Here is a 60948-nt window from a genome sequence, read left to right as displayed (position 1 = left end):
TCTTATCTTCATAAGCGAGAACTTGGAGAATAAAGGACATTTTTTGCGTGTGGTAGAATCTGAAGCTCGGGTAGTTAGACTCCAGTGCCCACACTTTTAACCACTAACGTCATCCCTCACTAATCTCAGTCCTAATAGTGTCCTGCTTTGCCCTGCTAAGCCCTCACTAAAACACCTTTTTCCATTCCCTCCACTGCAGTGCCTTTTCATCAACGTGGAGTCTCCCGAGCCTCCCTCCCTGGGCTGAAGCCCACTCTGTTCACAGTAAAGAACAAGGTGCTAAGTCACTCCGTTCACTAGTTTATTGAGATTTGGGGAGCTCCTTCCCCAAGAGACACCACAGTGCAAAAGGGACGCTACCTCCCGCCCCATAGGACCATCTTCCATCTCAACAGTCAGGGGTGCCTTCCTTTGGTCAGGATTCTCACCGAATATCCACTGGAAGCAGCTCCCCAAACCCGCCCCCATTTCTTCTCCTTTCTTTCCCCCAGAAAAACACAAAACCAAAGGGAGCACTCTTGGGAGAGGACGATTGTGAGTGTGGACCGAGGGTGGTCCATGAGCGCAAAGGAGAGGCTGGAGAGTGCGAGCGGAAACCAAGTGTGACAAAGAGAGGATGTGGGCAGCCACACCAAACATGAATTGGGGAAAAGTGCGTAACAGTGGCCAGGGTGGGTGCATATGACTCTGTCAGAAGAACAGAATGATTTTAAGGTGCAGAAAGAAGAGGGTACGCGAGGCACCACGAGGGCACACAGGGAAAGTGCATGGATAAGCTTGGATGTGTGCACACAGGGAAGACATGCTAGACAAATGGCACACGCCCACCCACACATGCCCTCACGAGGACACACCCATGACCATGAGAGGGGCACACACAGCCCTGAGGGAAGGGAATACAATGGAGCACATGCGGCCACAGGAAGGGTGGAGAAAGCACGTGTGAAACGCGTGCGCACACAGGAGCCTGTGCAGTGGGAACGAGCAGGGGAGGGGAGGATGAATGTGTGTCTGGCAGAGAGGAGAATGTGAGCCTTGGCAACAAGAATGAGTGCCCTGCAGAAGCAAAATTCAAGAGGAACAAAACTTGTGGATGTGTGGAGGGGCAAGTGGGTTGGAAGGAGATTAGGATGGTGCGAGAAATGGCCAGGCCCTGTTAGGGTAGAGAGAGCACTCTGGGGAGACCCCTGCTGGATGGGAGCAGAGCACAAAGGCAAGGGAGCTGTGGGGTTGCCGTGGCAACGAGACAGAGGAAAAGAAAAGGGTGTATGTAGTGAGGCTGCTGAGGAGCCAGTGAGTGAGAAGCTTCAGGCCAGGTACAAACTAGGTTATGAAGTAGAGATAGAAAATCATACGAACGAATGAGAGAACAGGGCCTGGCTCCGGGAGTACTGGAGACCCAGAAAACCCCGGGGCTTGCAGAGGGGCAGGTATTTACAAGAGGTGGGACGGAGTAGTGTTCTTCCCACCTGGGGCTGGTATCCCCTGCTTCCTCCCAACCCCCTCCCCTTCTCCCTCTCCCTCTCCCTCCGCCTATTGGCCTGTCTCCCCTTACACCGCCCTCACTTGTAAAGCAAGTGGACTCGACTCCCATCACAGCTAAGCCGGTCGGGGGGCTCAGGGGGCCCCCTGGGCAGGGCCCCCGAGGGGTCTGGGGGTGTCGGAGGGTGACGCCGGGAGCGGAGCTGCTGCCGGGACTGGAGCTGATGGCGCAGTTCAGAGACTCGCTCCTCTTTCTGGAGGAAGAAAACAATTGGGCGAGTGGGAGACAGGAAGTCAGGAAGGGCTGGGGGAGGGAAAGAGAGGCAGAGGAAACTGTGTGGGAGACGCAGGGGCAGACTGGCAGAAGAAAGTAACGCGAGGCATGGGGGAAAGAACAGGGAGAGCCGAAAGAATACAGTGGGGCACCAGGTGAAGGAAAGAGATCAGGGAGACACAGGGGCTGGGGGGAGGGGACACAGGTCCGTGCACACAGCTTGAGCACCCCCCAGCCTGACACTGCGCTGGCCTCTAGCTACAGCGGGGGCACAGTGGACACCCTGGGGACCTGCCCAGACCCCTCTCACTGGAGGGTACACTCAAGGCCCGCAGCCAGCCACCCCCAGCCCAGGGCCACCCCCTCGGCTCCTCCACAGGTGAAGCCAACCGTGCAGCTGTGCTCCAGAGCCGCCCCCACCTGCCGAGGCTAGCACCCGATTTTACCTGAGGCCAGCGCCACCCTTTCCCCTTCCCTGTCCTCCTCCGCTCACTCCCTGGCCGCTTGTCTCCTGAGACCCTCCCTTGGTAAACCACAGGCTCCGGAAGGCTGATCTCAGACTCTGCCTCCAGAAGCCGGACCTGAGACGTGGGCCTCCCCGACCCGCCACCAGCCCTGCCTTCACCGCACACCTCAGCAATGATCTTCTCCAGTTCACGGTTCTCCTTCTCCAACAGCCGGGACTTCTCCTCCTCGTTGTTGTTGGTCGAGGACCCCGTCTTCATGGTGTCCTGCGCCTCTGACTGCCACTCCCCTCGGGTAATCAGCCTGCGCATCTGGGGGTGGAGGTTAGGGGCATGGATGGCCGAGCAGGGACTGTGTCAGTGCTTAGCTGACGCTGGCTTGCAGTTGAAAAGAACGAAAACAAGAGGAACAAGCTGGGCCCGAAACAAGGGATGAAGTGGGAGGAGGGGACATGTGAAGAAGGCATGGAGGGGACACGGGCTGGAGAGGGTGGGAGGACACCCAGAACCACACCTTGGGCACGAAGAGCACAACCAGGGTGATGTACGAGGAGAAAACTATGGCGAGAGAGGCAAAGGCGAAGGCCGCATCCTGCTGGCTGGACAGGATCATGGTGACCGGAGCCGTGATGAGACACAGGACCTGGGGGCAGAACATGTTTGGGGTCGCAGATCTGCCGGCTCAGACGAGAGCCGAGGTCTTTCCCCGGGAGAGAGTCTATGGTGACAGGTTCCTGGGGAAGTTTCCATTTGAAAAGGACCCAAAGTCAGGATCGTCCTCAACTCTAGGTTGAGAAGAATGCCAAACAAACTGTTCCAACCCAGCTTCAGCTCTAGGTCAACCCCTCCCTCAAGGCAGGAGCTCCCAGGACCTCTATACACACATCAGAGTCCCCGAGAGCCAGTCCCTGGGCATCCCTGACAGGAAATCTCGACCCAGGTTCCAGCCTGTGAACCACAGACAAGTAATTTCACCTGTTTCTGCTTCCTCATCTATCTAGTGGGGATGCTAATATCCACTTCACTGGGTGGCTGTATGAAGATTAATGTGTGCTTCATAGACTGTAAAGAGCTTAACAAATCCGAGACATTAAAAAACGTTTGAAGACTTCCACCCAGCTGACCCCACATCTGGCACCTGATTCGTCCCAGGCCACTCCACCTGGGTTGCTATAGTCCGTCCCCAGGGTCGATGCCAGGGGTCCGGGGAGCTCACCGCCACATTGTAGATGGCCATGCCCACAGCCCGGTGGTCGTTGATCTTCTCGGTGGACACACTCTTGGTCTCATAAGCAAGAAAGATACCCAGCAGCAGCAGGAGCCCCTTGTAGCCATAGAAAATGCCTAGGATGGCAGGAGAGGGTCACGCGGGCGACCAGACCTTCAGGCTGCACTCACTCCCCTGCTCTCTGTGCTCTCCACCTGCTGTTACTCCTCCTGGTCGCCCCACAAGGAAAAGGGGGCCTCCTCTCCAATCCACCCGTTCTGACCTAGCACACCCCTCCCTGTCCGCTGCCCCCACTGTCCACCCAACTCGCCCCGACCTCACTCACACAGTGTCTCACTCCCTTATTCTCCAGGTGGGAAGACGGCTTTCCACACTGAGGGTAGGTTTGCCATTTGTGCTCATAGGTCAGAGGGATGCTAAAAAGGCCAAAGGGGGCCTGACCCCTCACAGCCCCGGTCTTACTTCAGGGAGCTGACCAGACAGAGATGGTGTCAGGTCTGGAGATGAGGGTGAGGCATCATCACTGATCCCTCTGATGAATCCAAGCTCTGCCTCATCCCTGCGTTAGACCTAAGCTCCTCACGCAAAAGACCAACTCTCCCCATTCTCAGAAAAGATTAGTGCAATGACAAACAGGAGGCCATTCGCACTGGGTGCACGTGAGCTCTCTGCCTTTTTCCAAAGACACTTCTCCCTCCAAAGCTACTGTCCCTGCCCCACCCCACCCCCTGCCTTAGTGGCATCTTCCCCCACGTCCCACACACCAAGCCATGTATTCATCTTCTTGGAGCTGCAGTGCTCCAGCTGGGGCAAAATAGACACGTCGATATCTTCCTTCGGTTCCTCCTTGGCAAAAGTCTAAGGGAGAGACAGGGCCACAGGAAAGACGGTTGCCATCCTCCCCTTCCCACCTCTGCTCAATCCCTGACTCCCAACTCTGCCCCCTCTTTCTGATGAGATCCTCAATTCTGATGCCAGATCCCGGGAGCATTTGCCTAAACACCTTAAAAGTGCTTGTTCCCCCACTTTCCATGATATCTGAAGTCTGCACATCCTGCCAGCTCCCCACCACTTCCTTTCTTCAGAGGAATCCAGAGCCTCTGGTGCAGCTCCCTCCAGGAAGGAGGTAGAGCTGCTGAGAGGCACTGGGCTGGAAAACACCTCCCACGAGCGGCTCTTCTCCTCAAGACCACATGCAGCGCCGGAGCCCCCCTCGGCCTCCTGACCACAGGGCCTTCTCCCAAGCGGTACCTCAATGGTCCGGTGCAAAGGGTCCACGATCTGCCAGATGGCGAGGGTGAGGACGTCCATGCCCACCAGCAGGCCCACCGTGGCATATAGCTTCCAGGGCTCCAGGGTCTGGGTGAACACACGGAGTACAGGCGTGTTGGGGTGGGGGTCCTCCAAACCCCGAGAGCCAAGGCGCTAGGGACCGAGGCATCAGAAGCAGCTCACCTTCCTCCACTCCTTCTTTTCCTCCTTCTTTGTGAAGACCGTGTGGACCCACCAGATCTTGGTGAACATGGAGCCGTAGCCCAGGCTAAAGCCCAGACCCAGGAGCCAGAGGCGGGCCTAGGAAAGGAGAGAGGGCAGGAAAGAACAGGGCGGGGCAACAGGTGGGACTGTGCCAGGATGGGGCAGGCTGTAGGAGGGCACAGATGACAAGGAAGGCGGGACGCAGCCGGTAGGGGGGCCGGGGGGAAGGGGAGCAGCGGGGTGGTGGCGAGTCTCCCTACCTTTCACAAATTCCTCCCATCCACCTTTGCTACTTTGCCACCTGGGTGATCGTGCTAAAAGACTGGGTTTTAGTCACTTCTGACTGCTCTCCAGTGCCTACAGGTGAACACCTCCTGATGTGTTCACAGCCTGAACACCTCCAGATGTGGCAAGAGGCCTTTCACAACACGGTCCCACCTAAATTCCCAGGCTCATCTCCCCCCAGGCCCTCACCTGCCCCGTGCTCCAGCCCTGCTGAACTGCTCATTTGCTCGCCCTCACCCTTGAGTCTTTGCTACCCATAGGATGCTCCCTCTGCTCCTGGAGTAACCATCCTTTATTTCTCCAGCTGACAAAATCCCCTGCATCCTTCACTATTCAAATGCCGCCTTTGGTGAGGTCCGCCCAGCTACTCTGACAGTGAGCTGCTTTCTCTTTGCTCCCACAGCAGAAGCCTCTCATATGTCACTGCAGCTAATTGTCTGCTCTCCCACTGCATTAGGTCTCACCGGGGACAGAGAGCCTCTGAGGAACTGTAGGTGTATGTGTGCACAAATGCCATGTGCGTGATCAGGACAGGCACAGGGCAGAGGAGAAAGGAGTAAGGAGGGGCAGGGAAAAGGGTGGGTGTTTCCCACCAGCATAAGAGAGAACCAAACCAATACTGTTGCTGAAGCAGCCCCAGAACCTTCCACGTACCAAGAGTCCCACAAGGCCTCCTCCCTGTGTGAGAGTGGTCCCTTCCCCCAGCTCTCCTTGCTGTTGGTTCAGATCCCCACCTCCGTCCTTCCGAACCACAACTAAGGCTCCCACGGGAAGTCCCCAGTTCTTGTTCTCAGCCCCCATGCCACAGACAGGCCACCATTGTCCAAGGGTTCTCTGCGCAAGACCCCCTTCCTTCGCCTTCGATACCTTCCCCCTCTTCTCTGCAAGACATGCCATGGCAACCTTGGAACTGACAAGCGAGCTCCAGAATGAAAACTTCTGGAGGCACAGAAAGAAGGGACGGAGCCAGACAGAGACCAGAGGGGCGATGCCAGGAGAAGGAACTGGTACAAGGGTCAGGGAAAGACAAGGAGAAGGACAGGCAGGGGATGGCGCATCACAGAAGGCACTCCTGAGGGGCCGGGAGAGCCATGCTCTGCAAGGGACCTGCCACCCCCTCCTCACCTGGCAGACGAAGGGGAACTGGCTTCTCCCGATGTGGTAACCATCCAGCCCGAGGGGGAAGACGGCAGCTAACGCCAGAGAGCAGCCCACAGCAGTCAGATTATTCAGGTTGGGCTGTGAGTTCTGGATGTAACTAGGGCAGAGGCAGAGGCAGAGGGTGGGAGAGGGAGAAGAGCAGAATTACCCCTCCTCTCCAGGGAGGCTCAGCTCCCCAAACGCCCTACAAGGGCCTGACCCCAACCTCAGGGCCGCGGGCAGAGGAAGGCAGGTTTGGAGCAGGCAGCGGAGCCTCGAGAGACAAAGCCAGCTGGGTCGTGGCGGGGCTGCAGAGGGCTTCCTGCACGGGACCCCGCCACACACAATCTATTAGAGCCGTACACTGTGCTACCCGGTCCCAAAGGCTTTTTTTTTTTTTTTCCCGTTAGTTGCTTTGGAGCAAGGATGGGAGTTATAGCTGGTTTCTCCTTTTTTGTTCCCATTGGTCACTGGGAAAGCAATAATTCAGAGTGGAAACCTCAAGGATGCACAGCCTCAGAAGCTACACAGTTTCCTTCTCACTCCCTTCAAGCAAATGACTGTTATCTTGGAGAAGCAGAAAGGACAGGGAAATGTCAGAAGAGAAACTTACCGGACATGGGAGTTATAGATGTTAAAGGACAGACAGACAACAGCTAGGACAATGCCCAGGCTGGAGAGAACGGATACGGAGATAAAGAGTTTCTGTGACAGGAAGCGGAACGTCTTGATGACCAAGGTCTGGTCAGCTGGGGGGGACCCTCCTGCATGGCACAGGGGAGGGGGACGAGAAAGGAGGGAGGACAAAGGGATGAAGGTGGGACGGGAGAAAGGGAAGAAGGACAAAGCTGCTGATGGGCACCCAGGTCTTAGCTCTGAGGACAGGAGACCCTAACTGCCCTGAATAGGGGCCGCTGCAGGTCAAATGCTCTTTGATGCTGGGGCTCTTAGGAAACAATCAGAAATGAGACTAGAAGATGGAGCTAGAAGCTGAGCTGTATCACTGAAGTTGTAGTCTTTTTTTTTTTTTCGTTACTGTTTGTTCTTTGTGTTTTTCTGTCTTTCTTGTGGCAAAGGAAAACAGAGGGGAAAGAAGGGGATACTGAGAAATAAATGGTATGAGGTCTCTTACAACTCAAATCCAAAGCTGCAAAAGACAATCATAGAACCATGAAGCTAAAGTCCCTCAAAGTACCGAGTCTGGCCTCCTAACCTCAGGAGGAAATTTTTTTCAAAAATGGATCCGTGATTTTACTGCTGTCGGGGCGATATTCCCAAAGGTGTTTTTCAGTTATTATTAAAGGGAAGCTCAAACTTGTCAAAGAGTTCAAAAAAAGGAAAAAAAAAAAAAAAGACTAATTTCAATTTGCTTAGCTTTTTTTAAAAAAAGCGTAATTTAGGCCATGAAGCATTTATAGCAATACAGACACTGTCCTAAATTCAAATTATAAAAAAAATTTCCAAACTCCAGCAGTACTGAGAACTACTAGATTTCAGCTGGGCAGGGCAGATGGCAGCTGTCTTCCACGGCTGTGTCTCCCCTCCCTCCTCAAGATGCCAAACCTTTGTTTGATCAATAGAGCCCTCCTTTCGCCCACCTCGAGTATCTTTCCCACTTCCTATCATTTAGCTCACCAAGCACACAAAGAACATAATTGCTTCCTTTTTCTCTTTAAAAAGCACATTTCAGCAGAAGACAATTCAATGAGGTTTTGCAGCCTCTCCTACAGTTTAAGCAACCATTTTCCTATCAAAGCTGAAGAGGCAACTCTAGGATTAAAGTAGCTGGTTTAGATACCTCAAGTCACCAGAACATCTGGGAAACCCAAATGGAGTTTCCATTTCCCACCCCCTGCCTCTAATCCCCAGTCATCCCAGCAAGGTACTATTTTTAAGAGTGCATTGCTACCAACCGCCTATTCCCTCTCCAAATACACCAGTCTCCCCTACCCACGTCTTGGTGGTTTTATTCCCTTTCTCTGAAACCCAGCCCCTGGCCCATCTCCCGGCATATTTCAACCTAATGGCACCTACCACCCCACCCTCATTCAAACACCATTTTTCTGAATTGTTCAGAGGGGCTGAAGGAAAGTATAAACAGGATCCACTTACCAATCCACTTATCCGTTTTGGACCAGGAAAGGTCATCCTTGGTGCTGTCATAATAGCCAATCTTCTTGTAGCTGCCACCTGGATGGACGATCATAGGAGTGACCACAGGTAGGTGAAGAGCCGATCCCAGGCATTCTCAACCTCCCACTTCCCTAAAGTAGTTCTCCATGGCCGTATCTGATTTTCCCTTCACCTGAGCCCCTGAAGGATACTTGGGAGGACCTGGGGGTCACTTGAATCAGCAATCTGACTTAAAAGCACTATAGGGTGGATTCCAAGGCAACGCAAACAAATAAGAGTATCTTATATGCTTAAAGCCCTTCAGTGAAGAAGGCTGTACAGTATGTCTGCCACCCATTCCACAGGCTCACACCTCAGCAAGATGTCTCTCACTGTGATTCTGGCTTCTAAACCTTTCAACGTGTTTCTGCTTATTCCCCCTCTCATGATAGACAGAATCACAGGATCTATTTTCCCAGAGGCTTTCATTTTAATTTTAGAAATTTCTCTTCCGTTGACTTGGCTTCTAATTCCTTAGACAAGTTGCATCTGCCTCTTAAAAAGCCACGAAGTGAAATTCAGTCACTCCTAAGATTTCTAGAGCTGCCCCAGTTACCATAACTCTCCCTTTTAAAGCCAATTCACACCCCTTTGACCATGACTGAAGTCTATTCCCTCTTGTCCTGGTTACAAAGAAGATCTGACAGGGTGTGGGAGGTGGGGGGAAGGAAAGAAAGAAACTTTTCACAGGAGGCCAAGAAATGGTTCTTTTGGCCCTGCTCTAAGAGGCTGAGATGGGGGTGGAGTTGAAAAACGAATTCAGAAGTTTTGCAAATACGTGAAGTGCGCTAAGGTATAAGAAAATATCATCTAGAAAAGCCAAACTATACACACTACAGAAAAATTAGAAATAATTATTTACAAATCAAGGAAATGCAATGGATTCCCTTTAAAAATAGAAGGTTTCCCCGATTCGGCTTTTCTTGAGTCTATGAGTGTGCCACTAACAATTCATGAACCACTCAACTCAAGCCACCGAAGGGAAATCTTTCAAATCAAAATGGGGGCCACTGGGGAAGGAGAGTGGCTGTTTTCAATCTGCATGCACAACCACTGCAACTCAGAGAAACCCACCCATAGCTAAGCTTTTTATTATCATTATTATTATTATTACTATTATTATTATTTAGAAGCTTGATGAAAACAATTAGAGGAGCGGGCAGGAGGTAGGGAGGCACGAAGGCAATCTTTTGATGTCTCCTCCTGGTGTCCTCCTCCCAGACGGTGCCCTAGCCCGGCCCCAGCCTGGCCCCCGACCTCCCCGTTCCCTCACCCCCCTGTGCTCACCCTGTAGCTGCTCGATGAGCGTCCACGCCATCCGAGAGCCACTGGCATCAAACACCACATGGCCCTGAGGGGGAGAAACATGTGGAGGAAGGCAAAGTGATAAAAGCAAGAGCAAAAAAGAACATCAGGAACTCTTTGAATCCTTATGTTTTTGATGTAATCGAGCTTCTGAATGAATTCTATTTATGGCATTTGCCTGCATATAGGACATACCCCAGATGCCTATACCCTAGATTTTAGAAACATTATTCTTTTGAAAAGAAGCTTCACCCAGGAGATTTGAATGGGAAAAATCCCCAGATAGAGCACCAGGGGACCTGGCTTCTGGCTGTGTGACCCGAGAAAGCCACCAAATCCCTCTGGACGCTGTTTTCCCCCACTTTAAAAGGAATAAGTAGATGATCTTTCACGCTGTTTCCTCTTTTAAAATCCTATAATTTTCATCTGACTCATAAATATCGGGACTGAAGAGAAGTGAGGGGAGAGGTTGAAAGAAACGGAATATACCATTTCCCTTCTAGCCTTCCACGGGGCTTTCTGGTTTGGGGGCTCCCACTTCCCCGGTCTGAGACCGATTATTGCAGAGAGGTAAATGAGAAAGACAGAACGCATGTCTCCAGGAGAAGGAGCTGGGAGGGTCTCTCTGGATGGGAGGACAGAGGCAAGTGAGGGGCTGCTGTAACTCACGGAAACACCCTCGAAGGACGAGGAGTTCATTGCCCGGTAGATTTGGTCTGTTATGGTCTGGTTGTTGTAGTTGAAGTCTTCCAGGCGCACTCCTGAACGGCCACCCCCTCCAGACGTCTTGTTCAGGGCCAATGCCAAGGCCCAGATGGCATCATAGGCCAGGGGTGCCTCCTGGAAGCCTCCCGTCTCCTCAGGGTGTCTTTTTAGTCGTTTGGTCAGTTTCTCCACAAACTCCTGGGACGTCTGGGGAGGGAAGAACAGGAGGAAAGGATTGGAGTGGGGGTGGGCTTCTGATTCTGCTCCGGCACTTCGACTTGAAAGGATGGTTTGCGTGCACGTTGTCAGATTGAGAGTATGTACATTCAACATCTTTAACTATACCCACGTGTCTGTCTCAGATCAGAAGCTACTAGACTAGAGCAGGAGTTAGCTGGGTCCGATGGCCTTAGTGTGCGCAGCTGCTAGCTCAGAACTGCAAGCAGAGAAGTTTAATAAATAGATGCTCTGCATAGTGAACAGCAAAGGACAGAAAGCAGAGAGGGCAAAGCAAAGACCTGGCTACGCCAGTGGCCGGTGGCAGCGTTGGTGTTCTGTCAGCCTTCAGACTTTCCCAATAGAGCTGACGCAGGAACTAACAGCTCCTCCAATTCTGAAAGAGCCCGGAAAAGGTGACACCACAGCCTTCCTCACTCTGTCAACCAGGAAGATTTTTCTTTAGCATGCTAACTTCCTGCCAACCTCGCGTGCTTTCAGTTCACTGTCTCTTGGAGGGTTTTCAGAAGACTTGGGACTGCAGGAACACCCTTCACACATTTGAAGTCAATTATTCAATCCTTACCCACACCCTTCCCAACCCTCCGTCTTTTTTTTCCAAGAAAGCTAAAAAGAATAATAGCTCCTTTAGCTCTGCCATGAAATGGATCAAGAGACCTGAATTTCTATACCTGGCAGTAACATTGTTTAGCTAAATGACTGTAAGTAAATTGCTTCCGTTTGTGGAAATGTCTTCCATATAATGGGGAAACTCACTTCTGCCCTTCTTTATCTCCCAGAAACTGTACGAGGAAAGGTTCAGTGGCCACCTCTTGGCATGGCACAGGTAATACACAGGGGCATTACACAACTCTGTTTAGATTTGGAATTTATTAAAATACAAACATACTCTAATGAAGAAATGAATAGATGAATGAAGAATACATATAAATCTTTGTTCCTGGTGCCCTGCCCACTTTTCCTTCTTTTCAACTTTCTGGAGACACGGGGGAGTGGGAAATGCAAAGGACGGGCAGTGTGGTGCAGTGGAAGCAGCCTGGGCTTTGAAGACAGGAAGGCCTGGGCTCTACTCCCCTTGAGGACAGGACCAGGTTCCATTCTGCTCTTAAACCTCAGCATCCAGCACTATGCCCAGCCCATTCTGGACAAATAATAAGTGTCTATAGATTAGGGCAGTGAAAATGCTCTGTTTGGTGGGTACATGTCATTATACATTTATCCAAACCCACCCAATGTAAAACACCAAGTGAGCCCTCATGTAAGCAATGGACTTTGAGTGTCAATGATATATCACCGTAGGTTCATCAGCTATAACCACTCTGTTGGGAAAAGCTGATAATGGGGGAAGCTATCAATGAGTGAAGCAGGGAGCAGACAGGAAATCTCTGTACCTTCCTCTAAATGGTGCTGTGAACTTAATCTGCTTCCAAAAAATTGTCTTTAAGAAAAATGTCCATTGGATGGATAACTGGAAGGATGGCTTCTAGTTCTAACTAATCCACCTACCTGCTATATAATCTGAAACAAGTTATTAAACCTCACTATGTAGTTATTCAGCTTTAAAATGGGAATAATATTAACTACCTTGAAGAGTTATTATAAGGATGAAATAACAACATGTATAAAATGCTGGGTATAAAGTAAGTTACATTTTCTCTTTCAACTTCATTTTTGTTACTAACATTGAAATCTATAATTCCAGCTCAGTATTTCAAGTCCTGAATCTCCAACTGTCTCTAAGGCATTTGTAACTATATAATCAATAACCTGAAATTATAAGTATCTAAGAATAAGCTCTGTTTTTCCAACACTCCCCAGTTTATAAGATTGAAACCTTAGAATCACCTTAGACTCTTTGAAATCTCCAAGTCCTCTTAATTCTTTTGTTGAAATGTTTCATTAATATCACCACTCCTTAAACAGAATAATGTTAATCATAATAATAGCTAACATTTATATTGGCCTTACATATATCAACTTATTAAATTCTCAAATAATCCAATGAGGTAAATACTATTATATGCCCATTTTAGAAAGAGATAAGGAGACTAAGACACAGAACAGTTTCACTTGCCTGAGGTTATACTGCTAGTGGAAGAGCTGGGATTTAAACCCATTCAAAGTCCATACTCTTCCAACTACCCTACACTGTCTCTGTAAGCTGAAATGTCTCTCTCTGAGAGCACCCGTTGACAGACATTAGATAGCCTGAGACTTTCTGAGTCATGCTTCAGCCTCCAAGTCCATCCGACCTTCAGTTCAAAGTAAACACTGCATCCAAAAATCACCCAGATGGGAAGAGAATCATCTGCTCCGCATGTCACCGTCCCCTGCCCGGATCCTCATACTCTCTGCTGGCTCCAGGTCACTAACACACTTGGCCACTGGGGGCACCACTGTCCCCACCCATGACTAAAATTACCAAAAAATCTCTCCCCTTTGGGTCAGCAAAGATGGTTGTAAATTTTCAAATGCAAATGTTACAAGGCGGCTTAAGGAAAACTGAACAACACAAATTCTGCAACCCATAGAAATTAGTGAAATGACCAAGTACAAATTTGCGACCCTAAATTTTTAACAGCCCTGTCTGGCTGTCTCTCTGCATGAGAATAGGTGCCCAACGGTGATCTAAAATGTGTATCCTGAGGTAGATTTTTATTTTCTATCATACCCAGGTCTGACGGGACCTCTATCCCAATCAGAATCTACTGACAATCTTACCCCCAGGTGTGCTGCCTCGTACCTGATCTCTAGTACAGCTCCAACCCAGAGCTACTTTTCTCCGAAACCACTCTAATCCACTCTCCCGTATCTGGCTCCTAAAAACTCTTTCTCTAGACCAGAGTTTCTCAATCTCTGCACTGTTGCCATTTTGAGCGGGATAATCTTTTGTTGTAGGGACGATCCTATGCATTGCAGGTTGATTAGAAGCATTCCTGGCCTACTCATTAGATACCAGTTGTGACAACCAAAACTGTCCCTAAACATTGCAACCTCTGATTGAAAACCACCGCCCTAAGCGTCCCCAAAGTGTGTTCCCCAGACCAGTAGCATCTACATCCCCAGGGAGCCCGTTGAAATGTGAAGTCCCTGTCCCCACCCCAGACCCACTGAATCAGAACTTCCAAGGGAAAAGCCCAGTTGTGGTTCTGACAGAAGCTAAAGTTTGAGAACTACTGATCTAAACATAAGGCCATCCTTACAGAGTGAAGGCAACTCTGCTTCTTTTCTAAATCTCCTTGACTCTGGGCCATAGACTCGACCCTTGCTTCTGGTCCACTTCTCTTGGTCCTATTTGATTCATCTACAACCTCTTCTCTAGTCAATTGTTAAGATGGCATCTACCCTCTGAAAACTCTTGGCCTCTTCACCTGGCATTTTAGGCTACTGAGCAGGCCTAGCAGTAGCTCTAGACCTCAAAGGCAGACACCATCTTTCTCTAGAGATGAAGAGCCAGAAAGAGACCCTCCAGCTCATCCTGTTCAAAAGCCCAGAAGTCCCCCTATACCCCCAACCAAATCCTTGTGTCCTATCAGGAGCTCCTCTAGTTCCCTGCTATGGGGCAGAAGCCACTATTGGCAGGTCCTGGGCTCAGGGTACCAACAAGCCGTTCTGGCTTTGATTACCAGCTCCTCTACCTCCACAGGTTCTCAGGGACAACTCACTTCTCAGGTGCTCTACAGGGAAGTGATCTTGCAGAATTTTTCCATCGTAGTTTTCAACCAAGATCCCTTGGAAATGTCCCAGGACAGTATCCATGATCAGAGTACCTGTGGCAACTGACCTTTCTATCACAATCCACGGCAGAATAAAATTCCTGGATTTTATTTCTCCCTTGCTCAAAAACTGTCATCTGCTAAACAGTGTTAGCTGATAAAAGTACAAGCTTGTTAGTGAGACTTCAGGGTTTTCCATGGGAGGTGACAGAGCAGAGGGTTTGGAGTTAGATTCAACTAGAATTCAATTCCAGCTTCACCACTCAGTAGCTGGTGACCTGCAATAAATCACTTAACCTCTCTGAGTCTCAATTTCCTGGTCTATAAAATGGAAATGAAAAGTCTACATCAGAGTATTGCAACGAGGATCACTGAAATCATGTATCTAAGCTCCTGGTTTACTACATAAAAGTGATTATTACTACAACTTTTAACAAATAAGATATTAGGGTGGCTTTACAGTCATTCACTCGCCCCTAGCATGCTCTCCAAAGCAGGTATTCCAGACCTGGGGCTACACTTGGAATAGTAAGCAGACACATAGGTTGCCCTTATCAAGCTCACCCAAGATTCTCGTACTCTTTAAGATGCAGTGCAGAGCAAGAAAGCGGTCTCCCCGCCACACCACACCCTACTCACTTGTGCCCCTCACCTGTAGGCTGATTCCCACACCAGAGAGTGTGTCTTTTAGCTCCACGTCTGTCACTAACCAGCTATCTGGGGCTAACTGATTTCAAAAGTCCCTTCTACTTCTAAAATTCTAAAAGAGAATCATTAAAAAAGCATCAGAAGCCAAGCTAATTGAGTATCAGTCAGGAGTGAATATTAAGCAACTCTAAAGTGCTCTGAAGTCACCAAGAAAATAAAACGAATTTTTGCCCAGGAACAGCGCTCCTATAAAGGTGTGCTTGCAGATGCAGCATCTATATTGTCATTAACGCCTCTCCCTCATTTGACTTCTTGCCGACTGCTCCTTATTTCCATGGTAACAGCTCTGCAACTCATCAGGGGCCCACTGAACACACCACTCTCATAACTCTCTCTTTTCTGCCCAAGGAAGTCACAGCAGAGGTGGAACCCACAGGAAACGCGATGCAAACAAGTTCTGGGTAGGCAGACGCCCCTTGCCTTCCTAGACCTCCAAACTCCATACCTGTTCCCCTCACCTAAGAGACCCCTTCAGTCCCCTCCATCTGCCCAGGTGCCAGCTTCCAAGTCCTCACACACTCACCATGTTGGAAATGCTGCGGGTGTTGGCAGGGTTCAGCATGACAATCTCAGTGGTGATGTGGCCCTCCACCGCCTCGGTCATCTCGTCCACTGTGCAGTTGATGGACGGGTCATAGATCTTGAACCAATTGTCGGCATACCACCCGATGAGGAACCAGACGTACTTCTTCCCGAAGAGCCGCTCCTTGTACACCTGAATGCAGAGGAGGAGCGGGGCTGGGTCTTTGTTTTGTTTCTTTGTCTTATCTCACTTGACACTATGCAGCCTCTTCAGATTCAGAGAAGAGCAGAGAATTGAAACAAGAAATCTACAAGTCTGGGGGTAGTAGGGAAGGCTGGACTCCTCCTCCTTCTAAGTGCCTCCCCAGCCTCTATTTTTAAGTGGTCTTTTCCAGCCAGGCAGGGAAGATGGGATTCACAGGCTCCTCCAGAAACACAAAGCGATAGGAAAATAAGACCTGGAGAGAGTGTCACATGTGTGAGAAGACAAGGTGTGGAGTCAGAGCCAACAGACAGGGATTTCGTATTAATCCTCACCTCCGATCATTCGTTCAGAGATGCAGAGGGGACAGCCCAGGAGACACCCAAGGCAAAGAGCCCACCCAGTGCCCCTCCATCCTCAGATTCCAACTCCACCTCACAAAAAACTTTCCGGGCTTCGGTCTCATAGAAAAGTCCCACGATGATCCGGGCGTCTTGGCGCTACAGAATGGAGAGAGAACAGAGCTTCTGAGGGACGCCGGAAGGGACTAAGCCAAGCACTTTCACAGCTTTGATTTCCTGTCCCTAAGTGCTTAGTGCAGGGTTCTGTTCAATGGGTAGTAGATAAATGTCAGCCAGAAGATGGAGCTAAACTTCCCCAGGAGATGCTATTGCCTCACAGAATCGAAATTATGTGGCATGATGCAGGTGTTAGCTAATGCTACAACGGTAATAAATTGCAATAGATTAATGTACCAAATCAACACATTGTACTTTTTTTTTTTTTTTGGCCGTGCAGGCATGTGGGATCTTGTGGGACCTTAGTTCCCTGACCAGGGATCAAAACCACGCCCCCTGCAGTGGGAGCACTGGAAGCGCGGAGTCTTAACCCCTGAACCTCCGGGGAGGTTCCAACACGTTGTACTTCTTAAACTTACGCAATGTCATATGTCAATTATACCTCAATACCAAAAAAAAACAAAAACAAAACCTGTCCCTGCGTGACTCTCCTTTCCAACCCACCACTGTTTTCCCCACCCAGACCCTTGCAGGCTGGGCCCATCACCCCCTGCCATCCCACCTTAAGGTTTTTGACGGGCACAGCTGGATCTGAGAAGAAACTCTGACGGAAAGTAATCTCGATTCCAGCCTCCTTTACCCGTTCCTCCAGGTCGTCCAGAGTCTTGGGTGGCGATGAGGAGCAAATAGAAAAGACACAGGGTGCACAAAGGAGTAAAGACCGGAGGTAGTACAGGGGGCTGCGTTCTCAGAGCAAAGGAAGAGCCGTTCTGAACCTCCCTTCAACAGCCCTGTCCCCGGTGGGGAGAGTTCGAAGGAAAGCATCTGGAGTCTTAAGATGTAGCTTCCAGCTGGGAAGGTGCTTGGTGAGCCCCTCCTGAGGATCTGTGCCCAGGGAAGTCACCCCATCACCCCACTCCTACCTGACAGCCAAAATGGGGGAAAGGAAAAGAGAGGAACCAGAAAAGACGAGGCAGGGTCTAGTACAGGCAGGATGATGTCAACCTCAAGAGGCAAGTGGGCAGACAGACAAAGGCTCAGAGAATGTCCTGAGTCACTGAGAGAAGGTTGGGGGGAGGATTAAAGAGCCACTGAACACGAGAGTGAATAGAGGACCCAAAGAACAGAACTAAAGAGAGGGAGCAGACTGTCTTCTCTGGGTATAGAGCCAGGTGTTTCCTTTCTTCCCCCACAAGTCTCCCTCTTCCCCTCCACCTCTCCTTGCATGTCCGCATCTCTGAATCAATTACCAGACCATGTACATGCATGCGTCTGTCTGCCTCTTTCTTCTCTCTTCTCTCCTTCTCCCTCCGTCCTCCCTCTCTCTTCCCTCTCTTCTCTTCACACACGCCCACCACCTCCCCTTGAGTGCCTCTGGAATCTATTACTTCCACAGGTTCTTATCTCATATTCTCTCCCTTATCATGCCTCAACTTTAGAGTGAACCTACTTTAATAGAACTGGGTCACTTGGAATCTCTCTGTCTGCGGGACAGAGCCTCAAAGCAGGAAGAAAAAAAAAAAAAATCCTAAAACCAGAAAGTTGGAGAGGGTCCCAGAAACTCAACTTGTTCATTCCTCCGGCTACAGGAAGAACATGCACTTAACCCACTCGGAATGTGGGGTTTTGATAAAGAATCAAGGACTTTGCCCCCCCAATGAATCCCGTGTCACATCTCTCTGTGCTGGGATTGAGCAAAGGCTCCCTTCACCCTGTGCCTCCTCACCGAGGTGAAGACCTCAGTGGTCTGCTGGATGGTGGCAATCTTCTTCCAGCCCCACTTTTCGAAGAGTTTCACCCGGGTAGGATTATGGAGTGTGGCTGACGGGTGAGTTCGGAAGAACGTAGGAAAGCGTTGCCGGTTTGACAGGGCCGGTGAACTGGAGCCATAGGAAAGCTACGAGAGATGGGGACAGGATGGCGTGTTTACAGCAGCCTCACTAAGAGCTGCCGAGAATTCCTTCAACCCCTCCCCGCCTCTGGGATTCTCTCACTCTATCCAAGTCTCCCTACCTCTGCCCAAGGAAAAGTGATTCTCAAAAGCCCCCTCCATCAGGGTGCCCTTTCACTGAGCTGACTTCCACTCCTTCTGATGGAGAGCAGGTCAGCTGCAGCCCTGGCAGGCCAGTGTTGCTAGGAGGCCAACTAGCTCAGGTCTGCAAAGGACTCTATCTCGGAAGTGGGCCCGCTGTGGTCTGCAATACCCGCCCTCTTTAGTACAGCCCAGGGGACAGCCCCACCTTCTGGCCCCCAGGGCCTTGCTTACCACAATGAGGTTCCACATCCTGGCAGCCTCGGCCACGAGCGTGGACACGGAGCTGCAGCCAGGCATGAGGATGATCTTGATAGGGTCATTGTAGAGCAGCTCGTACAGGTACTTGGTGGCTTGGCCTGGGTCACACTGAACGAGGAGGACGGGGATGAGGGAAGCTCCCCCAGGGCTCCTACCCTCCCTGCAACACCTACTCTTTTCTTTTCCCCCAACAACCTAGTTACTTCCCCCACTACCTATCCCTCTGCTGAAACCCCTTTGTCATTATCACCATTTCTTCTCCTTCCTGAGTCTCCTTTCCCCTCATTCGTGAAACACCCTTCTCTGTCTTCCACCTGGCGCCTTACCCACATCCTCTCCTGCACACCCCCCATCAGTGTGTATGCAAACACTGCCTTCCCTCCTTTCAGCGCATCCTCAGACATCCCCTAGCCTACCTTCGCTCCATCACCCCGCCCCCTTTCCCCAGGTTTCTATGCTCCAAACATCTGTGAGTAGAAAAGAGTCTGCAGGAATATGAATAAATTTTTCCTCAAGTCCCCAGACAGCCTCCTTAAAGCCATATTACGAAGAGTCCTCCCTCACCTCTGCAAACTCCCTCTCCCACCTACTATTTTTTCTCCCTCTTCTTTTTTCAGGGCTAGAGATAAATAAACAGGAGAGAACAGGGACAGGACCACCAGGGGGTCCTGGCTCAGTGGATCCACGTCCTCCTGCTGGGCTCTGACATTTGACGGGTGCATTAGAAAAAAAAGACATTCAGGGGCAAAAGGGGGTGGGGAGAAACAAGGATGAGGGAAGAGCTGGGGAGAATAAATAGAATGGGATGCTCAAGAAACCAGATGCTTTTAGGGGTGCCTGAAAGAGAAGAATGGAGCTGGGAAAGTAAACAAGGCGCTGGAGGGGAGGAGGGGAGGAGGGGAAGTGAGGGGAGGAAGAGCCAGCCATGGAGCTCCCACTGCCTGTTCCCCTCCTGCTGAAATATGACATTTCAGAAGCTGCTGGAGCCCCAAACGAAGTGGGGAAGAAATGGAAGCCAGTGGGGAGCCAGGGCAGAGGGGACAGACAGGAGACAGAGGGGACTGGGGAGGGTGATATGGGGGTGGGGGGCAAGCAGAAGGAAATAAAGAAGGCCCCCTAGGGCCTGCTCGCTTCCCACTGAGGCCTGACATTTGGGACACGGTGGGAAGTTGGAGAAGGGGGAGCCAGGGGAGGCTGGCCCAAAGAACCAGCTCCCTGCTGCCCGCCCACCCACACCCCTGCTAAGGGCAGCGCTCAGTGTCTGCTCCACTGCGCGTTTGGAAGGTTCTGCATCCCTCCCACTTGGGCATCTTTGTGTATCTTTACCATTCTCACGTCCCACCTTCCCGCATCTAACACTCCAGATTCTGCCCCCAGCTTCTCCCAAGGGCCCTCTGTGGCCCTCTCTTTCTTGTCTGAAGAGAAGGTTAATAGAAACAATGAGGACAGATAAGAACACATAAGATACAGGCAAACAGGGCAATGTACGCTACTCCAGTGTCTCTCCTGTCTCCTCATTCCTTCCCGACCTTCTCTTACACCCCTTTCCCCTTCCACGCCCTATTCATCACCGCACATCCCTTGCGCCGCGTGATTCTCACCCCCTCTCCAATAGACTTCCTCCGCTGCTGCTCTCGCAAGGAGCAAGGATCCGGATTTGCAGGCAGGAAACGACACTTTCCAGTTTGTCTGCCTTTCCATCTCCCCCTCGCTGCCTCTGCTATTTTCTCTTCCAGCCCCCCTTCTCTTGGGTCCCCATCTGCTCCCCAACACCTCCAGGGAATCACCTGTCATGGTGCATGAGTTTGAGCTCACACCCAGGGCTCCCCTAGCTCCCTTCAATCCCCTGTTCTAAAGCCTGCACCCATCCCTCCCTGTCCCTCTCCCCATACTCCCCCCAAGCCCCGTAGCCAGTTACCTCTCTTGCTCTCCTAAGCTTGACTCCTCCACGGGATCTGACCCTCTTTCTCTTCCTGCCTCTCCTACCCTAACTAATTCTTTTGCTGTGCCCTGCGGCCCTTCCTACAGGCATCCTGGGGTTAGCTTCATGGGATTTTGACTGGAAAAAGTGCAGATCCTTGGGACTTATCCCTGACCAAGGATTTAGAACCTGTATTTTTAACAAACTCCTCTGGGGATGCTTAGGTACACTGAAGTTTGAGAATCACTGTAAAAGCATCAGAAGGGATTCAAAGTTCCCTAAGAGTCCTTGTGCCGTCTTCTCCCCAAGCGCCCTATCTTCAACCCCGCTTCTGCGCGCTCCTTCCTCACATACCTATATCTAGGTGTAGATTGCTGTTCTAAAGAACGAATATAAATCCTCAGTCCACCCCAGGTGTTAGATCACCAAGGGCTCCCCTCTGTACTCTTTCACTCTCCCCCAATCCCTTAAGTCTCCGGGGCCTCCTATGAGAGAAGATAGATTTGAGGTCCCAAATCGCCTTCCTTCCATGTGCCACATCCTTCCCCCATACTCCCAATCATTCATGTAGGGGATAGGGGTGGGAAAGGAATCTTGCAGGACTATCCCCTACTACCCCTGGACCCAAATTTTCTTACTTTCCCCCCCTCCCTCTTCCCCACCCCCTAACCCTACATCCCATTTCCCTTCTCACATCTCAGAGGCCACAGTGCTGCAGGGAAGACACTTAGGAGCCGAGTTCCACATGATGCCCCAGGGTCTCTCCCCAGGGTCTCTCGCTGTCCCCAGCCCTCCTCCTGGTGGTCCCCCTTCCCCACTGCCATTCTTTCCTGTTCTCTTTCTCTTCCTTGCGTCCCGACTCTTCACCATCCCCATGCTCTGCGGGGGCTCCTGTGTGGACCTGTAATCACATCATTTTCCTAGTGCCTCTGCCCATCCCTTGACCATTAGCCTTCCCCAACCATAATATGCCATATAGTCCCACAATCCAGGAATCTGCGACAGGGCTGGGGATGAAGCGATGAGAAAGAGTCAGGTAGGGACCACAGCTACCTTGCTGTTTGTTGTGATAAATAAACTAGAGCGCTCAAGTCCCTCCAAATTTTGCTCATTGGGTCCCTATTCCTTCCAGCTCCGACCTGCTGCCAAGATTTACCTTGTTACCATGGTAAATGTAAACCCCAGATCCAGCTCCCGCCTCATTCCCTCCATCCCCCAACCCATCCCAGGGTTAGTTTACTCTCTGGAGGAACTGGATCAGCTCATACCCCAAACCCATCCCCAGTTTCTCCAACCACCCGGCACTTCCAAGGGTCTCCGGGAGCAGAAGGGTCAGCCTTGCAGCGTGATTAACCACCTTGAACCCCTAGACCCTCATCTTGAACCTCCAGCCCTTGAGACTCTCCCCGAGCTCGCGCACCCCCAGCCTGTCTTCTGCTAGTCACACATGGGAGGGGTCTGCCTGGCAACCCCAGGAGCGACTCACGCTAAGGTACATGCAGCTGGCCCCCTGCCCCCCACCTCCCACCCACTCCCATGTCCGGGGCTACCTTGCTGTCGTGGTGGATGAGCTTGAGCTCATAGTCCGGCAGGATGTCCCTGCGGCTGTTCACGTCCTCCAGCGCCATCTCCACCGCGGGCTGGCAGGCCTGGCCCCCCGGCCAGCCCCCGCTCATGGGAAACAGCGCCCCGATGTACACCGCGCGCCGTTCTGAGGAGGGGTGCGGGGGGACCCGCGGGTGAGGCCGCGGGAGATGAGGGGAGTGGGAGGCCCACACCGGAGCCACCCCCGCCGCCATCACCACCAGGAGCGGCAGTGGCCACCCCAGCCGGGGAGAGGGGAGCCCCGGACCCATGGCAGGGGGCGGGGGTGGCTGCTGGGGGAGGAGGAGGAGCTCAGGGGGGACACTTCTCCCGGGGAGGGCTGCTGAGGGGATGTCGGGGAAGCGCCTCCATCCCTGGTTTTGTGCGGAGGAGGGGGACAGGGCCTCGGGGAAGCAGGGGAGGTTGGCTTCGTACGGCCCCCACGGCTCTAGCTCCCGCCACCGCCACCGCCACCGCGGACTCTCCTCGCGGACTGACTGACCGACCGAGGGGAGGAGGAGGAGGGAGATGCAGGGCTGGGAGGGGGCTCTGACGTCAAGGGCGGCGCGCGGCAGCCGGGGTGGGGGGGCAGAGTTAGGGAGGGAGGAAGCGGGCGGGGATGGAGGCGAGCGCCGCTGTGGGAACCACAGTGTGAGAGGAGGGGAGGAGAGGGAGGATGCGACCCCTAGGGTGAAAGAGATGGAGGAGGAAGGGAAGGATCCCACCTAAGGGAACATTGGTGGAGGAACGAGGCGAAGGGGCGTGCCGGGAGGGCGGGGTGGGCGGAGGCAGCCGCGGGAGGCTGAAGCCACGAGAGGCGAGCGATGGAGAAGGGGAGGACGAGAGTGGGACGCGAGAGAAAAGGGGCTGGCGCCTAAGCGTCTTAATGGGGGTGTGAATAGCTGGGGTGAAGGACTGAGGGTGGTGAGGGAGAGGGCGATGGGAAAGGTTTTGGAGACAGAGGGAGAGCTGGGTGGGGAAGAGGGAGGGCCGTGGTACAGGGGGAGGTGATGGCGGTAGAGGAAGGGAACACGGGGCTCGGTGGACAGAGGCTGAGAAAGGGTGCTGGGAGAAGGAACTGAGATAAAAGAGAAGGGGAAGGGCGTAGGGAAGGAAAGGATGTGGGGAGGAGCTGAAGGAGGGAGAGTGAGGCCTGGCAATGGGTGAGATGGCTGGGCCAGGCTGATGGAGTCAGCAGGTGAAATCCTAGGAAGGGGGCAGGCAGGGAAAGGTTCCAGAGAAGGTCGGAAGGAACCCCACAGGGGAGGACGAGGTGGAAGCTCCGGGTCTCCCAGCACTCTGCCGCCCCCTGCTGGGGCTCTGCCATTAGGCCGAAGCGGAGTCTGGGAGGAGGCGGAGCCGAGGGGCGTGCAGCCAAGCGGGGAGATGGGAGGGACCGCAGCCTCGCAGAAAACCGGGACTGGAGGCTGGAAACAGGTAGGGAAAGAAAGGGCCAGCCGCGTACTGGGGTGGGTGGGGGAAGGTGGGGGAGGAATGGGAAGGATGAGAACTCATAGCCTAGGGGCAGAATCCCTGGGGGTGGAGGGTGAAGAGTGAAGGGTAAGGGGATTGCTGTGCACGCGATGAGGGTTTCCGATCTCACCTGAGTGTGGCGTTCGATTCACTGGCAGCAGGAAAGACGGGGATCAGAGAAGAGTTACCAGTGGTGCCCAGCTTCCCAGGCCTGATCCCCAGCCCCCTCCCACACCTGTCCATGCCGAAGAAGACCGGGGTGGGGGGGGTGGGGAGCAGAAGCCTGCGTTTCTGAGGGGAAGGTGCCTGGGGATAAGAGCAAGGTGGGGCTGTGGGTCAGGACTTGTTGGTTTTCTTTTATTGCTCATAGGACAACAGAATTTGAGACAGGTGTGCCAACAGCTAAAACATGGGCAGATCCTGGTTTTGTGGAGCCTAAATATTATAAAATTTGGGGGTCTCTCTTTAAGTGAAAAAAATTACAAATGCAATTGATTTGAAACTATTGCTGTTAAAATATCTTACTTTTGCAATTTTTACAAAAACCTATGACCATGTGAACACATTATTAGAACCTTCTACATTATTCGAGCACAAGAAGAGGCCTGTGTAAGTGAGGAACCCTGGAGCTTAAACTTCATTAGCTTCGTAGTAAATCCACCCCTGGCTGGGAGTCCCACTTTCCAGAATGGAATGGTAAACTACAAGCAGAATAATTAAGTGAGGAAAGCCAGGTCCAAGGATCTTGAAAGGTAGAGTGTCTACAAAGGTAGAGGAAGCATGAAGTATGCCTGCATCCCAGGAGAGAAGACTGCAGAGGGAGAATCTGGGTGCCCAGGAAAGGGGGAAGTTCGCAGAACTAGATGGAAAAAAGGGGGTGGTGGACACAAGACGGATTCCCTTGGGGAATGATGGAGGTTGTCCAGGAAGTATAGAAAAGGACTGTCCTCTTCCCACCCCATCCCTTGGTTGTCCTTAATACTCTGACAATTCTGCCCCCACTTTTAAGTCTTTTAAATTTTTACCCTGATAATTTTCCACCCCGGATAGTCTTTTCAATATTATTGATTTTTCTAAATATGATATATGATTTATTGCTGAGTCTTTACAATAATTCAGGTATATAATGAAGGGAGAGGGATCAATTCTAGAAGAAGGTTATGCATAGAAAGTTCTAAGTTTCGAGAAAGGAACTGAGGCTGGGGAAAACTGGAGGAGTTAAACCTTAAGAAGGGTGATGGAGGGAGAGATTCACAGGAAAGGAGAAAATGTGAGACCCAAGGATTGGGAGCACGGGGAAGATATTAAAAAAGAGAAAGGTAAAGGAAGGAAGCCACCAGCATAGATAAAGTGGACACGGGGGACTGCAGCAGCAAGTTTGAGGCAGGTGGATGGAGGAAAGTGTTAAGCATTCACCTCTGCCTCCCCCATGCCCCCCATTTTGTATAGCACCCTATGTTTCCCCACCATCCATTCCCACCCCACTCCCATCCTCTGACAAGCGTCCTCATCTGCTGCATGCAGGCAGCTGTTCCCCTCACCCTGGCAGTGGGGCTTGGGGGTGCTCCACTGGCCCTGACTACAGATGCTCCGGGAGCTGCCCACCAGATGGAAGTCGGAGTCACACCGGAAATCCACCCGGGCTCCGTCCAGAGCTGGGAGGTCCCCACCCGTCAGGAAAACCTTCCCATTTTCCAGGGTCAAATAAGACTTGGAGCAGATTCGGACTGTGGAGACAGGAAAATAGAGACAGGCGAGTTGGAGAAGACTCCTTCCCCCTAGGGAGCAGGGAGGGGGCTCAGATTTGAGTTTGGGTCCACAAGCGTCCTACTCTGCAGGAAAGCACGTGTTAAAAGGATTAGCTTCTCTATAGCCGCCACTCCTCCCTTAACCCTGTAAGCATCCACGCATTCCAAAAAACAGAAAAAGAAAAGAAAAAGCATTTCCATCCTAGGAACCCGAGATGGAGCTATAAGCACATAAAATGGGACCTCTTCAGAGTCAGCTACAGTGGGCGGTTCTTTGGCTTTGAAATGTGTGGCTGTATGTAACTTTAGATGCACAGTCAGATTTGCCTTATTATCGTTGGCTTATACTCATGTTAAACTGGGTTTTAGTTTGGGGGTATATGGTCTCTCCGTTGGAGACAAGTATTCGAAAATGTGATGAAATCATTTTAGAATATTTTTGCATAATCTGCCACTAATAATCCTCAAAGAGACTAACTCACAAGATGAATAACCAAGTTATTTTCTCAAATGGGCAGTGGCCTAATGAAGGGAGGATGAAATAAAATGCGCAGGCTGCTAACTTTGCTGCCTGCAATTGCACACAGCAAAGCCCCTCTTCCATAGTAGTTGTTCAATAAATGTACTTGTGAATTTAGTTACACTGGATTTACAGTGCTGACTTGCAAGCAATGATGCTAAGTTTGAGACAGGAAGAAGAATTCGCTTGAAGAGGAGAGGGGCTTTGAGAGGCTACTCACCACAGCGGCTGGGTGTGTCCATATCTGTCCAGGAGCCGTTGGCCAGGCACTTGCGGACCTTGGGCCCCACGACCTCGCGCTCCCCCCGGCACACATACTCAATCTCATAGTCCACGGGCAGGAAGTTGATAGCCTTCACCTGGTCTCGAGTCAGGCCCCTGTACCTGATGCCCCCTTCCCAGGGTGGGTGTATGATCTGGCAACCTGAGGGGGTGAGTCCAGAGGCAGGCGGAAAAAGAGGGATGGTGGGGAAAAAGGAAAAGGCAGAGTCAGCAGCGGGAGGCAGGGGAGGGTAGGGCGTGGTCAACGGGCAGGTGGAGGACAAAGGGGATGGGATGAGGTGCGAGAGGGTGAGAGTGGGGAGGGGTACAGACCCTGGGCGGAAGGACACAACGGAATGAGCCAGGGTCAAGGAGCTCACAAGTGGGAAGGGAAGGGTGCTGGTTGGGGTAATGGAGAAAAGTAACTAAGAAATCGTGAAAGGGTATGCTATGCGAGTGAGTTTGCTAAGAAAGGCTAAAGGAGAATCTGAGTTGAATTAGCATGGGGGGGGGGTCTTACAAGGCCACCTGGGCAGCAAGGTGGGACCAAGGAAAAGGCGGAACTGAGGTAGCAATGGGGGGCCCAGAAAGAGGGGCGGGGCTGAGGGAATAATGCGGGGTCACAGAAAGGGGGCCTAGTGTGGTAACCGGGGGCCAGAGAAACGGGTGCTGGGTAATAATGCGGGGTGATGGAAAAGAGGTCAGGAGTAGTAAAGTGGGGCCGAGGAGACGGGGCTGCCAGGCCGGGATACTACGTAGGGCCGACGGGATAGTAGAGGCGATGTGAGGAAAGGGGGAGTGGAGTGGAGGGGTGCCCGAGGTCGCCGGAGAAGGGTGCACCTTCCGAGGTGGCGTTGGGGGCCTGCGCCCCGCCCGCGCCCGGGGGGCGGAGGAAGAGTGGCGCCAGCGGCAGCAGCGGCAGCAGCAGCAGCATCTGAGTGAGAGGCGGCCGTGAGGACCGGACCGAGCCCCGCCGGCGCTGGCCCGGACCCGGGAGGCGGCCCGGCCTCCCTCCGGTCGCCTCCCGGGCTCCGACCCGGCTCAGCCCGGGGACCCGAAAAGCGCCCCGTGGAGGAGGCGGGGGCGGAGCCCGGCGCGGGGTGGGGGGAGAGGAGGAGAGAGAGCCTGTCCCCACCCTCCTCCTGCCTCCCTCGGCCCCCCCCACCCTCCCGGGACTCCACCTCTCACCACCTCCTCTCCCCCGGCCCCCGCGGCTCGCCGGAGCCCGGCTTCCCCACGCTCCCCGGATCGGCCGCCTCGCCGCTCCCGGTTCCTTCCCCGCCGCTCCTCTTCTCCCGCGGCCCCCCGACCCCCGGCTCGGCCCTCCCCGCGCGCCCCTCTCCAAGCACTGCCTCCCCCGGGCCCTGGCTCTTACCTCGGCGCTCCGGCCCAGCTCCCCGGCTCTCCCGGGCCTCAAGGCCCCAGGCCCCGCCGCTCCTCCCCGCTCCCCCCTCCTCTCTCTTCCACCTTCCCCCTCCTCCCGACCCTCCTCCCCGCGAATCCGGGCTCCTCGCCGGCCAGGGTCTCTCCTCCTCTTTCACCTCCCCCAAACCCCACCCCCGTCTCTCCTTCCCCGGGGCAGCGGCGGCCGCGGGAGCGGGGAGCCGGGAGGGAAGGAGGCGGCGCCGGGGACCGGGGAAAGCTCCCGGGCGGAGGGAAAAAGGAGGGTGCGGGAGGAGACAGGGCGGGGGGAGACCGGGGAGAGGGCACCTCCCACAACCCGAGCCCCGGGAGCCGCCCGGATCCCAGCCCCGCCCTGGACCGCCCACAGCGCCGGGGGGCGGGCGGCAGGGGAGCCGGGCTCCGAGGTAGGGGAGAGGGACGCCGGTGCACAAGCACACACGCGCGGGGACCCGCAGGCTAGACCACTGGAAGCTGAGGTGGGGGCGAGGGTGCCCGAGCCAAAGGTCGAGGAGCTGGCGCTGAGACAGGGAATCTGGGATGCAGGTGGAGAAAGACGGCTGCACAAAGAGAAGGCAGCCCTGGTTCGGGGTGAGACGAGAGAGGCAGAGGCCGAGGGCCAGGAAGAGAACGAGACGGGTGGGAGAGAAAGGAGAAGCCAGGGTCAGACAGGGAATGGGCGGGGAGGGGAGGGGGTGAAGGCCGGGAGCCGCCTCAGCGCGACAGGAGTTGGGTGGAGAAGACAGAGCTGGAGACCAGAGCTGCTCCGTGGGTCCAGCAGCAATGCTACTCGCCTGCTTCGGGGAGGGAAGGCGGAGAGAGGATTGGAAGCAAAAGATGGAGAGGGTAGCATCAAGGAGAGAAATTGAAGTAGGAGGGGAAAAAAGAAAGAAAGAAAGAAAAAGACCAGGAAATAAAGAGCCTCCAAGTGGGCAGAAGCCAGCATTATCTCTACTCCAGCAGGGCCTAGCAATCAATATTTCTTGACTAAGGAAGAACTGGGAGCTCTAGAGACAGTGGGGGAAGTGCAGGCCTTTTGACAGTTCCGGAGGCTCCAGGCTGTTGTCTGGTGATGGAAGGTGTGTGCCTGTGTGTGTGTGTGTGTTTGTGTGTGTGTGTGTGAGAGAGAGAGTATGTGCGTGCGCGCACGTGTGTATATTGTTCATGGGAATGAGTTTGGGCTGCCAGAGGAGAGAGAGGGCGCCTTCTGGAGGATGGGGTAAAACAAAAAGCTTCTTTCTGGCTTGTCCTGGGAAGGAGGTGGGGAAAAGCCAAATGCTGTGAGACTGATTAGAGCTGAGGTTCTCAACCTTCAACCCTTGAAACATTTTGTCATGACTCCTTTACTGTGCTGAATTGAAGCTCATAGAGGAAATAACCTACCTACACACAGAACTTTTAAAAAAATCAACATGCTTCCCTGTCTGTGACATAAGAAAAAAAGTAATTTGTAGTAAAAGAACATAAACAGTATTTTAACGAGTATTGAAGGCATGAAGTAGGCAGATGCTTGCACTTATCCATAGAATTACGGGGCTGGAACTGCTACAAATGCGGGATGATACAGGTGCTGAGTTGGTGACTCAACTACCTCCAGCACGTCGCCATCAATGAGGTGACTTAACGAAATGTTGAACAACTCTTGATAGCAAAGTCAGTCTTCCCTGAATTCACGCAGAACCGTAATTGCATTCCTAGAAAGTTCATTGTATATTAAAACCACTTTTAAAATTGTATTAAATTCTAGGCTCCGATAATTAAACACAAGTTTTCACCTACATGAATGTCCTAGGGGACATTTGAGAATCTGGAGGAGGGACAGTTCTTCATTTGTTCAGGCTGTGCTTTGAAGAGTATCTTATTCCCCTACCCTACCCATAAGGGCCCACAGTTCCCCCCTCATCACTGTAATTACAAAAAGAAAGCCCACGAATCTTCAAACTGTTCCCTAGGGAGTGGCTGAGAACCACTGAGCTAGAAAATGGGCAGAAGAGAAGAAGAGAGTGGGGCAGGATTTCTAAACACTGAAAATGATAGCAACCCCTCCTCTGAGTGACCTGCCATTCTTTCAGCAGGGCAGAATCAAAAATTTGTCAAGTTACTGGCAGCAGAAAAAGCATCATATGGATGAGAATTTTCCCAGATTGCTTTAGAAAGAAGAGTTTCCTGTCTCTGTGCCCTGTCTATGGGCTAGGTCAGCTCTCTGGTCTCGGTGCTTTTTCATGGTCCTGGCAAGGTTGAGCGCCCAGAGGACACCCTTCCCCGTCCCAGCAGGGCCTTTCTGTAGGGGAATATCTGAGTAGGCATTCTCTCAGGAGCCCACAAGTTCCTCACCTAGTTTTTGTGTTTTCTGGTTTTGGTTTTGGTTTGTTTGTTTTGTTTTGTTTTTTGCCACATGCAAGACTTTTGGGATCGTTGTTCCCTGACCAGGAATTGAACCCGGGGCCCTAGATGCTGAGAGTACCAGGGAATTCCCTTGTCATTCATTCTGGAAACTTGTCTCTGGCTTCCCTGAAGTCCTGAGTCCTTTACTATGTTGAATTGAGGAGGATGGAAGGATGGAATTCCCCCCCTGGAAAAGAGGAGTCTATGATTCTATGAACTTGAAAATTATCTTGGTAATATTAATCACCACACTCCTGATGCTAACCCAGGAAAGGAAACAACTTTAATGTCCAAATCACAGAGTGTTTATTGATTCAGTAAATTAGAATGTAGTCTGTTCAAAGGAATAGTTATAAAAACATGTTCAAAAGAGTATCTAATGACATTTACATGGGAAAACATGAGAGTTTGGGGGAAAAAAAGCAGAATACAAAATGTGTACAACTGTGATATAATATGTGTTTAAAAGCTGAAAGAAAATACATCAAAATGTTAGCAGTGATTACCTCTGGGGCCATGAATTATTAGATAACCTTTTTTGGTCATATTTGTTCAATTTTTGTTCAAATGTTTTACAAGGGTTACCTTATAATCCTTTCTCTTTTTAAAGTTGGGTTTTGTTTTCTTTTAACCTTCCAAAGTACATTGAAACAGTCTAGCCAATATCTGTTATTCAGTGGGCAGAGGCATTTGAGGGTGTGGAGAGAGGCTCCAATTATATTCACTATACAAACCACTCACCTTTTTCCACCAGTAGCTGCAACTTCCTCCTTTCACACTTTTTATCTTCCAATATAGCTTCCCAGCTTCCCGGTCCATATTCCTCAGGGACATTTATTGAGGTCCTTCCCCAATCACGGCTTGAGTACCCTAACCCCACCCTCCCCACAGCCAATCCACTTCCTCCTTCCACACCAGGCACAGAAGTCCTCTCCTCCGGAAAATTCCCTGGACCTGATTCCATCCTTCTGCCATCACTCCTGTATTCTTTGTGCCTTTGGAGAAACCACCTCTTTTCTCAGTTTTTGACTGTTTTTCATAGAGATGGTGGTGTTCCCACTTGAATTACCTGAGAATGACCAATCTCCTTTTTCATTTTATTTCCCATACTTCCACTTCCTTTCCTGTCTTCTGCCCAACCCTGAGAGCAAAGAGCCCAGAACTTAACACCTTGTAAGCTCTGGAAACATATTAACCAAAGTAGCTTAACTTATTGATGATCTGCTAGATACTAGGTGCTTTCGGGGTGAGGGGATGGTATCCAAGTTAATTCTCTCACAACCATGCAGAGTAGATGTTAGTGCTTTAATTTTGGAGCCAAGTAAACTGTGATTTAGAGAAATTAAGAAGCAAATCAAAGGGCATCTAGCTACGAAATCAACACAGCCAATATTTGAATTCAAGTCTTTTACTCCATTTCCAAATTCTTTCCAAGGCATTCAGAGACTTAGTCTCAAGGCACTTCTCTCACCCAAGTCCCACCTCAAGGCATTCTTTATCAAAGGTCAAACTGCATTTCAGTTCTGTCTTCCATCTAAAGCAGCAGTGGTAACTGTGTGAAGGGAGGATATTGGTGCTCTCTTACATTAGGATGAAAGACTTACCTTGGGGGGGGGGGGGGCGTTTCTGTCGTACACAGCTCTTGCTGTTTAGAACATGTATGGGATGAAGATTTAAAATTCAAACATGAAAAAAAAAAAATTCAAACATGAAGTTATTTACATGCTGGACTTCACTCAGGCATATACAGAGGAACCCGGTCTGGAATTCACAAAACTTCAATAAAATAAAAAAGCCACACTATGAATGCCTGGTCAAGTGCTTACCTCCCCTACCCACAAGGTGCTGTGGGGTCACGGGGAGCACTGTCTCACAGGATCTCAGGGCCAATAACCAGATTACAAAGTTGACACCATGAGTTACCTCTGCAAATAATTTCTCCATAAATAAGCCCTTCTATAATAATGAATGAACACAACGTAATGAAATGCTCAGTCAACCTAAGCCACAAAAAAGGAAAATGGTAAGTTTGTCCCTCTTCTAAAGGGTATATGAGGTCAGGTTAACAGATTTAGAAAATATTCCATTCTCACGAACAAATTTAGTGTGTATTTCTACTCCTGGAACTATGAGACAACTGGATTTTTAAGGATTTAAAAATAAACAAGTATTATGTTTATTTAAATATATATAATTAAGTATATACCAGGTATGAGTACCTATACATAATTATTCATACCATTTCGAAAAGTACGTGCATCTTAATGCATTTATGAAATTGGTTGGTGGGGTTTTTGTTTGTTTATTTTGCTGCAACAGATTTGTCTCTTCTGATATGTCCAATTCATGTACCCTATATTGATTCTCACTTATGCTAAACACGCTAGCACACTAACCAAATAATACTCAGAGTAAAAAGACACATCACCCAGATTTTTCTATTAGAAGCTGCAAAATGTTGGAAACTCTTATTATTTGATATGTATATGCAGGTCGCAAGCCCATAATAAACACAATTATGTTTCTGCAGTAAAATGCATGGCTATTAACATTAGGTTGAGTAAACAAAGACTATAAATAGCGTCGCCTCTGGCTTTGCCACAAAATGGATGCAAGTCAGGCCAGGTTTTGCCACCCAAATGAGTTAGAAACAAAATTTTTGGTTTTCAGAACATTGCGGACTTTGGAATTACAGAAAAGCATGTGTGGAAACAACTGTATAAACATGAGAAAATTTTTACAAATAGATGTTTTTAGGAGTCAGATGAACACATTTGAGGCAACAGACTAGAAATGTCTTTTTATTATTTTTTAAATTTTTATTGAAGTATAGTTGATTTACAATGTTGTATTAGTTTCCAGTGATTCAGTTATATGTGTGTGTGTGTATACATACAGACTAGAAATTCTATTTATGGAAATACCATAAAAACACCATTGAGATGGGGCTTCCCTGGTGGTGCAGTGGTTGAGAGTCCACCTGCCGATGCAGGGGACGCGGGTTCGTGCCCCGGTCCGGGAGGAATCCCACATGCCGCGGAGGGGCTGGGCCCGTGAGCCATGGCCGCTGAGCCTGCGCGTCTGGAGCCTGTGCTTCGCAACGGGAGAGGCCACAACAGTAAGAGGCCCGCGTACCGCAAAAACAAAAAACAAAAAAAAACACCATTGAGGATCTCCATAAAGGCACTATATGAAAACCATGACCCTATTACAGTGGGGCAGGTGGGTCCTTCCCTGGTCCAGAGAACCATATGTACCATTCAAATCCTAGCAGAAGGCAATGCCTAGAACAGCTGTGAAGCAAGCTCTGCTTTTAGCAACCTAGAGTAAACAAACACCTGCTGAGTTTTAACTCTTCCCTATTCTTCCAAGCCATCACTCTGAAACTCTAAAAACCAACATGACTCATCCACACCTTCAGATGCTTTCAGTATTCATTGCACTTAGATCAGCACAGAAACATAATACCTTTATTGGTGCATAATTTACAAAGAACTCACATCTCTCTTAATCCTTTCAACTGCTTCAGTGTGGTAATATCTCCATTTGTCACATGAGAAAACTGCTGCTCAGAAAGTTTAAATGACCTGCCCAAGGTCACACAGGCAATAAACAGCAGAGCTGGGCAAAAAACCCAGGTCTCAGGTCCTCCCTCCTCACTCACGGTGCTCCAGCCATGCTGGCCTGATTACGTTTTTTAAGCTGCTCAAATACAGTACTTTCAACTCAGGAGACACCAGTCTCCTCTGCCTGGAGATGCCCTCCTCCTCCTCCACCTCCCCACCCCATACCATCTTCACTTCATTAACAGCTTAAATATCACCTCCTCAAGGAAGCCTTCCCTGAATTCCTCAGACTAACCTAAACCCCCTCCCCATCCTGCTAGGTGCTCTCTTGGCACACTGTATTCATCATTCAAAGCACGTATCTCATTGGTAATTAACTTAATTGTGGAATCATTTACTTAACATCTGCCTTCCTGACCAGATCTTAAGCTCCATGAGGGCAGGGACTTATGGTGCCCACTTTTTCCCTCCTACAAGAGCTGCACAGTGCCTGCTATTTGGTTAGAAGTTTGATAAAAGATCAATCAATAAAAACATCTTCTGACTCAAAGATCAGTATTCACTCCACTGTACAGAATTATCACACCATTTTCCAAGCCTATTACCCTCTTGGTGGTCTTTGTTGTTTGTCAAAGACCTTCTAGTTATTGGTGAAATGGGTACTTTATTCCACAGGCCATAATGGTGATACACCCTCCACGCGTTTAGGTCTTTCCACTCTGTGAGTTACAGGATCATAACAATAGCATTTATTATAAACAGTTTGGGGTTGTGTACTTTACTTGGATTGTCTCACTTGCTCCTTATAACATTCTCTGACATAGATATCTTTATTTCCATTTTGTAAATGGAGAAAATGAAACGCAAATAAATGTAATAACTTGCCCAACGTCTCACACATAATAAGCCAAGATGTGAACATTTATCTGACTTTAAAGACCCTGCTCATCCTGATGACCAGCTGTGGGAAGCATCCCCAAGGCACCTAGGGGTCTGTCTCCCTAAGAGTTATCTGCACATCAGCATTGCTAATGTGGATAAAACCGGCAGGGCAATCATTATGTGGGTAAGATTTCTGTTAGGAGTAGATTCACCCTGCCACAGAGCAGGGAGCTTGGCGGGGACACAGGCAGGGTCCCTCTCCAAGAAGACTTCTCCAGTGTTTTTCTGTATGTTCCCTTTTAGCAATATCTCTACTTACTTGCCTTATTTGCAGGTGCTGTTGTTTTGCTGTCCACAATGCTGGGATGCCCATATCCTTCCCTTGCTTCCCAGTACCCTTCCCTTACTGCCCAGTAGCCCTTATGGTTAGCAGACTGAAGCTCCCTCACCGGCATTAGGCCTGGCAGGACCGCTGCTCATCTCCCACCACTCACAAGTCCTCTAATGGCATTACGGGTATAATTTCTGGTGCATGCACAAGTTTACACCCACATGGCAGCTCTAATGGTGGCCCAAGTCAGACCACTATACTAGTACAGCAAGATGCTACCAGGAAGATGGTCCTGCTGCCTTTCCTGCTGCTCTTAAGGAAGTGCCCTTCCAAAGATCAGCCTTCTTGGTCTTATTCCAAGATCTTGCTGTGAAATAGGGACAAAGGTGGAGAATTTCCAACTGTATCTGGAGCAAACTTTCATTCTGTCTTGATAATTACAAGTAGGACAGAAGAAGGGGACAAATAAAAAGAAGAGGGAGACCAAGACCCAGTAGACCTTAGGAGAACAGGTGACCCTCTTGTCCCTGGTTGCTGTAAAACAGCCAGCAGGCAAGACAGGGTGTCTTCTTTCATCTTCCTTCTGTACTCACTGTCCTAAATCCTAGAACCAATGCCTTTTGAAGTCTCCCTCCCTAAATCCAACCCAACTGAAGCTATTGTGGGGAACTTTTTAAATAGCAGGAATGTACCAAGCAAGTATCCCTGAGTTTGCTAGTTTCTTACCAACATGTTACTAAAGGGATTGAGGGTAACAATGTAGCTTCTAACTCTAGGGGCCCATGATGGAAAAGCACAAAGTAAACTGGAGGTTAAAGTGGAAAGAGCAGGATGGTGGTCAGGAAGGAGGATGAAATGGCTCCAAATAGAAGCACGACTAGCATGTGCTGAGCACCTACAACCATTTTTCTCGATTCTAAGTCCTGAGTAAATGTGAGTTCATTGATGCATTAATATTTCAGTAAGTATAAACTCTGTACAACTTTGTCAAACGACTATGGTATGTCGTCCACTAAGTACTCTCACTGGGGCAGATCCCGACTGAACTCCACCCAGTGTCTTCCCAGCGCTAGCTTTGTGTCCAACCTCAGAGCAATAACTTAACCTGACCACTAGATGGCACTAGTTACAAGGCAACCTTAGATTCCCTCCAGAAACAGTATTTTTCCCAACTAAGGAGACTTTCCAGGTTTGTTTGTTTTGTAACTTTTTAAAAAATCATAATTATAAAGGCCATATGCTCACTGTGTAACTATATCAAACAGTGTATGAAATAAAAAGGAAATGTCTCAATTCTGGCAGTTTCCTAGCCTTGATTTGAATACAATAGTGTGTAGCCCTGATTAACCCCAGTTAGGCAGAAAGCTGTGCTGGGCTAATAGAAATCACCATCATATCTCAAGGCCACACCAGAGGTATAGCCATACCCAACACAAAACCACTGTACCCAGGACTATTCCCCACCCCCCCCACCCCGCCCACCTCCAGACACACATGTCTCCACATTCAGCTCCACTCTCACTAATTTTAAGGCCTCAGTCCCCTTTATAGTTTATCATCTCCTTTCAAAATCCTTGTCCTTCTTTGAGGGAATAGCATCACCAGACTAACTGAGCTGGTTGAACTTCTGTGGTTTGTTAGTAAGTCAGTACCTGAATCAACGGTTTCAGGAAGCGTATTAAAAATCCTAGTCAAAGATATTAACATAATAGTTTTTTTTCCTCCTCTATAACATTTTTTTTTCTGAGATAAAACTATACCTAACATGCCTCCTTTATCAGATGACTTGGCAACACCAACCATTTGGAATGCTGCTGAGAACCAAGGGTAAATGAGAATCAAATTGCTCCCGTTGGTCAAAATGGCTGTCCTAAAGCTCATTCAACAAGAAAGACTAAGTTTGAGTCAACTTGATTGATTAAAAAATCTGGACATCGGTTTTCTCATCTGACACTTGAAGGATTCTTGAGCAGCTGGGTGCTGTGGCTCCAGAAGCCTCAATGTCCCCTGAAATATACACAGAAATGGGATTGTGTGGGTAAAACTAATGTCTTCCTTTCCTGGAGCAGCAGGGAAGATGACACAGAGAGGAAGACTTGGGTCCTGTGAGAGTCTTGGAAGCAGTAGAAGTGGCCGTGGGGAATAACATTAAGAGAAGGGAAAGGTGAGGGGGAAGTGAGAGGAGATGCTGGCTCCGGCTAAACCACCTTTGGCCCCTGAAAATCAACCAAAGTCATTTATCATTTGTCATCCCTACCCCTCAAAATAGCTCCCGCCAGGCTAGCAGACACCTGAAGTTCCTCATCACACAAAGCCCTTAATCCAGGATTCAAGGTCAAAAGTCAAAAATACTAACCTCTGGGAACTTCCCTGGTGGTGCAGTAGTTAAGACTCCGTGCTCCCAATGCTAGGGGCCCGGGGTTCAATCCCTGGCCAGGGAACTAGATCCCACATGCATGCCACAACTAAGAGTTCGCATACCAGAACTAAGGAGCCCGCATGTCTCAACTAAGACCCAGTGCAACCACACACACAAAAAAACAAACTAACCTTTGAGTTAACAAGTTGGTGTGATCTAGATCAAGTAAGAGTGTAAATATTGACCTAGAGGGATTACAATGCAAGAAGGTGCATGAAGGGGGAACCCACAGCCTGAAAGGGAGGAGACTACAAAGCAAGGAGAATACAAAGGCTGGAGATCAGAAGGTTAAGATTCCAGTTTGCCATTCATTCTTTCCACAAACTTATTCTATTATGTATTCCTCACTCTTCTAGCCAAGGAGGATACAGGGAAAACAAGATAAAGTCCTGCCCTCATGGTCTGACTTTCTATGCCCAGGCCCTGCACAAAAGGTGTTATTATGGTTTTTGAGAGCCAGACACAGACCTAAGTACTTTGCATACCTTATATTCAATCCTCACATCAACCCCATAATCCCCATTATACAGTTAAAGACACGGAAGTTTCTTTACTTTCCAAGGTAACAAGTCCTCCCACAGGACAGTAAACTGGAGTCTGACATGTTTATCGATCAGCTGCATGGAGCTGAAATTTACATCTGAGCATCCAGGTGTGTATATATATATATATATATATATATATATATAAAATATATCCATATTATATATATTATATATATCCATATATATATGGAGACGCAGGTCCGCCATGTTCTGGAATAGGGATATAAGGAGTCCTGAAAGAGCTTTAAGATTTCCATACTACAGAATTCTCTCTCCATATAGTTTTCTCTGCTGGGGGGCCGGCGGGGTGCTGTAGGGGCCAGGCTTTAAGATGATGGCCAAAATGACAGTCGCCCCGCTCCAAAATGGCCACCACTGTGTTTTCCTTCTATCGGAGCAATCGTGTAGTGACTGAAGGGCCATCACTGGTGGGTGCTCTCAGGAACTGGGCCAGATGCCAAAATGGCCACCTGGGTCCTCCCTCTCCTGAGCTATTCGCCCCGCAACATTTACGCCTCCATAATCCAGGCTGGACAAAAGCAGAGGAACGAAGCGGACAGGGGAGGAAGGCAGGTAACCAATGGCGGTGGGTCTGAAGTGAAAGGGCAAGAAAAGGTTTGCCCTTTGGAACTGGATGTCACTGCACTGTCCGCAGGCGCCTCCCTTTTGCCTGAATATGTGTAGTCACCGCCTTATTCTCCGCCCCCAAGGGCTCCTGGCAACCAATTATCGGCGGGAAGTTGAGTACGTCAGCTGTTGCGGGGCAGACTGGGAGCGCCTCCTGGGCCTTCCCCTGCAAGATCCTTAGGGAATGTTGGTGGAGAGTGAAGGCGTCGGGGAGATTGTAAGGAGGCGGCAGGAGCGGGAAAAAAAGACGAGAAAGGAAAATGTATATTCTCGTAGGGTCTTATAGCTAGGGAAAAACCTTAGAGTTACCTAGCCTAACTTCCCATTCTATGTTGGCTGGATGTCCAGGGGATGGGAAGCTCGCTCCCTCAGTCTCTGCCAGGGCTGGACGATTCTGATGGAGAGAAGATTCTCCTTTGTATTGAACTGAAATCTACGTTCGAGGACTTGCACCTAATTGTTCTACCCCACGAGGACCTGCAGAACAGTTTAATGCCTCTTCCATAGGACAACTCATAACATTTTGCTCAAAATCAGCACAAATTCATTCCTGTTTATTGGGGGGCGCGGGTAAGTAAGCTTAAGTGTTTGACTCACCTGATTCATAACAAGCTGAATGTTTTTCTTTTTGAAAAATGAAAAAATTTCAGAATAATAACAAAAAAGACACCAAAAATGGGGGAAAATGTTAATAGATAAAATGTAAACCTTTGGGTACAAGAACTCACTTGCTGGGTACCTGCATCAGCTTGATTCAGATCAGTGTTCTCATTTTTCCTGCAGACCCATGAAACACGGGGCTAAACAGATATAAATTAGACATTTTAGAGCCTATCGGTCATTGAGTCTCCATGGACTTTACAGACCAGTTTAAACACACATATACTATGAAAATAAGACCACAAAAGTGGAAAAGAAAATATCAATTTCCTCCTGAGATTTATACCACTAGAGGGAGTTCCAGAAGAAAAATCACTGCAAATGAGAGCTAATAACGGCACTTACAGAATGTAAGTGTACCATTCACAGTTCCCATGGGTCATTCATGTAATTGTGTTCACAGCCCTAATGAGGTGGGTGTCAGTATCCCCCATTTACAGAGGAGAAAGCTGAGAGGTATAGTGTGTCCACCTGTACGAAGTATACAACTTTGTGCTGGGTAATTTATCAACATTTATTAAAACTGCAATTGCCCATGCGCTTTGAGCCAACAACTTCACCTGTGTAGAAGGCAGTGAAGTTCATGGGCATTTGACAGGCAGTCACACAGGGCCCATGCTTAGGAAGGGACACTATGTTTGGGCCATGATGCTCTGTGTCACTATCTCGAAATTCTTAATAATTTTCTTTCAATTTGTGTTTTGTCAGTGAAGTCTGATGGGGTAATAGAACATGTGCTGAGGGCTTGGAGCCGAGGTTCAAGCTTGATCTCACTTCTCAGCCTCCCCAGGACTGGTTTTTAGTTGCCTTCAACTCCCCCCAGGGACCATTGCCACTCTCTGTGCTGCCCTCTCCCAGCAGGAGCCTGGGCACAGGGGAGAGGTGGGGTCAGACATATATACCTGTCTTGCCAAGTTGAGAGGCAGGACCCCAGGCACATGGGAAGGCCTGCATTCACCCCCCTAAGTATCCCACTGCCTGAAGGAATGTGATATTAAATAGCAAAAACAAAAACAAAGCCACCATGACAGGTCAAGAGTGAAACCACAAAGAAAGCAAGAACATTCTTGGGAATTCCCTGGCTTTCCGGGCTTCCACTGCAGGGGGCCGGGATTCGCGAAGCTGAGATCCCACAAGCTGCAGCACAGGGCGGCCAAAAACTAATTCTTTTTTTCTTCATCTTACTGAAACTTTTACAATCAGAGCCTAATATAAAGCTTGACGCACATCGTTTCTGTTAAATATTTATTGATGTAAATTAATTGAATACATTTTTATTTAACCTAGTAAAATGGATATTTTAAAAATTGAAACAATCTAAATGTCCTGGGAAACTAGTTAAATAAGTATGATACATTCATGCCATAAAATATTGTGTAGCTGTGTAAAATAACAAGGATGTTCTTTAGGTACTAATATAGATTGTCTCCAAGATAAATTGTTGTTACCATTTATGTTAAAAAGGGAGGGAGGGTAGATTAGTTCTCACACGAAGAAACTTTCTTGTGGGGCTCCCTCTAGTGGTACATATGTGGAAGGATTCAGAGAAAACAAGTTGGCCCAGGATGGCTGGGCGATTTTCAAAGTATGTCATTTTATACCTTTTGGATTTGGAAACAGAAGCAAATGAACACCCAAATAAACAAATAAATAAGAACCCATTTTCAAAAGTTCAAGAGGGCTATATTATGTATTAATATGGAATTATGCATTATTAAGTAAACACCACAAGAAGAACACAAGAAGCAGAACAGGGCATGATATATATTTTACACATTCTCTGGAAAAGCTTACGCAGTACTGCTATTGGGTAACATCTAGGTAAGCTCCCATTTATTGAGTGTTTACTATTTTACATACGGATAGTGTGTTAATATACACATGAACATATTTATAGTATGTCACTTTGCATACATGACTGTGTACACGGCCTGTTATCAGACCTGGTGAGAGGTGTAGATCAAATGGAAATTACTGAGGAGAGTAAGAAACGACCCAAGAATATTTGCAAGATCATATAACATACGCCACACAAAACTAAAGTAACTTTTAAGAGCTGAAGGAAATGACCAGCCTGACCAACAACACAGGGTTGTTAGACACGTCCACACCATGCACCATGCCCAGCAAAACCCAGATGTTCCTATACCCAGATTTCTATAAATGGCAACTCCACTGGCTTTGTTTTGCTGGTAGCCCTGCCCCTTTCCCTTGTCCAGAGACCATGTCATCCAAGGGACTGCTCACCCCAGCTCCAGAAATCCACCCCCTTTCCAAAGATGTGAGGCAGTCGAGGACGTGGAGGCAAGTGAGGTGAGCTCTTCAGAGGTAGGGGGTGTAGTTGTTATAAGTGGTTTTGGTTGGTTAGCTCCTGACCCTCTCTGATCTTTTAACCCTCCACTCCACCCTGATCTCCTATCCAGCTTTTTTTTTTTTTTTTGTGGTACGCGGGCCTCTCACTGCTGTGGCCTCCCCCATTGCGGAGCACAGGCTCTGGACGCGCAGGCTCAGCAGCCATGGCTCATGGGCCCAGCCGCTCCACGGCATGTGGGATCTTCCTGGACCAGGGCACGAACCTGTGTCCCCTGCATTGGCAGGCGGACTCTCAACCACTGCGCCACGAGGGAAGCCCTCCTATCCAGCTTTTGACAACTGGACGAGTGCCAGACAAATTCAAGCACCTTATGACCCCCAAACCCTGTCCAGGAAAGCATCTTGTGCATAACTTTCTTACCTGAACCTGAACTTGTATCTTGGAGGAAGAGCATCACAGGATATGTTAGGTTCTAGAAGGAGAGAATCCCCACGTGAGAGGAAGTCAGGCAAGCACAGAGACTCCTCTTCCCGCCTCATTCATCCCTCCAGACCTTGACTTTCACCCTCACGGCTTCAGAATAGCCAGCCTGCTTGTGCCCAAACTACAGCCGCCTTGCAGAAAAAAAGAATACACCACTCCCAGACTCAGCTGACTGGAGTCCATCCTTCTAGCCCCTCATGCTCATCTCAGACAAGAGCAGAAAATGTCTGTCCCTGTTCTGTTCCTAGCCCTTGAACAGTGCTGCCCAATGTAATTTTTTGTGGTGATGGATCTGGTCTATATTTGTGCTGTCCGATGCAGTAACCACTAGCTATATGTGCTACTGAGCGTTTGAAACATGGCTAGTGCAATCAAGGAACTGAATTTTTAATTTTATTTCATTTAAATGGGCACTTGTGACTAGTGATTACAGTATTGGACAGCATGGCTTTAAATTGTCCATCCTGACTTTTTTTTGATGAGACATCCTTAAGATTGGAAAATATATTTTTCAAACTTGGTGCTGATACTGGTCTCACTCTTTAGTGATCAGCCAAGTCTGGGGATAAGGAGAAAGATCGTATTCCCATCCCAGATCTCACTTTCCCCTGTGACAGAGGAAATTGGAGAGCGATGCCCAGGCTGGGGGCTGTGTCCTGACTGCTGACCTGTCCTCAGTGCCTGTATTGATTGACAGCCGCTGACTTTGCAGATCTTGCTTTCTTCATGCCTGCTTCTTGGAGCACAGGTGACCATCAACTCCTGACACTTGACTTGTGACTTTATTATTTTTTTAAATGCATTACTTTAATATATATATATATATTTGGTTGCACCAGGTCACAATTGTGGCAGGCAGGCTCCTTAGTTGTGGCATGAGAACTCTTAGTTGCAGTATGCATGTGGGATCTAGTTCTCTGACCAGGGATCGAACGCAGGCCCCCTGCATTGGGAGCATGGAGTCTCATCCACTGCGCCACCAAGGAAGTCCCAACCCCGTGACTCTTTGAAATGTATTCTTTGGGAGGGAGAAGCTAAGTCCAAGCAACACATCTGAACATAAGGAAGGGCGTTTGGATTTGCGGTGGGAGAGAGAAAGGTCAGACATCAAGAGGAAAGAATGCCCTAGTAATGACAGTTATGAGACCACAGAAATAGGAAACCAAGTCTAAATGTTCCTTCCTTTTTAAAAATCCAACACAGATCCCTATCTTTTGGCTAATACCTGGAGGAGAGGGATTGAAGGGACCTTGCAGATTGCACCGACAAGCTGTAGCCTGCGGGCCAGTGAGTGATCCATCCCAACAGGTCAGATCCTAGAAGCCCCCTCAAAGGCTGGCCACCGGGAGAGAGTGGGGGAGGAAGGCCTAGTACCAGGCAGCCTCTGCTCCGTAGCTCTGAGGGGGTGGGGAAGGCAAACCCTGGTCATCCCCTGGCTCTGTAGCCCTTTTGTGTAAGTGCCTGGCAAGGGTAATGTGGGGCTGTGCCTGGGAGCACAGCTGTGACTCTGCTGGGGAGGAACCAGGGCCAGGGCAGCTCTGCCCTCCCCAATCCTCCCCTGGGGCTTCTTCAGCCGTGGGGACACGCACCTCTGTTGGCCTGACCCTGCTGCAGGGGCTCCCTTTCCCCACTGACAGTGGAGATGGCCAGTTTTTTGAGCTCCTTTCTGCCCAGCTGCCTCCCCTCCCTCCTCTTCCTCCTCCAGCTGTCTTCCAGCTCTGCAGGTAAGATTTCTCTTTATTCCTGCCCTGGGGAGACCCTGAGAACAGGAAGGCTAGTTCCCTGGGCTCACCTCCTTCAACTCACCCTCAAGTTGCCATGCAAGTTACCTTTTCAATACATAGATGTGCTGACATGGTTCCCCTCAGATACCACCAGTGCCTCCCTACAGCCTTCAGAAGGAGACCTAAATCCATCATGCGACCTTAACTCAGGGCTCTCCTTGAACTTGGTCTTACCTATCTTTCCAACTTTGCTTTCTCACCTATCAAACGGGGAATATCATAATAACAGCCTCTTGGAGTTGCTGTCAGGGTTCAATTAGGTAAGGTATATATAATATGCTTAGTTGTGCCTATCCCATGGTAAATCATGATAAATGTTGGTTGAGTTGTAGTGTCTCATCATGTTTGAGAGTTCTGTCTCACACTATCAGGCACTAATAAGTTTTTACAGAGGATCCCTGCTCTCCGAAGACAGATTCCCAATCTCAGGGAGCCGCCTAACAGAGAAGGCTCAGAACATATACTCCCTCGGGAAATGGCTGCAGGTCTAATGGAGAAACTAGCTTCATCTTCTAGTAGCTCCAAGGCTGACAAGGAGATATATCCCACAGAGGAAAAAAGACTGGGAACATGTACAGGGCAGGGTCCAGGAGCTGTAGAGAGGGCTGAAGATACAGAGGAAAAGAAGAAGGAGGAAAGAAGGAAAGAAGATCCTCCACCTCTAGGGTGGAAGATCTCAGAGGAGAAGAATTTGGGACCAGGGTGTGAACAAATACAGAGGGCTGAGAAGTGATGGAGAGGTGGTGGTGGAGGAACGACCAAAGCAAGACCTCTAAGGGGAGAAGAAGGATCAAGTTGGCCAAGACTGAACAGGGAGGCCCATGGAACAGTTAAACTGCAAGATGCTGGACCACATTCCAAGGTGGGACCTAAAGGCTGGGATGACCACATGCTAGAATGTTCTGTCCAGGGAACTCACGGTATCTCTATAACCAGAGACCTTTAAGAAAAATTGAGCTTCTCCCTGGCTCTAGAATTCTATTTAAAAATCAAGTGTCTTCTTTTCCTGTTTAGAAGCAGCCCTTCCCATGAAGGGTTTGTTTGTCAAGGTTCCCTCTGATGCTCAGTTTCTTTTATTTTGTGTCTTGGATAGGACAGTTCAGAGTAATGGGACCAGGGCAGCCCATCCGGGTGCTGGTGGGGGATGAAGCGGAATTGCCCTGTCGCATATCTCCAGGAAAGAACGCTACAGGCATGGAGGTGGGATGGTACCGACCCCCCTTCTCCAGGGTGGTTCATCTCTACCGAAATGGCAAGGACCAAGATGAAGAGCAGGCACCTGAATACCGGGGCCGCACGGAGCTGCTGAAGGAGACTATTGGGGAGGGAAAGGTGACCCTCAGGATCCGGAATGTAAGGTTCTCAGATGAAGGAGGTTTCACCTGCTTCTTCCGAGATCATTCTTACCAAGAGGAGGCAGCAATAGAATTGAAAGTGGAAGGTGAGTAGTGTCTATAATAGTAGGTATTGTCTGTTGGGTGGCCAGGACCTCCCTTTGAGCCTTCAGTCATTCTCTCAATTGAGATGAGATCCTTCAACCCAAATAGCTCATTCCTGGGAATTAACTCCATAGAGATACGCACATCAGTATCTCTGGGAATTCATATGCTCACATTGTCTGTTACACCATTATTCTGTAATGATGTAAGGAAGCCGGAATCAGAGTCCGTGCCCATGAGTAGGGAAGTGACTGAGTAAACACTGTTACCCATACAGTGAATATCACGCAGCCATTTAAAAGATTGTTGTAGGGCCATTCCAGACAGCTTGGAGGCATTTTACAAGGTATTGTTGAGTGATAAAAGCAAGCTACAGAATCTAGGGAACAAAAAATTTATCCATTTATATAAAAGTGTGTATATAACATGCACATTTGTGGGTACGTACAGAGAACTTTTAAAAATTTTTAAATAGAAAAAATGAAAAATGTAGGCAGCAGAATAATCCATTTGTGGTTATTTTGTGCTACTAGAGGGGAATATTACTTATCTGAAAGATAATCAAAGTATCCAAGTGGACCTTTTCCTTTCTTGTTTTGCTTTGGATTGTCTTTTCATTTATTTGTTATAAACAAGGGCCTTATTCCTAAGGAGTCAAACTGGTCAAATCCTATTACAGTGAATTCCTCAGCTGATGTGTTTGTAGTGTTTTATTAGATGAGGAACATTATTAAACAATATATTCCTGGTAAACATAGTTGCAAGGAATTAAACAAGTAGAACTAATGTCTGAATATAATCATAGAAAGAGATGTTACCTACAGATTTTACCTCCACTGCTTTCTTTCTCCAGAATTTCATTTGTGGTATGTTTGTTTTGTTTGTTTGTTTGGTCGGGTTTTTTTGCGGTACGCGGGCCTCTCACTGTTGTGGCCTCTCCCGTTGCGGAGCACAGGCTCTGGACGCACAGGCTCAGTGGCCACGGCTCACGGGCCCAGCCGCTCCGCGGCATGTGGGATCTTCCCGGACCGGGCACGAACCCGTGTGCCCTGCATCGGCAGGCGGACTCTCAACCACTGCGCCACCAGGGAAGCCCTGTGGTACGCTTTATGTGAGGGATGACTTTGAAATTTATTTTTTTGTTTTATCCGCGAGGGGTTAAGACTCGGACAAGGAGGGGGAGATTTGAAAGTTAATTGCTATTTAACTGAGGAACAAAAATATTCTGAGGCCTGGGCCTCAGGTCATTTCCCTTCCCTCCTCCCCACCTGCTGGGCAAACATCAGACAATTGATCACTTTTTTTTGTATCTCAAGGGCCACTGTTGCAGTACTGGGACCAGAAGATGGCATTGTATGCAGGATAACAAAGCACTATTTCTAGAGACAGATCTCAGGGATGTGAAAACAGCTTTGTGTGTCACAGAATGTTCTTCATACAGCTGTTTACACTGGGGGATTTTTACCTGCAAGGAAGTCTGATAGTGAGGATCTCTCCAGTTTTCCGATTTTCCTCCTTCCTGTTCAGTAGCTTCCTGGCTCAGTAACTGCCTCCCCCAGTACATCCCCACCCACCCCAACAAGCAAACAAACAAACAAATGAACTGCCCGGGGAGAAAGTTTTCCTTTGGGTGGATTTCCACATTCCCACCCACTTCTCCTTTCTCATAATCTGCATGCCTAAGAGTCTTTTAAAAAAGAGAGTTTAATGATGGACCACCCACCTAGCGTGAGGAAGCTGAGACAAATTTAGGACTGAAATGCAGTAACTATGTGATTGCCAAGTTTCAGGTGTAATTACCTCACCTCTTTCTCTAAAGAGTTTCTAATCTCTCCTTCCAACTTTGTATTTTTCTTGTCAGTTTTGTGATTTCATTACTAGTTGTCTGTAAACCTTTCTTTAAACTCTTCATTATGAAACTTTAAAATATATACAGAAGTAGAGAGATTATTATAATGAGCCTCCAAGTTCCCATCACCTGACTGCAACAGTTATGACCCAAGGACAGGCCACCTGTTTCACTAGACCCCACTCATCACCATCCTCCCCAGATGAATTCCTCCGGCAAATCCTAGGCAGCATTATCGTGTCATTGCTAAATCCTCAAAACCGTATGTCTCAAATAGAAAAACTCAAAAACAAAACAAAACCATAACCAAAATACTATTATTACATCTTTAAAATTTAACAAAAATTCTTAACAATACTCAGTCTGTGTTCACATTTTTATGATTGTTTTATAAATATATTTTTACAGTTGGTAAACCCAAACAAGATCCACAGGCTGGCATTCGCCCTGTAGAGTTTCCCACGATCTAGATTTTGCTGATTTCATTCCCATGTTGTTTAATACAGTGTTCCGTACCTTTTATTTTCTGTAAACTTATAGATTAGGATATGAACAATCAGATTCAGGTTTGATTTATTTTGTCAAGCATATTTCATAGGTGATGCTATATACTTCATTCATATCACTTTACATCAGAAGTCTCATAATATCTCTTTTTCTCTCTTTTTGTGATCCTAACCCTTTGTTAAAATATAAAAGGTGTACAAAAAAAGGAACTAAAATATGTAATTGTTAAACCATGTTGCTCCAGGTAACTTCCAATGAGAACTTTGAAAGTAGAGCTGGCTGTGTTTTCTCCTGGGGAACACAGTAACAGACAAGAGCCTGAAACCGCAGCTTGAAGGATGGTATTTATACCTAAGAAACCAGTTTGATGTTGTTTGCTGTGACTTAATGCCTACCCTGATGGCAGTATCTTTATCTAGCCCCCTAACGCAGAGAACAAGACGTCAAGGGCCGGCCCTGAACATTGAGATTATACACGGAAAGCTTTGGGGCACTGAGCCGACTCGAGAATGGGCAATAGATGGCGCCAGAGAGCCAAAGGTCATCCCCTGTCTCTTTATCTTTCCTACTCCATGTCCGCTCAGTTACCAAATCCGGCGGATCTTACTTTCTCAAAAGCTCCAGAAGAAAGGTTCTTAACTTTTCTTTGCGTCATGCACCCTTTTGTCGGACCGGTAAAGTCGATGAACCCCTTCTCAGAAGGATATTTGAAATGCATAAAACATACTTGTACTGAAATACAGTTATCAAAATATTAAAGTAAGATATGGGGTGGCCCTAATAATAGTGTCATTTCAAAAGGAACATAAGTGATATTTTGAGATTTCTGTACCGTGATATGAAAATATTTGTGATTTTTAGGGATGACAAGGTCTCAGGTTTTGTTCATATTGTTGTGGAGTGTTGCCTACAAACATAATTGAAAGAAACACTAAATTTCAGCTTAAAGTTTACTGAAAATACGTATTTTTTTTCCTATTTAAGTTCACCTTGACTTCCTACACCGCCACCACTGTCCTAGGCTCATGTGTTTTACTTTCACCATTACCATGGCCTCTTAATTGACTGCCTTCGATCCCCTCCTCTAGTCCTGCAGTCAGTAAATCAGATCTTGTCACTCCTCAGCATGAAATGCTTCAGTGTACCCCATGACCTTGAGGATCAGCTCTAAGTCCCTTTAGTGGTGCTCAGAACTCTCCAAGACTGGCCCAGTACACAGCCTCGACTCCTGTCATTCTAAACCACCGGCCCTTCCCAGAAATAACCCCTTACTTTTCCTTTAAACCTAAGCTTAGGTGTTAGTTCTGAGTCATCTTCTTTGATCCTGACTCATGGAGCCGTGGGCACTGTGCTGGGTGTTGATGACACAGTGCTGGGCCCCCCGGTTCTGCCTTTCAGATCCCTTCTATTGGATCAACCCTGGAGTGCTGGCGCTCATCGCGGTTCTGCCTGTGCTCCTCCTGCAGATCACTGTGGGCCTTGCCTTCCTCTGCCTGCAGCGCAGACTCAGAGGTACAGGCTGGAGGGTGGCTGGCTGGGGACCCTTCCCTGAAGTGCCTGGTCTCTTGGAGCTTGGTTAGCTAACGTTTATTTTTGAGGGACTTCTGGGTTCAGAACTCCATAATGACAAATTTTACATCCTACCAAATGTAAATATCATTTAGATAATAGGGCCTTTCATTTCCCTATGAGGTAGGGCTGATATATAATAGCCCCATTTTAGAGAGGAAGCAACTGAGGCCTGGAGTGGTTCAGAGATTTACTCAAGCTGGCACAGCTTATAAGTGGCAGAGCTCAGGCCTAAACCCCTATCTTCTGGCCCCTGAAACATACACAGCAGCTCATGCAACTGGGGGAGTGTGAGCTTCAGAATCAGGCAAGTCTGTGCTACTAGGTTTAAATAAAGATACTGTAAGTAAAAGTCCCTACCACATAGTAGGTGTTGTTTCCTCCTTTTCCATCCAACACTGAGGACATGGGTTCAACCGTCTGAAGCTCCTCTCTTGTGCCCAAGAGCTTTCATTTTGAGACTTCTCCCCGCCACCAAGCGTTCTCAAAGCCAAAGCCCGCAGGGCCTCCAATTCTCCTCCCCCTCCCATTCTTAAGAGGATAAAGCAGCAAGGAGGGCTTGGAGTATATGAGGGGGGATATTGGTGGGATCTTCTCTTCCCTTGACCTCATCCCAGTTACTCAGTTACCTCTTCTCCCACATGAGAAAGGTCTTCAGCCCACATGGCTGAGCAGAAAGAACCTGATCAGTGGAGTTGGCCAGCCTGGGTTTAGATCCAGTTCAGACAATGACGAACTCTCCAAGCCTCAGTTGCCTAGTCTGAGTCAAGTAGCGATAACACCCTCCCTCCTACAAGTTATGGGAGGGTTAAAGGGGATAATGTTATGTAAAGCATCTAGTACAGAGCCGGTCACGAAGCATCTGCTCAACTAAAAACTTAGTTCCTTCCTTCCTCATTCAGATGCGAAGTAGCTTTAGATTTCCTAAGTGACAACCCAGCGGGGTGGAGTGACATTGTGAACTGAGAACCAGCAAGAAAAGGAGCAGAGAGCAGTGGGGGCGGTCATAAAACCTTAGATTTGTTGGGGGCATTGGTGAACATCGCTGTCTACTGAGCTTCTCCACTTTGTTTAACCCGATATTTAAACCAGGCAATAGCCAGGGAATGAGCCTGAACTCCTGCTTTCAAATCTGGTGCTCTTCTCACTCTAAGGGTGTTCATGGGCTACTGAGAAACAACCTGCACAAAGGCCCAAGGCAATGGGTGTGGAGGGGCCCCATCTAGTGCCTGAGCTGGAACTAAAAATGTCGCCTTTTTCTATTTTAGGAAAACTTCCAGCAGAGATGGGTGAGTTCCAGGCACCTTCCCTCCCCATGCCTCCCTCCAGGTCTTCTGGTGTAACTGAAATGGTCATTTTCTCAGAACATCTCTGCCTCTGTCCCAATACCCTGTGCTCCCTTCAGGCAGGAACTTCACTATTAAAACTCCTATAACCAGTCATAGAGTCTTATTCCTCTTCCCTGCCTTCAGCCAGAGTAGAAGTAAAATCCTACAGCTTCCTTTCCTCCATCGTGCATCACTTACAATTTAAAGTGACTAAATAACAAAGGCTCAGAGGAGAAAAGATTGTTTTGAGTGCCATACTAATAATCCCTTTGCATTTGTTCTTTCAGAGAATCTCCACCGGACTTTTGGTAAGTCCTGGGGTACCCAGCCCCCCAGGTCAGCTTGGTGCTTCACTTGGCTCCTGTTACCTGGGGACGTAAGGACCCCTGGCTTCTGGTTGGTTTCCTCCCTCTCTTGTTCTTTCTTTGAATGTCATCATCTGCACCTAGGATGGGTTAGATAATAGCAAACACTTACATTACGCTTTCATGTACCTGGCACTGTAACAGCTTCCCAAATGTTAACGTTCTAGGAGTTACAAGTACTTTATGTACATTACTTCTTTTTTTAGGAATTACAAAAGGGAGGTAAACAGATCCTTTGCACATCAACTTGATGTCTAGTTGGGGAGGTGATACATATACATAAATTACTGGAGAACAAAGTACATATACATCATCGACAACTCACAGAGGAATGAGTTTTCACAGTACAGAATGAGTAACTACATGTGACTCCTCAGGGAAGGCGACTTGGGGGAAGAGTGAAGACATCAAACCCCACTAGAATGTTGGCCTGGACTTCCTGGTGGTCCACTGGTTAAGACTCTGCACTTCCACTGCACGGGGTGAGGGTTCAATCCCTGGTGGGAGAACTAAGATCCTGAATGCCATGCAGCAAAAAAAAAAAAAAAAAAAAAAAAAAAGAATGTTGGCCCTAGGACATGGTCTCTGTCCTTTTTGTTCACTGCAGGTTGTCCAGTGCCTAACGACAATGCCTACAATAGAAGGGCACCCAAATACTTGTTGAATGGATGTTGCAGAAATTATAAGATGGTCCCTGCTCTGAGCAGCCTTCCTGAACAGCCTCTCCTCCTGAGGCTGGAGGTGCCCCTGGCTCCACGCTAGCATTTAATCAGTGTGCAGGAAAAACAACACACATAGTCTGCAACTCAAAGGGAAGGAACAGGATCTTTGTTTTACAGGATTCAAAAAAACAAAGATCTTAACTTTTTGTACTCTTTGGCAATCTGGTTAAGCCTCATGGACCCCTCCCTTCCCAGAATGTTTTGAACTGTACACATAAAATATAACACACAGGATTACAAAGAAAACCATTGTTTTGAAATAGTTTTTGAAATATAAACCAATTTGTGATAAAGTAACAAATGTACATTAAATAATATACACTAAATACAAAATATACATTAAATAATAAAATGTAGCAGCAGGTCTAATAATTCGGTGATTTCAAAATATTGATAAAAAATATATATATAAAAAATATATATTGATAAACAGTATTCTGAGATTTCTGCAACAACTCTGAAGGGAATGTGGCTTCCATTGGTGATGAAGTCACAGGTACTGCCGATAACTGGTTTGTTAGCTACATTTTTAGTGTAAGAAAATGCTAAATTCAGTTTGAAGTTAGTGAAAATAAAAATGGAATGCTTTTCTCATCCAAATTCATGAACTCCCTGGACTCTATCCACAAACTATTTTGGAACCCAGGTTAAGAACCTACCCCCTCCACCACCCAAAATAAATCCAATAATAAATGGAGAGGGGTGGGTGGGACACAAGGGGGAACACATGTTAATCCTGTTTGTTCTGTGGCAAACGATTCAGATCCCCACTTCCTGAGGGTGCCCTGCTGGAAGATAACCCTGTTTGTAATCGTGCCATTTCTCGGACCCCTGGTGGCCTTGATCATCTGCTACAACTGGCTACACGGACGACTAGCAGGTGCAGTGCTGGGGCAGCAAACAGGACCACTGGGCAGCAGGGGATCAAGCCAGCCCTGAGTGAGAAACATAAAGAGGGTGGATGGAACCAGGGCTCAAGATTCAGAGCTGGAATTTCCTTCCTGCTCTGTCCACATGGCCAACTCCAGGCTCCTCAGAGAATCCATAAAGAGAGCCACTTACTGAGATCTGTGGGGTCCCTTAGTGGAAAGGGGGGGGGGAACTATGAATTCCACAGGGAGGATGTGGGAGGAGTTAGTCATCTTCCACTCATTACCTATTTCTCTTTGTTTTCAGGGCAGTTTCTTGAGGAGCTAAGTAAGTTTTCTTCTCTTTCTTATAAGCTGAGAGCAAAAAAAAAAAAAAACAAGGAAAGCAGCAAGGGGAAGAGGGGGCTATTTAGGGATCAAAATCCCAAAGGAAAGGAAGGGCTGTTGAGCCCGGCTGGAGGGAGGATTCCTCCTCCACCTTCGTGCTCCAAAGCAAGAATCCCACTCCAGCTGGCCTCCTTTCTCAATTGTTCCCTACAGCAGCTGCCCTGGGCCTCCCCTCCAAGGCCAGATGACTCCACAGGGCTTTCTTCTCCCTGGTGTGACAGTTTCATGACAGAAACTGTTGACAGCTTTTTCAAGTCATTTTCTCCTCCTTCTAGGAAACCCCTTCTGAATGATGTCGCATCTTGGCAGGATGGAGAAGAGCCTGGTTGGCCCAAAGACTGGTCCTCGGGGATGTCACATCCATCAAGTTGCACACCCACTGGCCTCTCTGCTGTGGGGACATTCCAATCTGCACTTGCAGGAACGCTCTGAATTCCAAATAGGATCAACTTCTCTTCTGTCATCTACTTTGTCTCTCCCTTTCCCCAGCTCCTTCCTTCCTCTCCCCCTTTATGCTGCCCACATATTTCTACTCCTTGGTCTATCTTCCATTTGGAAGCCCTCTCTGGTTACAGCCAGGCAGCTGCTCTTCTCTCCATCAGAGGGCACCTGTGCTGCAGAGTAACACAGACAAGAGGGTCTCTGCCATGAACTGGAGACCAGGAACCTCCTCACTGCAAATTATAGCACACCAACTTTGCAAATGGTGGTCATTTCTTCCAAGATCTCAGCCCTGCTGGGAAGGAGCAGGAAAAGTCCAAAACATCCAAGACAGCGCCAAGTGACCTGCAGAGTGAGGACATGGGGAGCCCTAACCAAAAACAGGAGATGGGGAGAAACCCGCAAAACACTGGCCAGAGCTCCATCTTGCCCCAGGCAGCCTACCGAGGCGCCAGGGGAGCAAGGGGTGAGAACTGGGCCACACACCTGCTTTGAAACGCCTCCCTTCTACATCTGGCCCAGATGGGTCCCTCACACTCTCTCCCCCACTTATCTTTTTTCTCCCATCTTCATATCTATTGGAGTGTCCACTGTTGTCTTCAACGACTACTACTTGATGGTCTGTCAGACACAAAGAAACAAGCTGGGTGCTAATTAATAATACTACAAGTTTCCATGTGCCACCTCTTGTCCCTTTTCCTTTCTGTATTTCCTTCATTATTCTTTCACCTCTCTCTTCCTCTACCCCAGTCTCCTTACCCTGGAGATTAGCCCTCAGGAAAACCAAACAGAGAAAGACCTTGGGTGGAAAGGCCATTTATTTACATTCCAAGACCTTCACTGCCTTATCTGCTTTCTTTCCTCTGCTGCCTTCTCCCCTCCCTTCCTTCCCGCTCCTGAGGGTATGGATCCAGGAGAAAGATCCATCTCCTCCCCTGCCACAGTGGGCGCATCGGGAAAGAAGCCAAGCGACTGACCCAGGATCGCCCAGCATTTATGGGGACTGCCCAGGCAGAGCCCCTTGCCCCTGTAGCCCCCCCAGTGGCCCAGAAGGTCCTCTTTCTCCCCAAAGCAGACGTCGCAGATGGGGCAACAGTAGAGCTTCTGTTTCCAGTGAGTCTGCTGGTGCCTGACCAGCCCAGAGAATAAAGCGAAGGACTTGCCACAGTGGAAGCAGCAGTTGGACTGCTCTGTGAAGTGGGCCTTCTGGTGGCTGGAGAGACAGCTTTTCTTGCTAAAAGTCAAGGGACAATGAGGGCAAGAGAAGACCTTGAGTCTTGAAGGCTTTCCTGGGTGAGAGCTGGACTTGGTATCCAGGCAGGCGGTTCTCGTGTTGGCTGCCTGGGTCCTGGTCACAGGCTCTGCAGTTGTAACGACTGGGCGCTGAGCCTTCCCAGTGACTACCTGGTTCTTGGTTGCAGGTGCCGGGCTCCTGTCTATAGATGGCTGGGTCTGAGCCTCGGGACCGGTGGTTTTAAATGAGGGTCCTTGGGTCCCGGCCACTGGTTCATTGTTTGCAGTTGCCAGCCCCTGGAATCCAGCTGTGTTGTCTGGAATCTTCAGGATATGCTTCTGGTTTCCAGCCCCCAGCTCTTGGCCTTGGTGTATCTTCTGGTGGCGTTTGAGCTCAGACTGGTCCCGAAAGCACTTCCCACAGAAGGGACACGAGTGGGGCCGGTAACCCAGATGGACACGGCGGTGACGGCTCAGTCCAGAAGCATCACAGTAGGTCTTGTCACAGAGTGAGCAGCAGAAGGGCCTCTCCCCAAGGTGCTTGCGCCGGTGGTAGCTGAGGTCCTTGGGGTTCAGGAAGGACTTCCCGCACTGGCTGCAGCTGTGAACAAACTGGTGGTTGTAGAGGCTGGAGCGCTTGCTGAAGCATCTGCCACAAGTATGGCAGGTAAAGGGTGGCCCAGCCCAGGATGCTGGGAACACTGGTGTCCTGTCCAGGGACCCAGCTGGAGCAGAGGATGGGCCTGCTCTTCTGCAAGCAAGGGAGACCTTCTTGTCATCGCTATTTCCCTCATCTCCCAAACTCTGACTCTGTTCTTGAAGTTCCTCTCTCTTGCCTCCTGTAGGGAATGAGGAAGAATAGCAAGATTCACCATGACAACCCCAACACAAGCTCTCAGTCCAAGCTACTTCCCCTCTTTCTGCCTTCCCTCTCCCACCTGATATTCACGCTCACTCTTAGACCTCAGAGACCAGAGATAAGAATAAACTTTGGGGTTTTCCAATTAAAAGCAAATAAAAATTTAATTGGAATCTTCCAAAAATAACAGAGATCAAAATTTTAACCACATTTCTTTTTTTTTTTTTTTTTTTTTAACCACATTTCTTGAAATCCATTTCTTTTCATTTTTTTTTTTAAATTGAAGTATAGTTGATTTACCATGTGTGTTAATTCCTCTCATTTTCAATTTTGTTCATACTCCCAGACACCCCAGATACCTACAGGTGACCTCATAATATATCATGCAAATTGGGACACTTGAATGACGGGAGGTGCTATTAACAATCAAGCTAGGATGAGAAGCATAAACCAGGACTGTCCTGGCAAACCAGGAGTGTGGTCAGCTCAGACTTAAATTTCTCTCAAGTCCTTATTCTACTTTTAAGAACAAGTCTCCCCTGCTCCAACTCAGCATCAAGCTCATCTCCCTTCCCTTTCTTTTCTTTTGGAAAGGACTCTAAAAAAAAAAAATTATTTACTTATTTATTTTGGCTGCGCCAGATCTTAGTTGCAGCATATGGGATCTTTTAGTTGTGGCACACGTGTGGGATCTAGCTCCCCACCCAGGGATCAAACCCGGGCCCCCTGCATTGGGAGCATGGAGTCTTACCCACTGGACCACCAGGGAAGTCCCGGAAAGGACTTTTTTTTTTTTTTTTTTTTTTTTTTTTGCGGTACGCGGGCCTCTCACTGTTGTGGCCTCTCCCGCTGCGAAGCACAGGCTCCGGACGCGCAGGCTCGGCGGCCATGGCTCACGGGCCCAGCCGCTCCGCAGCATGTGGGATCTTCCCGGACCGGGGCACGAACCCGTGTCCCCTGCATTGGCAGGCGGACTCCCAACCACTGCGCCACCAGGGAAGCCCCGGAAAGGACTTTTTAATCAAGGTGGTATCACTGACATAAGCAACTGACATGGAATCTCTCCATCTCTAGAAACTGAAGATATTCATTTGTCCTGAATGCTTTAGATACTCATCTTCTTGAAGCCAGGGGACTTGAGCAGATGATGTCAAGGTTTCTTCCAGCTCCACGTCTGACCAGGCAGGAAGGATGCAGGCTCGGGATGGGTATGCAGACCCCGATCCTCTTAGTCATTTCCATCCTCCCAAGGCATGTCCTGGGTCCTTTTCACCCTCCTCTCTCCTTTGCAATTCTTACCTGAATGAAGGCCTTCTCCGTTTGGGGGACGGAGACCTGCTCTCCACTGTTTCTCTTCTTGTTCAAACTTGGCGATCAGGTCTGGATTAGACAGAAAGATTCTGACTGGGGAGTGGGAAGGAGAGGAAGAGTTGGAGTCCCAGGCTCGGGCCCCTTCACACCTGATGGGGATAACAGGCTACCTTCTTCCTTATCTTTGGTTTAAAAGCTATAATCTGGGACACTTAGGTGCAGGGAGGAGACACACAAAAGGCCAGCTCTTAACAAAGTGCCTGGTATGTAATAGGAGTGACTCAGTAAATACTAGTTGGATGAATAGGCAGATTTGCATACTTTTGAGAACATTATCATCATGTCACAAGCCTTATCTTTGCCTTCATGCAAGCTTTCATTTCTTCTTTCACCCTGAGCCTAGTAACCCAGATCTTGCATACCTGGAACGTATAGAACCAAGGATCAGTGAAGCTAATTGTGAGCTGATCTACCTGCCCAGGGAAACAAGATGTCCCAGAGGCCTGGGACAGAGGGCTTGTGAGGAACCCCAGCCTCTTACCCACAGACATCAGGTTTCTGAAGGTCTCTGACATAACGTCCTGGTAGAGGACCCTCTGACTGGCATCTAGACATTCCCACTCTTCCTGGTTGAAATTCACTGCCACATCCTCAGAGGTGACTGGCTTCTGGAAGAACAGGAGAGATTCAGAGAGTCTGTATATAGACAGACAGACATCCAGTCTCAAGATTCAGACAACTAAGAGAAAAAGAAAAACATGGAAGGAAGGGAGAAATAGGAAAAGACAAGTACAAAGCCAGCAACTTTAATGTACAGACAGGAAAGGAAGGATGGAGAGGAGGGAAGAACAATGTGGGGGGAGAAAGGAGGGGTATATACTGAATATAAGTAGGAAGAACGCAAAGGAAAAAGGCTGCCACTCTGATGAATTTCAGCAAGGACTCCTTGAAGGATGCCAGGGTGGTGTGGAGTCTGAAAAAAAGTCCTTGAAACCCCTTCTCCTGAGTGCTGTTTATCTTGGAACACTCTTGAGATTCCATTTGTTCTGTAGACAGGATAATGGATGAAAGAGCTCCTGGAGTCCAGGACCCAGCCCCTCCCTCTGTCTCTCGCTTGGTCTCCTCACCTTCACCCATGCCTTCCACCAGCATTCTCCCTTCACGGCTTCCTGCAGGGCCTCCTCATCCACCTGAGGGAGCAGCTTCTGTACAGGTTCAATTGGCTTCAGCAGGTCAAACACCACCTCTTCCCTGATGTCTCTTTCTAGCTTTATCCACTCCTGGTCTGGCCCCCAAGGCTGACTGGGCTCCTTCCTGGGGCTATCTACCTCCCAGTGACTGAGCAGATGGAGAGACTTTGAAAAGGCCCCAGGGTTTGATGTGGCCTCCAGTGGCAAAGGTATCTGCTCCAGGGGGCTGTCTTCCTTTTTTGTCCTGCTGTCCAAATTCTCCTCTTTCACAGCTGAGAACATCTTTGATTCTCTCCAAGCCTAGGCCACAGAGTTCAGGAACCTGGTCACCCTCGGCTCAGCAGCCGCTGTTCAGTAATGCCAGCTTGGGGCTCGGAAGGCGTCGTCTGCCTTCTGCTTCACCCTGTTTCTAGCCGCTGGCTGGTGCCCACCTCTAGGAACCTGAGGTCAGAGAGAAATCATATCAGCAAGAGGGGGAGTGAGTGAGGAACAGCAGTTTCCTAATTTGGTCAGGGAACACCAAGAGTTACTGAACTCCTGCTTTGTACCTAAAACCCCTCAGCACTGCCCCATGAGGTAACAATTAATGACCCCATTTTAAGGAACCTAAAGTAGAGATGCTAAGTAATGTGCTCAAGGATACTCCCGGTCCACAGCAGAGTTTGTGTTCAAAGCCTTGACTCTACCACTGAGGACATGATTTCCACTGTCCCAAAGCCCTCTCTAGAGCAACATTACGGTATTCTGGAAAGAAAGCATGTGCCTGAGGTAACCAGCCCTGGATCTGTCACAAACCACCTTGTACAAGTTTCTTCATTCTGATCTGGTTTTATTGAAAAGTAAGATTAAAGGAGACTCTCTAAGATCCCATCCAGGACCCAAAAATATACGATTCTGTGGATTTTTAATACATACAGATACTTGTAAAGAATGATAATGGAGGGACTTCCCTGGTGGTCCAGTGGTTAAGAGTCTTAGCTCTCACTGCAGGGGGCATAAGTTTGATCCCTGGTCCAGGAACTAAGATCCCACATGCCTTGAGGCATGGCCAAAAAAAAAAAAAGAATGATAATGGTAACAACCCAACAGTAAATGCTTCTGCAGGGCTCCCAAGGAGCCCGGCGCTGGGCTGCCTGCCCAGCCCAGGAAGTTCCTGCTCTGCCCACACGTGGCTGAACTCCCACCTCCTCCTACTGACAGCCACTCACCCCGCTTCTCCTCCCTCCAGATGGAATGAAAAGAATGAAGACATAAAAACCTGTTGACTTTCTTCCTTTCACTTCTTTAAAGGTGGTAGAATTGAAAATGCCAGCAAGGAAAAGGGCATTCAACAATGGAGTTAGTGGGATAGCTAAAAAGAAAGCTGACAGGAAAGGTGCATTCCTGGGAGGTGAAGTTGAGTCCCTCCTTCCCTCCCTCCCTTCCTTTCTTTCAAGACCATCCACAATCATTGCGTGAGAGGGGCAGGTCTGGATTATTCTCCTACTCTCCAGCCAAACACAATGAAAGTAACACTGCAAAACAGTCTCAGTAATAGTATCCTCAAGGTCCTGGCATTCCCGTTCTCCCGCAGGAAAGACCCACCCCTGTCAGTCATTCTCAAAAAGCATTTGCTGCAGGTGGTAGCCTGAGGCCCTCAGTCCAGATTCTAAGCTGGTTCTCTGGTTTGGGAAGGGAGCATGACTATGGAGACTGACATTTCTGGTAGCTGCTGCCTGCCTCTGGCACTTTTATCTCGATAGTACTTTCTACATCCACACGCCCCAGAGCTCAAGCCGGCTGGGCCGCGATGGAAAGAGGCTGGATATAACTCAACAGACTTTCAGCGCAGACCGGTTTATCTGTTCCCGGCCCGTCCCTGCCCTTCCAGAATGTAAATCCCTCCAGGGAATGTGTCGCCATTTTCCAGTTCTCTGAGTCCACCCAATCTCTCTCTAACCCCAAACCCGTCCATGGTTTCCCACAGCAATTCTGAGAACTACCGAAATCCCCACCACACCTGCCAGGCTTCGTGGGGTCCGCCCTCGCCTCCCCCCACCGTGGTGTTCCAGCCACTATTGTTTTCTGCCTTTCGGCCAAGCAAAAAGACCCTCGGGCATTAGCCCTTCTCACCCGGTCTTGGTCTTCGGGTCTCTGCTCTGTCCTCAAGGACCCTTTGCAGCTCCTGCCCAGCTCTGCCGGACCAGATCGCGAGCCCACAGGGCGTACCTCCCGTCACTGCGCGCCCAGCCCCACACTCCGGTCTCGGGGCCTCCCGCGGGCAGGGACGGAGAGTTTCGCTCACCACTGCGTGGCACGCTCGTTAATACCCACTGGTTGGGGTTTCTGTGCGCTGAACTGGTCCCGTTGACTGGGACGGCACTGCCCGGTGTCTGTCTGCCCCGAAACTTCGTTGCTGGGATCCCGACTTTTTCAGCACGTGCCAGGAGCCCGTCCTCTTCGCCGAGTCCCCCACGCGGCCGGAGTGGTCGGCGCCCTGGGCCATACCCTAACCCCAGGTTTCCCCATGGGCCCCAGGGGTTGGAAGCTCCCCCAAGATGCGGGGCGCGATGCTCCCCTCGCCCGCCGAGGTCAGGGGCGGAAGGTTGCGGGACAAAGACCCTTCACTAACTTCCACCACCGCGAGCTCAACTACCCTCTGTCCTACTCACCCGCCGCTGCCGAGGACCGGGACTTTGGGACGTAGGGTTTCCGAGGGGCCAGCGGCGAGCCCGCTCCACTCCAGCGCACGTTTACCGGCTGCCCAAGACCCCGTCCCGGCCCCACCAGTGCCTGGCACCGGCCTCGCTCTCCTCGCCGGTTTCTGCAAGGCCACCGTGCACCCTGCCGGGTTAAGCTTGTGGGCCCGCCAAGGTCAAGAGTTCACAGTCTAGGAAGCTTAAAAGGAAGAGGACTCGCCCCGCCTCACTAGCCCATTCCTCCTACCAATTGCAGCCGCTGGTCCCACCTAGCGCTCGGATCTCATTCCCAGTCTTAATTTAGTCTTGGGGGGTAAAAAGGATTAAATTACCTCTGATTAAAACACATAAGCACCAACCACCATCACCTAGAGCCCAAAGGAGAAAAATGAGACCTTTACGCGCTCCCAGAAAGAGACTTGGAGGCACAAAGCACCTTATAAAAGCAAAGCAGGGGTTTCTGGTGGCGCAGTGGTTGAGAGTCCGCCTGCCGATGCAGGGGTCGCGGGTTCGTGCCCCGGTCCGGGAAGATCCCAAGTGCCGCGGAGCGGCTGGGCCCGTGAGCCATGG

At 49.2% G+C, this 60948-nt stretch overlaps 3 protein-coding genes across 3 annotated transcripts; 1 reads left to right on the top strand and 2 right to left on the bottom strand.

Moving 5' to 3' along the window:
* Positions 1–288: 288 nt before the first annotated feature.
* On the bottom strand, positions 289–27645 carry GABBR1 (gamma-aminobutyric acid type B receptor subunit 1). Its single transcript, XM_065885857.1, has 23 exons — positions 27610–27645; positions 27075–27168; positions 26194–26397; positions 25247–25432; positions 23836–23856; positions 22199–22359; positions 18701–18835; positions 18161–18331; positions 16997–17098; positions 16351–16416; positions 15716–15907; positions 10496–10738; positions 9809–9872; positions 8462–8539; positions 6963–7113; positions 6335–6467; positions 4904–5020; positions 4700–4807; positions 4213–4306; positions 3437–3564; positions 2735–2863; positions 2389–2532; positions 289–1736 (listed from the first exon to the last, which is right to left on the bottom strand). The coding sequence occupies exons 2-23, from the start codon at positions 27166–27168 to the stop codon at positions 1563–1565; spliced, it is 2895 nt and encodes a 964-aa protein (XP_065741929.1). The 5' UTR covers positions 27610–27645; the 3' UTR covers positions 289–1562.
* A 15844-nt stretch (positions 27646–43489) lies between these two features.
* MOG (myelin oligodendrocyte glycoprotein) lies at positions 43490–52955 on the top strand. Its single transcript, XM_065884719.1, has 7 exons — positions 43490–43571; positions 44725–45072; positions 48825–48938; positions 50264–50284; positions 50611–50631; positions 52587–52607; positions 52942–52955. The coding sequence occupies exons 1-7, from the start codon at positions 43490–43492 to the stop codon at positions 52953–52955; spliced, it is 621 nt and encodes a 206-aa protein (XP_065740791.1).
* Positions 52956–53944: 989 nt separating this feature from the next.
* Positions 53945–57982, bottom strand: ZFP57 (ZFP57 zinc finger protein). Its single transcript, XM_065884714.1, has 4 exons — positions 57644–57982; positions 57052–57178; positions 56499–56579; positions 53945–55179 (listed from the first exon to the last, which is right to left on the bottom strand). The coding sequence occupies exons 1-4, from the start codon at positions 57980–57982 to the stop codon at positions 53945–53947; spliced, it is 1782 nt and encodes a 593-aa protein (XP_065740786.1).
* Positions 57983–60948: the final 2966 nt, after the last annotated feature.

Source organism: Phocoena phocoena, chromosome 10, assembly GCF_963924675.1.
Source record: "Phocoena phocoena chromosome 10, mPhoPho1.1, whole genome shotgun sequence".
Lineage (NCBI taxonomy): Eukaryota > Metazoa > Chordata > Mammalia > Artiodactyla > Phocoenidae > Phocoena > Phocoena phocoena.
Note: the sequence above shows the minus strand (reverse complement) of the source record. Positions and strands in the feature narration are given on the sequence as shown.

Bases quoted from the DNA above. Each gene is read 5' to 3' on its own strand.
- MOG (XM_065884719.1), top strand. From the start codon at position 43,490: ATGGCCAGTTTTTTGAGCTCCTTTCTGCCCAGCTGCCTCCCCTCCCTC. The intron at 43,572-44,724 runs GTAAGATTTCTC...TGTCTTGGATAG, and splicing joins GCTGTCTTCCAGCTCTGCAG to GACAGTTCAGAGTAATGGGA. The intron at 48,939-50,263 runs GTACAGGCTGGA...TTTCTATTTTAG, and splicing joins CCTGCAGCGCAGACTCAGAG to GAAAACTTCCAGCAGAGATG.
- ZFP57 (XM_065884714.1), bottom strand. From the start codon at position 57,982: ATGTTCTCAGCTGTGAAAGAGGAGAATTTGGACAGCAGGACAAAAAAG. The intron at 57,179-57,643 runs GTGAAGGTGAGG...CTGTTCTTCCAG, and splicing joins AATGCTGGTGGAAGGCATGG to AAGCCAGTCACCTCTGAGGA. The intron at 56,580-57,051 runs GTAAGAGGCTGG...TGTCTAATCCAG, and splicing joins CAGAAACCTGATGTCTGTGG to ACCTGATCGCCAAGTTTGAA.
- GABBR1 (XM_065885857.1), bottom strand. From the start codon at position 27,168: ATGCTGCTGCTGCTGCCGCTGCTGCCGCTGGCGCCACTCTTCCTCCGC. The intron at 23,857-25,246 runs GTGAGGGGAACA...TCCTGCTGCCAG, and splicing joins CCCCAAGCCCCACTGCCAGG to TGAATCGAACGCCACACTCA. The intron at 9,873-10,495 runs GTGAGTTACAGC...TCTCCCCCTCAG, and splicing joins CGTCCTTCGAGGGTGTTTCC to GGCCATGTGGTGTTTGATGC.